The sequence below is a fragment of the Lactuca serriola genome, chromosome 8, assembly GCF_051521515.1.
Source record: "Lactuca serriola cultivar US96UC23 chromosome 8, Lser_US96UC23_V15, whole genome shotgun sequence".
Taxonomy (NCBI): Eukaryota; Viridiplantae; Streptophyta; class Magnoliopsida; order Asterales; family Asteraceae; genus Lactuca; species Lactuca serriola.
In genome coordinates, this window is record NC_136415.1 from 98,453,600 (window position 1) to 98,525,688 (window position 72,089).

The 72,089-nt window shown below is 33.1% G+C and overlaps 4 protein-coding genes across 9 annotated transcripts; 3 read left to right on the top strand and 1 right to left on the bottom strand.

Moving 5' to 3' along the window:
• Positions 1 to 31,303: 31,303 nt before the first annotated feature.
• Positions 31,304 to 31,744, top strand: LOC145067209 (RING-H2 finger protein ATL56-like). The gene has a single exon (XM_079014402.1). It carries the CDS (start codon positions 31,304 to 31,306, stop codon positions 31,742 to 31,744), a length of 441 nt encoding a protein of 146 aa, XP_078870528.1.
• A 12,626-nt stretch (positions 31,745 to 44,370) lies between these two features.
• On the bottom strand, positions 44,371 to 47,479 carry LOC145071430 (oligouridylate-binding protein 1-like). Of its 6 annotated transcripts, XM_079018319.1 has the most exons (8): positions 47,085 to 47,479; positions 46,775 to 46,857; positions 46,552 to 46,632; positions 46,236 to 46,483; positions 46,072 to 46,102; positions 45,856 to 45,972; positions 45,383 to 45,456; positions 44,371 to 44,633 (listed from the first exon to the last, which is right to left on the bottom strand). In XM_079018319.1, exons 5-8 carry the CDS (start codon positions 46,085 to 46,087, stop codon positions 44,616 to 44,618), a joined length of 225 nt encoding a protein of 74 aa, XP_078874445.1. In that variant the 5' UTR covers positions 46,088 to 46,102; positions 46,236 to 46,483; positions 46,552 to 46,632; positions 46,775 to 46,857; positions 47,085 to 47,479; the 3' UTR covers positions 44,371 to 44,615. The 6 variants fall into 6 exon arrangements, 5 of the variants coding, with proteins under 5 accessions (XP_078874445.1, XP_078874444.1, XP_078874442.1 ...); XR_013690454.1 differs by having other exon boundaries at positions 44,371 to 44,630; positions 46,072 to 46,483; positions 47,085 to 47,478; XM_079018318.1 differs by having other exon boundaries at positions 46,072 to 46,483; positions 47,210 to 47,476.
• Positions 47,480 to 48,484: 1,005 nt separating this feature from the next.
• LOC145067210 (2S seed storage protein-like) lies at positions 48,485 to 49,581 on the top strand. The gene is made up of 2 exons (XM_079014403.1): positions 48,485 to 48,647; positions 48,972 to 49,581. The coding sequence occupies exons 1-2, from the start codon at positions 48,489 to 48,491 to the stop codon at positions 49,365 to 49,367; spliced, it is 555 nt and encodes a 184-aa protein (XP_078870529.1). The 5' UTR covers positions 48,485 to 48,488; the 3' UTR covers positions 49,368 to 49,581.
• A 15,740-nt stretch (positions 49,582 to 65,321) lies between these two features.
• On the top strand, positions 65,322 to 66,598 carry LOC145071314 (uncharacterized). Its single transcript, XM_079018216.1, has 2 exons — positions 65,322 to 65,428; positions 65,533 to 66,598. The coding sequence occupies exon 2, from the start codon at positions 65,540 to 65,542 to the stop codon at positions 66,494 to 66,496; it is 957 nt and encodes a 318-aa protein (XP_078874342.1). The 5' UTR covers positions 65,322 to 65,428; positions 65,533 to 65,539; the 3' UTR covers positions 66,497 to 66,598.
• The last annotated feature ends 5,491 nt before the right edge of the window (positions 66,599 to 72,089 follow it).

Genomic DNA, 72,089 nt, shown 5'->3' on the forward strand with positions numbered 1-72,089 from the left:
ATTTATTAAATCATATATGATTCAAAAACCAATCACTTGTGATTATTCAAAACATATTTCATGTCTTTCTCAGTTAACACACATGTGATTAAACTATCAAACATGTATAATAACTTCATTAGTTCTTATTATAACATATAAATTAAATTCATTAATTGATATATTTGATGATAGGTGTACACCTAGAGCTTTGCTATCAGTTATACAAGGCTTCATTGAAGTACAAAAAGATTGTGTGAAATGGATGGGTTTTGGGGGGATATTAAAGATGAAGATGACAAAGGTTCCACGAACATTAAGCTACTTTGTTCTTAAGAATTTTGACTCGGAGACAAAGAAGATAATTCTTCAAAGAAGAGTGATTGATGTCACCAAAGAATCGGTGAAAGAAATTCTTAGATTTCCTTTGGGAAGAAAACAGTTTTCAAAACTTCCGTTCAGATCAAAAGAAGATAAATGTTATAAAGAATGGACAAACCAGTTTGAAGACAAGAAGATGATTCGACTTCAAGATATAAAGATGAAGATTGTTTCCACCAATAAGGCAGATATGAATTTGACGATAAATTTTGTATCTTTGTTGATCAACTCGTTGATAGAATCAAGCTCTTCAGGGAAAAGCAAACACCAACCCATTGAACTACATAACATGCAAGACGAAAATAAGCAACATCGACTGGTGTTCTTATCTGATAGATTGTTTGGTTAAAAACAATCAGTCTTTTGATCCATCCAATCCAACAAGCAATTTTGATGGACCATGTGCTTATTTAGTGGTACGTTTAATATATTTTATTCTATTTAAATATCTTTATAATCACATATGATTTTTATGTATTTATAACATATGTTCTAACATGAGTAGTTATAATCACATGTGATTTAAATGTCGGATTCTTAAATAATATATCATTCTAAAATCATATATGATTAATAGAATTTGTTACAAAATTAAAACATGTATAACTATAATCACACATAATTTAAAAGTATACTTTTAAATAACTTTAAACCTACATACATATAATCACATGTGATTTTAAAAGCAATCTCATTAAATCACATATGATTGTCAAATCATATGTGATTATTAATGTCTGTTACAAATATTAAAACCTATATAACTATAATCACATGTGATTTAAAAGTATATACTTTTAAATCACACATGATATATAATAAATTATTAAATCACATGTGATATTCTATAATTTGTTTTTTGTTTTTTTTGTTTTTTGTTTTTTGTTTTTGTTTTTGTTTTTGTTTTTTTTTTTTTTTGCAGTGCTTTATCTTGACAGAATCAAATTTGATGTAGTTAAGGTTAAAAGAACACGTCTAGTGATTTGCCACTGGACTTCATAGAAGATAAAGATGAGAGAAACTTTTGAAAAGGACGAGGTTGGCGGTTTTGGAACAGGGGATTTTAACGATGAGTTTGTTGAGGAAGAATTGAATGAAAAGGTAAATTTAATGGCAACAATTATATTAAAACTTATCATTATTTACTAATATTTTAGATGTTTAGTTATATATATATTTATATATTTTTTAATTCATTTATTATGCATGCTTATGAGGAAATGGTTATGATTAAGTATATGAAGTTAGATATGTTGATTAAGGATGGAATAAATAAATTCCCAGAAAAAGTAACCTTGAATCATTTGAAAATTAATTCTGATGCAATTTTTGAAGATGTGAATGAAGATAATCAAGAAAAAATAGGAATGATGATGTTCAAGATGACAATAGTGATGATGATGAAGATGACAATGATGAAGCAAAGAAGAAGAATGTAGGAGGGAAAAATATTAAAGGAGGTAAGTGTATTTTAAAAAATCTCTATAAAATCACATGTGATTAAATATGTACCTTAATATATATGTAGGTATGGGAGAAGAAACTGGGATTGTTAAAGGAGGAGAGGAACAATAAGGAAAAAATAAAGATAAGGGAGGTGAAGATATTGAAAGAGCAGGTAAGTAATATTTTACTGAATCATATATGATTGTTAAAAATAACTTTTTACAATCACATGTGATTAAATACACATTTTTATTATTTACAGGTGGTGAGGAAGATGAAACCGATAATAATGATCAAGGTTTGGACGACATGAATTTACATGATGAAGGCATTTCGTTCTTCTTCGTCTGCTACTAACCGATGGTAGAAAGCAACGACACAACGAAGCATACTTTTTATTTCCAGTTCATCTGGATGGGACTTTGTTGGACAATTCGGGATGCCACTTTTTTGCCTGATGAAGAACCCACCAAAAGTCTTCATAAAGGTATTGTTTTAGTTGCTTTAAATTTTTTCACATTCTGATTAGCTAGGATTATACTTTAACCCAATGTAATTGTTAGTATAGTTAAGTTGGGTGTTTCTATCGTTCTCTCTATTGTAATAATTCTATTTTTTCAAGATTACTTTGTGATTCACGTTGAATCTTGTATCAAAATACCTAATGTGAGTGTTAGTATATTTATTTCTCAATAATTATATCTCTATAACTCTTCTTTTGACTATTTTTCACTCCATCTACTCTCTTTCACTAAATGTTTTTGGTTGCTAATGTAACTCGTTTTCAATTTCTCATATGTTGTTATCTGATTGAAAAAGTTCATTATAAAAGTGTTATGATAAGGCATGATCGGTTGAAAACCCTCTCTCCAATACATATTTGGGAGAACATGAGGTAACATGATTTTGTCTAATGGCTACTTTTGTTAATCCATTAGGTGATACTGCTCGGATATAATCCCAATATTGTTTTTAGGATTCTAATAATGTTCAATAGATAAAGGATTTGAAGTGTATAGGATTCCATTCCCGATGTCAAGGGGATAAAGAAAGAGTGAATCAGAATTCTATTGTTTAGATTCAATTACAGTTGCCAGCTTTCAAGACTTTCTTGGATCTTGTTGGGGCTCATTTAACAAGGAAGGATTCAATTACATAGTGATGTGAAACAACCAACATGATAATGACTTTGTATTCTTACATAATGGACATGTTATTCATTCAAAATTGATTTTTTATTCTGTTGGAATGGATTAACAACAATATTCCCTTAGAATGTATTAGTATTAACATCAATATCCCCTTAGAATGTATTAGTATTCTTTCAGAATGGATGTAATTTATGTTCATAATTGTATTCTTTAAGAATGAATGTAGCTACAGATTCTAAAACATTAAAATTTGTTTCATATAAAATTTGTATAAATTAAAAAATATTAATTTTGATAGTCTATGTTTATAGTATTCTGTTAAAATAGAATGAGTTTTTCAAGATCATATAAATACATTCTTTTAGAATGTTCGAATTAATATAATTATTATTAAGAAAAATCAAAACTTTAAAGTTTAGAGAATTAATTGTTTCCTAAAATCTGTAATTTTTCTTTTTTAAAATTATGTTATTTGACTAAAATACCCTTATAATGAATTTTGATGGTATTTTTCAATTATCTTTAATTCAATAATATTTATTAATCATTTTTTTAGAATAACTAAAATGATTGGTCCACAATCATTCCTAGATCCACACAATAATTTGTTAGAATAGAATAACCTAAACATATATATATATATATATATATATATATATATATATATATATATATATATATCTTTACTATCTTATAAAAGAAATCTCACTATTTCTAAAAATAGATTGAATATAATAATATTACTTTTTTAAGACGTTCAAATCATTAAGCTAATAGTACAAGTAGTCATCAATAAAATAATATTAAATTTTAACATGTGTTTTGAATCCTAATATTTCTAAACAAATTCTATCTCCTTCCCTGAATTTCGGATAATTCAAAATTTGAAACCATCAGAAAATACATGTTGATTCAAATATCCCTCCTGCAGTTGGCTCCTTCATTAACATAATTTTATTTTAATCCTTACTTGTAATTGATTTCATCATTTTTAACTTTTTGTATTTTTATCTTATAAAAATATTGGGTGAAGGCTTTATTATATCAGGTTTGTTCCTAAAAAGGTTTTTACTATGTTTCTTTAATGTGTTGGTTTTGCAGGTTCAAAGAACTCAACCAAGAGGGCCAGTTAGAGCATTGTATTATCATTAGTTTGTATATTTTGGCATCTTACTTTTGCAATAAAGAACGGTTAAACACAAGATTTGACATGATTAAGGTAGTATGTATATTTTTCATCTTGTTTAGTCTAAAAATGAAACCTTTTTCATCATTGGTCCTTATAATATCAAGTTTCATCACATGGACTTCCTGATTACGGTGATTATTGTCCTTATTATAAAGTTCTATATAGATTTTGTTCAATATTTTATGGTTTCGAGAACCTAAATCAATATGAATCTTTGAATTACATACCATCGTTGAAAATGTTTTAATTTGTGACCAAACTTGGTTTAAAATCACAATAAACAAGTTGACACCTGAGTATTTTGACCTTCTCAAAGGCCTATTTATCGACTTTTGAATCACAACACCTGATATTCTAAAGGTTTATTTTTATAAACTATTATTTATATATTTTAGCATTTTACTTAGTAGGATATTAAATTAATAAAGGAATTAAGGAAAACGGAAAAAAAAAAAAAAAAAAAAGAGGACGATAAACAGTACAAGTGGTTTGGGTATGTATAAATGGAAGTAATAACCATTTAGGGGGTGTTTGGCAAAAAAGTTTATTGCTTATTAGTTTATCAGCTTATAAGTTAATAAGTAAGTGTAGGGTAACTTATGAAAAAATGACGTATTAGAGGTTTCCCACCGGAATAAGTTATTTTAATCCAAACACTTTTTTAACTTATAGTGATGCGGAACCTAATAAGTTGTTTTAAAAAAGCTTAGCCAAACACCCCCTTAATATGGTATGGTAATGCTCTTGAAAAATAGATGTCGTTTAATATTCATTTCTCGAAGTGAACGCAAAATGGTTTTAACTCTAAAGAGATCAAATTATTCGCCGCCCGCCGCTTTGCGCGGGTAGACGGCTAGTGTGTGTGTGTGTGTGTGTGTGTGTGTATATATATATATATATATATATATATATATATATATATATATATATATATGTTAAAAACTGAATTTTCAGCATTAAATTCACAACAGAAAAAAAAACTAATCTATTGGTATTTCAGTCTATGAAAAAAAACTAATCTATTACAAAATTACAAATAGAATACAGTTAAAAATGCAATTAGAATACGCACAATGAATTGTGATATAATAGAGCGTGTTCTATTTGAAAAGCACTAAAATACGATTGCAGAACCGTAATCTATTAGATGATATAGTATGGTGAACTATGCATAGAATACAGTTGTAAAACTGTAATCTATAAGATATGTTGCGCTAACCTAAGCAATAGAATATGATTGTAGAACCATATTATAGACTAATTTAAAAAAAATGGAGCCAATCTCGAAACAGATCACTCGTCTTCCGGCCGAAGCACGGATATGCCGGTCTCCAAGGTCCTAAATTTTTTTTTATCGTGAGAAATTATAAAACTAGCAATTACAATAAAAAAAATAAACATAACGATATTAGTTGTTACAAATGATAAAAACTAATATGTCAAACGATAATAAGTAACTATTACAACTTTTGAGCTGCAATGTTTGCTTAAATTGAACTATTCAGGCACCATCATGCTTATAATCATTCGAAAGTCAAGAGAAAGACTATAATTCTCAATACAAGATTGTTATACCCAACAAAAATAAAGATAAAGAAACCTCTTCCATTGGTTTTGCATTTTCTAATCACTATGGCTCCAACATTCCTTCAGAGTTGGCATTGACAAGTGAACTTAGAAGTCGGAACCAACCACCAACAATGAGAAGCTAATTAAGAACCAAAAGCAAAGACAAGTCAAGAATATCTTTTTCTATGATTTTTCTATGAAAACATAGAGCATATACTATATCAGACTCTGTTCAAATTTCAAAGCTAGAAGGTTAGAAAATTTTGGAACAAAATAATTAAGAGCTTAATGTAAAAACCATAAACAAATATTCAACTACTATAAAGCACTTAGATGCCAATAAAAGGTTACTACAAAAACCAAACAAACCATTATGTACGTCCGGTCTCCCTGTAGTGCATTTTGCAATCCATCAACATCTACATTAAACAACAAGATGAAACTTAAAACAAGCATTAGACTCAAAAACTAATTACCAAAAATAAACTCACACACTCACATAAACTTCCATATAGCAAAAACCAAGAAACAATGACCACAACCTACCACCTACCTGGTAAAGCCATTTTTAATCATCTTTGTCGTTACCTTTTGCTTCTCAAGTAAGTAAATAAAAAACAAACTAGTACTAACAAGTGTAGGTAAATGCTATTTCACAAAAGAGATGATTTAATGCAATAGACAAAATGAATAACGATAATACAAAAGTTACTTACATATGAGAATGTTTGTTGACAATACATCATAAATTTACACATCCATTTCAATACATAATAGTCACAGTCCCGATTTAGATACATCATAAACTCTGACATTGTCAAATAACCATATCCCAACAATCAATACAAAATGAAAAACTATAGCGAAAATGAGATATAAGACTACCTGAGATGGTCTAACCACATGTTGTACCTTTTTAAAATCTGAACTTTCGAAATAAAACTTTCCTACAAAGAAATATATATATATATATATATATATATATATATATATATATGTGTGTGTGTGTGTGTGTGTGTGTGTGTGTGTGTGTGCGCGCGCGCTTATACAAATGCAAAGTAAAAGAAAAAAAGGAGTTGATCATAGATATAAATAATCTTTTGGATAGTCGGGCTACTGAGTTAAAAAAAAATGGATTTAAACATTAGGGGATGCATTAATTCCAAAGCAAAAACACGAAAAATGGCATATAAGAAACAAATACATAAAGAAATCAACGGGAAGTACCAAATGATTCCATTGCAACATCTCTTTCACCACTATTTAACTCTAACCCCTTCAATTGTTAGCGACAATATAACTATCTGCCAAAGTTAAGACATGACAAGGTTTAATTTCATCTAAATGTTGATGAACCACATAGATATTTTTTTACCCATGTCATGAACTTTTGAGGCTAGATATTAACACCATAAATTAATTAAAGAAGAAATTTTTATATAGATGTAGCTGGTAAACGAGCAACAAGCTGTGCCACAACCTTTTTTGGATAAAAAAAACTAATTCTTTTAAAAACAACATCTATAGATCTTGGTTTCATAACATTACTATACATGACCCGTTTGACTCTATTAAGTAACTCCATAACTTATGGCGCAAGGAAACCGGAAGTATCAAATGCAAAAGGTATAAACGTGTGTTGATTTTTCATGCACGCTTTCTCATAGATATTAACTCTAAAGATGAAATATATTCTCAAAGAAACCCGACCAATCTCATTATCAGCATCTATTACCAAAATTGTCTCCCTAATTTCATATCCTTCTGTTACTTCGAAATTAAGAGTTTGGAAAGAACTACAAAATAATTAATTAATAAATTGTTTCCATTTATAACTAAATTGGTATTTTGGAAATAGACATACCTTTGAAATATACAACTTTGAAATGGAAGGTGGAGTGTGTTAACCAGAGATCGATGATGGTTATTCACAAAATAATAGGGTTTCAATTGGCGGGCAAACTTAGCACACTTATTTTCAGTTTTCACAATAAAATTGAGCACACCTCAGTAAAACTGTAAAAGTAACAATCTTTGTATTTGTAGTATAAATCAAAATTTTCTATACATGCCTAATCAAGCATCGTTCATAAGTTTAAAACGCCCACCTCTTATAATAAAATACGGATTAATATGAACTATATTTTATATGGTGTTTTCTATATATAACAAATGCAACAAATTATATCATACTCATTTTAAAACATTCTACAAAAACAATAAATATAATAAATCAGCAATACTAATAATCAACAATATATAATTTAAAAATAATTAGCCTCCAATCTAGACGAGCCTCGAACCGTTGAAATGTAAAATTTAAATACAAGATACGTCAAGTAAGCCTCAATTTATCCTATAAAAGGGAAACCATAATTCATTTTAATTCATAAACCAATTTGATAATTTTTTTTTTAACAATTTCCTTTTATTTTCTTAGCAATTACAATTCGAAAATGGGTTTCGTCATTCGAGCTCTACTTTTGATTGGCATGGTTGCATGTATCACCTCTGTTGCCCACGCCATTGCTGGTCAAGCCACTTATTACACTGTGTATACTCGTAAGTTCCTTCGTTTAATTTCTTTTAAAACAGAATGCTATCCATCCATATTCCATAATATGACTTCTTATAGAAGTTGTTTCAAATCAAAACTCTTGATGCTCCTAATATTTAGAAAGCATGTAAGATATGTTTTATTTACTGAATTAAGTCTCTATTATTATGTATGGCATAGCTTCTGCGTGTTTTGGTCCCGTAGACCAAGGTACCATGATTGCAGCGGCAAATTAAATAGGGCCACATTCGGTAATAAGGCTGCATGTGGATAACATGCACAGGTCCATCATCATGCAAAGTGTTAAAATTGTTGATCTTTGCCCAGGATGCCCAGCAAATGGATTTGACCTTTCGCTAGAGGCATTCTCGATCGGTTATTGCTGATCCTAGTGTGGGAAGAATCAACATTGATTATACTGAGTAATAATTCGTCATATTTCTTGATTCTGGAACTCTTAATATGAATAAACTTTTTTTGACTTTATTTATTTTTTGATTTTCAGGATATGAAAGTAAGATTACGAAGAAATGAAGAATAAGCTTTCATGGTTCGATAAGTGACAGTGTCACAGTGAAAGGATAAATGTTGTATTTCTCTCATGAACAAGGTGTTCAATTTGGAAAATAAAACTTCATATTCTGATTTGTTATATAAGTATTATAATTATAATTCGTGCATTAAAACATTCTTGTTCTCATGCTCGTTATGTATGGTAATTAGGAATGAATTGCTCCCAATCTGATATAGTGGAAATCTTGTGTATGCAAAAAAAAAAGACCGAGAAATTAAATTGATTTCTATTTTTTATACCTACAAATGTTTCTACCTATTAAAATTATAACAAGTGTAATCATTTTATATTTTTTTAATTAACTCATTTCATATTTTTTTAACTAACTCATTAAGACCATGTTAAGAATATATCAAATAAAATTAAATTAAAAAAAATTAAATTGATTCATACTTTTTATGCCTACAAATATTCTTATCCAATAAAATTATGACATGTGTCATCATTCTATATTTTTTAACTGACTCATTAAGGCTATATTAGGAATATATATCAAACAAAATTAAATTAAATGGTGATTTGTCATAATTTTAGCAGGTAGGAATAATTATAGACATAAAAGGTAGGAGTTAATTTAATTTCTCTTAAATTAAATGGTAAAATGATATGACTTGTCATAATTTTAATGGATATAAATATTTGTAGGCATAAAATGTAGAAAATAATTTAATTTCTCTTATAACACTATTAACTTTAAGGGAAAAAGACATTGTAGCCGTACAATGTTTTGGGTTTTGGTCGAATCAACCCCTTAACTTAATTTCTTGTTTTTTTCAGGGAATAAACTCCATTTTGTTGGGTCTATTTGGCTAAGATTTGAAGGGTAACCCAGTTATTCATTGCCATGTCATTTAATAAAATCTTATTCTTTTTCACGTCTCTTAAGACACACACAGTTGACTTGAAATCCACATTGCAAAATTCGTCATCAGATCCATCGAAAAACCTCACCAAACTCCCTAGATCTCCAACGTTTTACTCAACTTCTAAATCCCCATATACCAACATCCATCATCCATGTAAACCCACACAAATCAAATCCCATCAAACCCCTGCAACATCCCTCTTTCGATTTAATGAAAGGAGGCACCACGCCATCACAGAAACAAACACAATAGTTTATGATCAGCCTCATCTTCTCAGTTTCCTCCTTCGATTTGTAGAAGACAATGAATGACTATTACAACCCATCGTTGACCCACGTTATGCACTTGGATGTGCGTGCCAGAGTCCGATATGCTATTTAAAACCTATACTCTGATACTCATACGTCTACATCAACGTCGTTGGACTAGTCACGCTTCTTGAAAAATGCCAATCGGTTCGGTTTTCTGCATTGGATATAGTCAATCCCGTTCTCTCTCTGAATCAATCTCTCTAGTGTTATCGTTATCGAAAAATAATTAGGATAAATGAACCTGTGATTGGATTTGGGGATGAAGGCGGAGGTAGACGACGAAACCCTAATCGACGATAATGTCACCCTCGTAGAACCTTAGGCGCCGCTTGCTTGCGTAGAACCTCTACTAGCCATTATCGTCTTTCATGCCATTGCTATTGTTGTTTGAAAAATACGAATTTCCAGTAAGCCTCATATTAATAGTATCTTCCTTTACAATCTATGGATTTCAAAAAGAAATTTTCTGATGGAATTGCACGTGAAGGAAGATGAGAAAGAAGTCATGATGTTGTTCAAAGAAAAAAAGACGATTATAGTGATTTATGTGAGAGAGAGAGAGAGAGAGAGAGAGAGAGAGAGAGAGAGGAGGTGGATTTAATTTAATTTTTTTAATTAACAAAAAGTCACATGGAACATGAAATTGACTAGTAGAGATAGAGGATCTAAAATGACATGTCACTCACGAAAATAGCTTAAGGGAACTAAATGGACAAAAATACAAAACATCACTGGGACTGTATCATTTTCCCAAACTTTAATCACACAAAAGGATACATTCATGGTTTGTTAATAGAAATATAAAAACAGTTGTTCAAAATTTATTGCGTTTTTTAAAAGGGGTTTTATTGTAAAAAAAACATTGTAAAATCATAAAAATGCTGTAAAAAAAAAAAGTGGATTTGTAAGACAAAGCTATTTTTTCTAAAAACATGTAAAAACATAGTAGAAAAAGTTGCGAGAAAAGGAGTTTTATTGTAAAAAAAAGGTTGTCAAAATTTTGTAAAAAATATAAAAAAGTAGATTTTTACAAAAAAAAAAAAACATCTAGCTAAAACAGGAAAAAAAAGGAAAAACTTATAAAATAATTTAATTGGACTAAATTCGTAAAAAAAATAAAAATTATAAGTCAAAATTGTAAAAAGAAAGCTAGATGGACTTGGGTCAAGATCAAGACAAAAATAAAAAATTTAAGTCAAAATTTTAAAACCATGACCCACTTTTATGACCATCCTTATAAAAAACACCACTTCATAAATGGTCATTTGGTTTTCTAAAATCTAGATATAGTCTGTAACATTAAAAAACTTCATGAAGTTTGTGTAGTTTTTCCTCACCTAAATAAAATGACATTTATATAAATCTTATTTTATTTTTATATTTTTCTTTAAACAAAATCATTTAAAAACAATATATATATATATATATATATATATATATATATATATATATATATATATATATATATAATTTAATAATTAATATATAATGGATCTCACACCAACCCTCCACCGAAACATTTTTTTTATCTCCCCTCCCGCCTCTCTCTCATCATCACTTTCATCAAACTCTATCTTCTTTTTCCTCTACTTGCAAATCCGAGGACCTCCTTATCAAATATGCATCTTGGGGTAGAATAGGTCTGCCGACACCGGTGAACCAGCAACACGAGGTAACTGAGCACCCCCAATCACATCGTCTCCTCCACCACGTCTCGATGGAGCTGAATATGAAATCCACCACAACTTTCTGAATTTGCCACCTCCTTTAGGGCTTAGGATCTGCTTGATGGAGGAGACAAACACCATATTTATACATCGAGGAGCCATACCACTAATACTATGTGGCTTAGATCAATGTTTGTTTCTTTGTGTTTCTTTTTTCTTTTCTTAAATTGCTAAAATATATAAATTTCCTTTGATTGTGATCTTCTAACAATCAAAAGCAAGAATCTACATCTAAACCTAAACGTCAAATCCTATATCAGAGGCGATGATTTTGTGATTCCTCTTAAACTTCAAGAAATTACCAAATGATTTCGTGATTCCTCTTAAACTTTTACTCTAATTGCAGAAACATTAACGCAACAACAATAATGATTCAGAGTGTGACGGGGGACAATCAAACCTGTAGTTTTTTCTATCCTTTTGTTCTTTCCCGATTCAGAGTGTAGGGAGAACCATTTATCGATTCAAGTTAAAGAGGACAACGAATAGAGCGATACAAGAGAGCATAGGGTCGAGAGAGATGAAAACGCTGATTAGCTAGGAGTAGGGGTGAGGGAGATGTCAACTTTGCTAGTGATGCAGTCTTCAACTGAGACGATAAGAATATACTCATCTTTAGTCATGGTTTTGAAGTATTATTGCTTTTGATACCATTTAGATCTTTGTTCTTCTTTACATAACTACTCCCTCAGTCTCATATTAATAGTCCATATTTTTTTTTGTCCCAAAATAATATTCTACTTCTAAAAATAAATATATCTTTTACCATAATACCTTCATTATTACTTAAATTACCATGAAATTAAATGCAACTACAATGGAATTAAATGCAACAAAAAGATAAGACTGACATTTCATTTAACAAAGTTAATGGTAATTAATGTTTTTTTAATTTATATGTTTTTTTGTCCGTGGACAATTATTTTGGGACAGAGAGAGTATATCATTGTTTCAAGAATAACTTAACCAATTGAAATTGTTAGCAATCGAACCAACATGGGCATTATGGTTAAGTAGCTGTTGCTCTTGAATCACCATCTCATTCTTTAATGTCACCATGGGATTTTATTTTTTTGATAAAATTTTAGATTTTTTGAATATATATATATATATATATATATATATATATATATATATATATATATATATATATGGTACATAAGTCTTTTTATATATATGTGGAGAACCAACTACCACGATACAAATTGAAAATCACAAGAACCTTTTATAAAGTTTTTTAAAATTAGAGACCAAATTTCAGATTCTAAAACACTATAGGAAACATTTATAAAGTTAAAGGGAATGTAGATATTTCGAACTCCCAACAACCATAGTACCCTTAGTAAATATCCAAGTGATCACTTTATAGTAGAACTATGTTTAATCTCTAAATATTATTAAAAGAAAACCCTTAATTCACCAATGAAGCAATCAGGGCCCTTGATTGTATCTCAATCTAATGATTTCCACCCTTAGATCAAATTGATGACATCATCTTCTCAAAATAGAATTCAAACATTTAATTATAGAATCTTTAAATTTAGCAATTAATTTTCAAACACAATTACATTTAATTATGAAATCTTTAATTATAGAATCTATTCATACTTTCTAAAATATATTTCACAATTCGAGCATAATTACATTTAATTATAGAATTTTTAAAACCAACAATTATACTATCAATTGAAGTATATTATTCTATTTATATATGAAGTATCAGTTTCTCCTTAAATCTGGCCAGAAACACGAATAGCTGCCCATTTTACTTCTCTATTTTTTTTCTCTTAAACTATAATTCCCTAATCCTCTTCGTCCTCATGTCAGTGGTTGTGTTCAATTGATGTTTTGTGTGTTTATAACAGAATGTAGCACCATAAGGTGGTTCCTATTTGCTCATGTATTCTTAGAATTTGCATGTTGCCTCTTCCTTGCATCTTCAATTATGACATCTCTGTTTTAGCTTCACACAAATCTTTACAAAATGAAGTAAGTATCTCATTGACGACATCTTTTGAGAATATATGTCATCATTAACCCTAATTAATATTGTTAATAATTTAACTCCCTTAATTATAGTTTTTGGCTTCAAAATTCAAACATGTTTAGCTTTTTTCTTTTTAAAAAACTCATTAAATAAGCATATCAATAATTATGTTATTTTTAATATATATTAAAACAAAAATATTGTGACATCCTCTTAAACAATTTGGTTCATTGATTGTATTTCAATCATATGTTTTCCACCCTTAGATCAAATTGTTGACATCCTCTTCCTAAATGGAATGTATTTAATTCCAATAAAAGCTTTCCAATTTTCAAACAAATTAACTTATATCCATTGAAATGGAATGTATTTAATTCTAATATAAACTTTCCATATTTTAAATCTTGAATTTCCAATTATAAAGATTTTAAAATGGTCAACTTTAAAAACATATTACTAAAAATCATTTCAATCAAGGCATTAAATATCAACCATTAATATAAATCCGTTTATATTAGCAAATCATTAATAAAAAATCCATTTTTATTAGAAACCATTAAAAAAATCAAATTCAAGTTATCACATACGTGTACGATTCATCATTGAATCTGCGACTCACACTTATTTTCAATCATTGTTTTTTTTCAAAGCTTCTCTTACAACATCATTCTTATTGCTTATAACTTTGATCATCATTCTCTGCTTCAAATCTTCGTTGTTCTGCACTAGAAGGTCGGTACCTTCTTTTGCTTTTTTATATATATTTTTTTATATTTTTTTGTTCCTGTATCAAATATATGTATTCATATATTTCGATTTTCTTTGCCACAACTTACATGAACTCGATTAACAACTTTCATGAAACGTTTCAAATAAATAGGAAAAGCTATTACGTACCTTTAATCCAGAAAAAAATAATGTACTTTGATGAAAACCAGTTAAAACATAATATAGCAAAATACTTTAATAGAATGACAAATGCACCCTACTCATTTTCCTATTCATGGCAATCAATTTTTTGTGTATTCGTTTAGCATGATATATCTATATTTTTATCCGAATGGTAAATCATTAATTTAGATGATTTTTTTAAAATGTTAAGTATGATTATTTTAAGGTTTAGGGCAAAAAGGTAATTTTATTTGTGATAGAATAAAGAAGGAAGATTCGAATTTATCTTTTAAGGTATCAATAAACTCCTAAATTTACGTGATTTATTTTAATTTGATTACAAATTAGATGCAAGAAGCCTTTAAGTAAGGAAACATAAGGGCAAAAGAGTAATTCGACTTAGGAAACTAGAAAAACATTGGGCCGGAAAAGAAATTCAATAATAGATATTGATATGACACGTATACTAAAATGATTTATTAGCATGATACTTCCATTTTTTATCCGAATGCTAAATCATTAATTTAGCATGGACTATGTTAAATGGATCAAATTGGTTGTTGTTACTATTTTTGTTTGTTAGACTATCTCAACTTGGTTACTGTTTCTGACTTTATTGTCGAATATAATAACTTCATATTAAACCATTTTTAGGAATATACGTGTAAAGTACATTGTTATAACATTTTTAACAGTAACTGTAACGCCCGCGTTTCCAGGCTAGACATTTTTGTTGATGTAATAGTCTAGGTTAACCTTTGTAACCCATTATGAAATAATAGAAGTGTATTATTTGAGTATTATATGTTTTGTGCTTAATTGCTTAATTATGTGGTTTGATTAATTAAGAATAAAATAAGCGTCAAAATTTAAGTGTAAAATAAACTTGATATCTTTGGATAATGTTGTAGTAGTTGAAACGAGGTTTACGAATATATAAAGAACGTCCAAATCTGACTTCGTATGAGGAAGTTATGATTTTCTGAGGTTTCGACTTAGCGGTATGCAGCCCGAAATACTCGATTTGAGATCGAACGGTTTTTAGTCGAATCGATCTAAACGAGAATCGAAGATCTCGTTGTTGGTATCGAAACGATGAAAAGTTAGGCGAGAACGGACGTCAAATGAAGAAGTTATGAATTTATAACGAAGTTTTTCTGTCCCGGCCTACTAAAAATAAATAATAAAAATAAAGTCAAAATTAGCCGACGGAGTCTAAACGAGAGTTGTAGATCGTAGTCTCACCTACGCGTGGATATAAAGAACGTCGAAAACAGAGTTCGTATGAAGAAGATATCAATTTCCGAAGTTTATTAAATACTTTGTGTTTAAATTTAATCTTTAATTCGGATGTATATCCGAAGGAGTCACCGATCTGATCCGAAGTACGCCCAGCGTACCGCGAAGCATGACGCACCTCGCACTCGAGTTCTTCGGATGACGTATGCAGTGACGCATTCGGAGGCCTATGCCCCACGTAAGGCAGTACGCCCAGCGTACTGTGAGGCCTCAGCCTCCTATAAATAGGATGCGAGGGTTCCGGGTATTTTTGCTCATTTCTTCTCCTTTTTGTGCCGAAGCTCTGCGCGTAAACCCCCGAAGCCATCCCGACACCCCAGATCTCATATCCACATTAAGAAGGAAGTTTCACGCTCCCAGGATCCCGAGAAGTGCGATTCCCGAGCCGAAGCTCTGCCCGCGAGAAGTTCGATTTTTGTAGAGATCTTTCAGATCTGCTGAGGATTACTACTTCTACAAGCCGTAGTGCTGTCCGATCATCTTCTGATCAGGTGAGTGTATACTACCTTTCATAAACACGATAATAATACAAGTATGGTTTGAGTGTATTAAGTATATTGTTGTTTATATGCGTGAGTGTGTGGTTACTTTCTTCTAACGCATAATTATAAAGTATTTTATACGAAACACGTGTTATGTGTATATTTTGTGTTATATGTGTGAATGTATATTCACTCTCTTCTATCTCATGGATCTGATTTGTTTTCTATGAAATACGTGTTATGTGTGTGTGCCTCATCTGTTATGTGGAATATGTATTGATTAAAGCATGCTATACAGGTTTTTTTTTAAAACTATGTATAAAAATGTATATTTTTATCTACTAATATGTTGGGTAGAACATGGGTAGATAGTTGGTATGTAATAAACAGATGAGAGGCCTCGTTGTTTTGATTCAGTCATCTAGCGGAGTTTAGATGACGACCACAGACTTTTCTAGACAGTCATGTGGAACACTAGCAGGCTCGCCACTTGTAGGTGTTAATGAACTTGGGTGTTCATTCGTTGTACTCCATCCCCATCATGGTTGCCTTATTTGACTTATATTACTGAGGAACCCCCGAAGCATGTGTTGTCGCCCCGATGAAATATTCTTAGACTAGGTCCCTTATGTCAGTTGTCTTAGGAATGTAAAGTGAGAATAACGGGAATGGGTAATTGGGTTATTGTTGGTTGGTGGAATTAAATATGATTATTTATTGTGCGTTGAAAACCCTAGATGCTCACCAGGCTCCCAAGCCTGACCCACTCAGTTTTATTTGTATTACAGGAAGTGGCGCAAGGGCATAAGATGGATGAACCATCAAGTTGTTTTGTTTACAAGTCTGTATATGTATATATTTGTTGAATGACTTGTAATGTTATCGTTTATGCTTTATGGTCTGTATCGGAACATGACATCCTGAGTTTTGATTATATAATGAAAATACATTTCTTTTATGAAATGCTTTGGTAAACATTGTTTTATCACATTTTGTTTTTGGGAACAAATTTCGCAACTCTTTCAAATCAAAAGGATTTACTCTGAAATTATTTTAAAAACATAAATGAAAAATCGGTCTTTTCTGGCCGAGATTTTGGGGATGTCACAGTAACCTGTTGTGATTTTTTCGTGTTGTAAATGTCTTTTAATTTATTTTTTGATCACTATTAAGGTGATGGATTTTATAAACAATTCAATCCAAAAAAGGTTAAATTATAATTATTCTAATTTGTATATATTTCTATAGAGTAAATACAACCTTTCAAAGATTGTTTTCTATGACTAAGAAAATTATGTTTCTACTTTTGAAATCTCATAAAACATCGCATAAGGCTTTTTTGGCTTAACATATTACATCATTAAATCAAACAAAACAACAATGTATAACTTTTCATATTAAATTCTTAACCTAATAACTTGTACTCGATCCTCAACAACATCTATAAATTGCAATGGCTATGTTATTTTTTTACACATTATAGCAACATACTTACCATGAAAAAGAACTTTTAATTTAAACTACAACTTAGTTTTTTATCGGTAACAACAATATACAACACTTAATATCAACATTCTTGCCTACATATTAATACATGAACTATATCAAAAGTAGGCTAAGAAGTTAGAATCTAAATTAAGAATGATCTTATTTCCTTAAATATAAGATTTACGGTATTATAGACACATTTTTTTATTTGATTCTTAAATTTTCTATGTGGTCGTTTTTATATGTTAGAATCAAATTGAATAATTACAATTAACATTTTTTATTAAACTTTGTATGCAGGTATGAAACAACAATAAATATATTGTTGAAGGAACATTGTTCAAAATAAATGCATAATCTAAATACATGTTAATTTAGTTTATTTCATATACTTTCCTGTAACATTTGATTTTTTTGTCATGTTACATTCAAAAGATGGGTTATTAAAACATGCACCTTAGGTGTTTGACGAAATGTGTCAAAGAATCTGACACAAGTTCTCTACGCTCATCTTACAACTAGGTATAAATTTTGTTTTTTTTTCTAGGTTTTTAGCATCATGTGTTTTTGATGTTTGCAACTTCGTAGTGTGACGTGTTTTTTTTGTCTCGTCCTTAAGTTTTTCTATCGCTGATAGGGCTTCATTTTATTATTATTATTATTATTGTAAACTATCGATTCAATCTATTTCACTTTGTTATGACTTTTATGAGCATGATAAGATTCTAATAAATTGTCAATTTCTTGATCTTTTAGAAAAAGATGTTCTAAGTGGATTACCATATACTACTGTGGTATTTTATTTTGTTGATTAAGCGGTCTATGATTTGGCTATGGTGGTTTTTACAGATTATGTTAGGACTGATAATTGTTCCTGTCACAAAAATACATCCAACGAAAAGTGAAAGACGATTTTTTAAATTAATACCCTCATCTAACTTTAAAGGATCTTTTTTCATCTTTGATGACATGTAACAAAGTTTTGGCTAAAATTTTCAATTTTGTCAGCATATAACAGGTTCTGACTTAGATAATGATATTATATATTTGGGCAATCAGGTTTTCTTCGGTTCTTAAATTATTTTGCAAAAAGTGGTCTAGTTTGGTATTATTGATCTCACAAAACACAAGTCTCATGTATCTTTTAGCATATCCATTGAGTTTAATAGTAACTCAATGGTTTCTTGTCTATATTTGTTTTTAAAAAAATGTTAAATATTGATTTAATGAATGTAAGTAAGCATGTAATAAAGGTACAAGGTATTAAATATGGGATGATTATGGCTATGTCAAGCCAAAATAAAATTCTAAAGTAACAAATGTTAAATTTAATAGATAAGCACTTGCAATGCAAAATACATATTATATTTCCCAAATAAATAAACAAAAACTAACCTTATCCCCAAATAAATTATATTTTAACTAACATCAATAAATTATGATTATAGTGTCTTGATTTTTAATTATACATTATAGAGAGTCGGTGTAACATCCCAAAATTTAAGACTAAAAATTTCATTTAATAAAACATTACGTTAAGCAAATTCATCGTTTTCAAACATAAACAAAGTGTTAGTTTCCAAAATACATATTCGTTATCAGAGCAAACATTCCCAGGCTGTCTAAGCTATGGTGTGTACCATGCGATCATCCCGAGCTCCATCATCGGCTACCGGAGGTACCTGAAACCAAAACTGAAAACCGTAAGCACGAAGCTTAGTGAGTTCCCCACCCTACCACATACCATGCATAACCACATACTGCACATACTGGGCCGCGCCTGCTATCCTGGGCCTCGCCCCTACCTCGGGCCTCGCCCACTACAACGGCCCCGCCGCTCCAGGCCCCGCCTGGCTTCGAGCCCCGCTCGGATACAGATCTGTTTCACGAAGGCCTCGCCTGTCACAGGGCCTCGCCCACTAACATATAATAGCACATAAACATCTCACATAAGCTAAACACATACTAATGGATCTTGTCCTAAGGCCTCGCCTATCTCTGGGCCCCACCCCTGACCTGCTACTGATGAGTCACGAAACCCCGTCCATGCTCCTACTGGTAGTGAGATACGGGCCCAGCCCACACTCACTTCTTTCCTGACTTGGGCCTCGCCCCAGCTCTAATGCTACTGAGATGTGGAACACCATCCACACTCTGCTATTGGTGAGATACGGGATCTCGCCCACACTCACCTCCCTACCAGGCACATACAAGTATCACACAGACAACAAGTATAAACTATCACATAAACCATTCCTTGAGCACCCGCCCGCTAACATTGGACCTCGTCCTGAACAACATACTAGCATACGATGCCTAGGGCTAACCCCCGGGTCTTCTACTCATGTCTACATGGGCCGGCATTGTGGCCGTAGACCCATTCACACAAAGGGAAACTCACCTGATACTGCTGAACTGCTGCTGCTAATCCCTTTGACCGCTACCTGACCACTAACTCCGAACTGCTGCTCCACTAGCTCCCCGAGCTACCAATATCAACATATCACTTAGTCTAACTGACCTTCAAAGGTCAACCAAGTCAACTCTTGCCAAAGTCAAAGTCCTATCAAAGTCAACCTTCCAGGTCAAACCTACTCGCCGAGTCCACTTACTGACTTGCCGAGTCCCCATGCTCAAAGTCCTTTCAATCACGACTTGACTCGCCGAGTCAGCCCTTGACTCGTCGAGTCTACTGATTCCCGAATCCTGTCCTGTCCAACTCACCGAGTCCTTGCTCGACTCGCTGACTCGAGTCTTAACAATGGTTTGGGACTACCCGACCTGACTCGCCGAGTCTAAGAACAGACTTGCTGAGCATAAGGCAATCTTCATCCTACTCGCCGAGTTGTTCATCCAACTCGCCGAGTTCATGCCCATCTTCATTCGACTCGACGAGCTGTTCATCCCACTCGTTGATTTCCTCCTCATCTTCAAGCTACTCGCCGAGTCCACTCGAAGGACTCGCCGAGTCCATTCGGATCTACTTACATGCAGAGGACTTTCGAGTCATGCATGGACTCCAAACTGTAGATCTACCCTTCCCAAGCCTATTCCCCATGTAAAGTTGCAAACTTTACGTGTAGAGAAGGAGATCTAGGCACAATCCACCATAAACTAGGGTTTAAGACCAAGAGGCTCCAAAATCCACCCAATGGCTGATACTTTACGGGATTCTAAACCAAAACAAGCATGGATCTGAGGTAGCAACCTCAGATCTGGACCCCAAGCTCGAAATTGATCTTAGACATGGCTTAAAAGCCCCAAAACTCATAACCAAGGAAGATCTAAAGGAGAGAAACGAATTAATACCTTCAAATGCTCTGAAATGTTCCCCAAACTTCGGATCCAAGGCCACTCCTTGATGCTTCAAAGATTCCCACTTCTTCTTCTTTTTCTCAATCACTCAAAAAAATGGCTAAAAGCTTGAATGAGCACAATGGAGGCTTAGGGTGCGGTGTTCTGGGTGTGAGAGGCAGTAAAGGAGCCCTATGAAGAAGAATGAGGCGATTAAATAGGCTCCAAGCCCTGGATTTAGGGTTTTCCTCGCACAGACCAGACTCGCCGAGTCACCTTGGCCGACTCGCCGAGTCGGTCACTTACTCCTCGACTCGGATCCCGCTCGGACTCGCTGAGTCCCTCCTTGGACTCGCCGAGTCGACCCCTAAACTTAGGGTTTTCTTTCCTTTCTTGGCCTTTAAAACTTTGGGGGTTACAACTCTCCTCCACTTAAATTAAACTTCGTCCTCGAAGTTTGCCATAGTCCACCGCCTGCGATCCACCTCCAATACCCACCTATTATCCCAACACCAGCCGCCTACCTGCGCTGGTCTTCCACCTGGTCATTCTGACTAACATAAACATCACGGTTAAACCTAGGGTCAAACCTGACCCTGAACAACTTAGAACCAGAACTTACTCAAACGACAATCCTTCTGGTACTCACTGAGTACTGCACTGAACCCATAGGGGTTCTCCACTTCCTTCCTTGTGTGATTTCCTTGCCTTCCGAAGGCAATGCTCCATAACCAACTATTCCCTCTGCCACTGCGAAGACCCTGTCTTCACCGATTCTATTACTCCCGCTACTTCCAGTACGGGTCATTATCGCCAGTATCCACTGGGCATTTCTTTCTACTACAATTTGGTGTCGAGCACCACATGATCAGCTAACTGAATTCCACCATACGCTGCATACTCGCACTGCCACTGACTGGCAATTCTGCTATTCCTCGTCTGACTTCTTGATGAATTGAGACCACCCTGGTCCCTACCAACCTATCAATGACTGGATTATCGGCTCCCACCGGTAGCTAGTCCCAACACCACCACTAGTCGCTCCCAACGACTTCCAAAGAACTTCGATCCCCTAATCTTGACACTAAGGTCCCTACCAGGTCCCACCTGTGCTGCTAAAACTCACGGGCCTCGCCCATGGGTCCCACCCGCATCTATCCTTCTATTCCCACTAGTCTAATCACTCTCGCTCGGGCCTCGCCCACGGGTCTCACCCAACCATACTACTGAGCAACCCTGCTCCCAGGTCTCATCTACACCGCTAATCTCATACGGGCCTCGCCCACGGGTCTCACCCAACTATATCCTGGAGCGGCCTCTCCCAAGGTCTCACCTCTCTAGGGCTATACAGGCAAACTCCATATCATTCTCGTCCACTACCCATTCCTGATCCCTATCTGATCACTAGGAGATAAGGGCCTCGCCCCAACTCCGCTAACAAAACTACTAAGGAATGCTACGGCTTACCCGTAGTCTTACATCACCATCCAATGCTGACTGGTAGAACGAAGGCACCCATGTGCCATTAGCCCTCAAGATCCTCATTCCGACTCCCCCGAGTCCTACGGGCGATCCACAACCTGAATTCTCAACCATAACTAACGATTACCGACACACGCACTAGCTGATGGGGACTTTCTCAAACTCCCACCCTAAAATCCTCAATCCATCAAACGCTGAACTACTTCTTTTCCTTCTCGGAGGTTACGTACTCATTCTGGGTCTGCGTGCTCCTCTCTAGGCACACCCGGAGGATTCTCCCCCACTTCGATCTTGCTTACCCCTTGCTGCTCAATACTCAAAAGAGATACCGATCTTTGCTACCATCCCATAACCCATCTACTGAGGAACCCAAGCCCGCCATAGCTAGGGATTTAGCCAATCCATCACAATCGTTGTACCACTCCGAACTTAGCGAGACGTACCAAATCTCTCCCAAGCATGCTACAGTCACTGCATCCTTCGAAACCTTCTTCAATAGAGCACATCCCTTGACTACCATACAAATATCCAAGGTATGCAGATGACATATAACTCGATCACAATCAACCAATCAAAATAAAATACTTTTATCGATAATGATGCAGAACCATAACAATAAAATCATGCACAAATAAAAGAACTGAAAATGGGAAATTGCATACCTGCAACATCCGGCGTTGCTCGCGTCTCCAAGTTCGTTATCTAAAAAGCCCTGCTCCCTACCACAGGTGCCTCTACCCGGCCCTGACGGCCATCCGTGATCCTCAAAGTTGCAGGGGCGGGTGCCATCACCCGTCCTGCTGAAAACAAACAGGGGCATTGAGCCTTCTTGTGGCCCCGCTGGTTGCAATGAAAACATAACAGGTCTGATCCCTGTGAGGTGGTAACAGTACAATCCCTTCTGAAATGACCAGTCCGACCGCACTTGAAACAACCAGACTCACCACCGCTACCACTCCTACACGCGCCCCCGTGCGCCCTGCCACACTTCCCGCACCGACTGCGGTCCTGATAATCCTTCGATCTCGAATCCGATCCCTTGGGCCTTTTGCCCGAACCCGCAGTTACCTAAACCTCATCCGGCTTCCTCTTCCGGATTTGCTCCAAATCAATTTCCCTTTCTCTAGCCCGAAAAATCATATCTTCCAGCGTCTTACAGCTGGATCTGCTCACGAACTCCCTGATGTCATCCCTCAACAGTTAAGACCATAGACCTTACTCAAATGTCCGCATACGTCTTGAAGTAAGAATTCATTTTTCCATTATTTTATCATTACCATAAAATAAAAAAAAGAAATCATCATATGTTTAAATTGTTTAATTCGTCTCATAATAACATGTTGTGTGCCAATTATGTATTTTGACATTTTCAATGAGTCACGCGCAATATCTAAATCGATCAAACATAACTATTTTTATATTTATTTGTTAGAGTTTCTTTATATTTAATATTGTGGGGGTTTATGTGGTTCCTTTCGAATAAACATAAATAAATTGCTATTTTTTGAAATAAACAATTCTCTTTTGCAATACAACCATGAAATAACAATGTATTTTGATAGTACATTGTCAATGTTGGATTATACTTGCGTAGACCCGTTTTCACGCATGGTTAGCTATATATAGTTGTTTTCGATGTCACGAGTAAAAAAGGTTTGAAGGTACTTTGTGACGAGCAATAACGTTCAACTAATAAAATAAAAAATATTGTCTACGAAGAGGTCCTTCAACAACTATATATATATATATATATATATATATATATATATATATATATATATATATATACCAACTTCAATATATTTTCTACATATTTCAATAATACCAATAACCTTGATTTTTTTTATAATTATTTTGCAATATCTATATACAATTATATTTTCTTTATACGTTCCCCGCGTTTAACGCGGATCATAATCTAGTTATACGTAATAGTGTAGTTTTGGTAATTTAAAAGCCAATATGTAAATAATTTAATTCCTCGCAACTCCACTTGAACGAAAACAAATAGTATATAAAAGAAAAAGAATATTGATAAAAACTAATATATATATATATATATATATATATATATATATATATATATATATATATATATATATATATATATATATATATATATATATATATATAAACGCATTCTTAAAAAAATTATAAATTATGATGTAAAAAATATTTTTTTTTGCCTGTTATTACAAAATTAGTATGTTATCTAAAAACAGCCATGTATCTATTTATCTACATTGACCCTTAACACATTTATATAATTTTATATATTTTAAATGTTTAAAACTATTTTTCTCAAATATTCTATATAAATAAAAACTATAATTTGCAACTTATATATACCATTTCCAAAAACATACCTTTAATATAAATTAGTTGTGAAACCTATGTATTACCTGGATTAACTTTAAAAAAAATCAAATATAAAGGTCTAAATATTTGACAACTTTGATTTTATAAAAAAATAAGAAAAATAATAAATTATTATACTGGAAATGTTTTTTATCTTTTAAATTTAAACACATAATTTAAATAAATATACAAAAAAACTAATGGGCTTTAATTTTGAGAATTTTTAAATTAAATGGAAAGTTTATTAATGACATTAATATCAATTTATTACTATACTAGGTGTGAGACCCATGTATTACATGGGTTTTTTTAAAAAAATATTAAATATTAAATTTTAACAATTTGAAAATTTTGAATTTATAAGAAAAATAAGAAATTTTTTGAATTATTAAAATTAATGAGGCTTTAATGTATTGAATAAATTACATATATAAACCCTTTCTAATAAATACCTTACATATATATATATATATATATATATATATATATATATATATATATATATATATTACCTTATATATTAAATGTGGAATTTTAGTTTAATAAAATAAAAAATACAATAAAATGACAAGTGGAAAATAGAAAATTAAAAATTTTTAGAAAATGTCATGTGTCTAAATGAAAGAGAAGAGGACATGTGGCAAAAAACATTCATTTATTATAATAGATTTATTGCAATTGTTATATTAAAATATTTTGTAGAATTTAAAAAAATAGAAAAACTTATAAAATAACATGTAAAAAAAATTAATCAAAATAAACACAAAATAACATTTGGAAAATTAAATGAGATTGTGACAAGTAGCAAAAAAAATCACCATTTATTAGAATAGATTTATTGCAATTGTTACATTAAAATATTTTGTAGAATTTAAAAAAATAAAAAAACTTATAAAATGACATGTAAAAAAAATTAATCAAAATAAACACGAAATAACATTTGACAAATTAAATGAGATTGTGACAAGTAGCAAAAAAAAATCATCATTTATTAGAATAGATATGTACCTAACAACAATTGTTCATAAACTTACATTTACATTTAGTATCAACTATGTCATTTTCATAAAATTTGCAAGAATTTTATAATATATTGTAAGATGGTTATTTATTTATTTATTATTTGTTTTTTTATTTTTTTAGAGACTTGTTTTCTAATATTTAGAGTGAAGAAATTTGGTTCTTATCATTTTGTGAAAATTTATGGATTCAATCAAAAGAGTTTTCAACTTGTATAACCGGTTTAACACAAGATTTTTTTTCCCATAGATTTAGTGTCTAACAAACTTGAAAGGGCTTATTTTGTCCATTTAATTTTTTTTTTCATTTTATATTTATTTTAACAATTTAAAATAAAAGAGGGGCCCACTACCCCTACACACCCATGTACCCTCTCTTATATTTTTCTTCTTTGTATATATGTCATTCACTCATTATTTATTTGGTCTCTCAACCTCTTTGTTTCTCTCTCTCCCTTTCTCTGTTTGTATTATGAGATTATGGTTCTTAAATAAGGTCGATGCCTACACCATCAATATAAAATCTACGATGCCTCAGTTCCAACCTATTACCAGTGCCTACATCTTCCAAGGCCGCAACAATCCTCGTAACATATGCTTGTAAAACTTCCCATTGAGAAGTGGTTTAAATTGACTAATAATTTCTCTAACAACCATGCCGCCAATTCTCCATTCTCATTTATCATTGTTTTGTATTTGACAATGAACTAAATCAATTTTATGAATCTAGGTTTAATACGTCTATGAACATGTTTCATGAATCTGAATACAAGTTTGATGCACGACGACAAATTTGGGTTTTACGAATTCATGTTTTATGAATTCGTGTTTCTGGAATATGTGTTTTACGGATGCGGGTTTTCAAGAATGAATTTTTACTTTTAAATTTGGTTTCATGTGTTTGATAAATCCGGGTTAACAAGAAAGTGATAAACAATGGAAGATGAAATGGAGCCATGGCAGAGAAGATGAACCAGACAGTGATTCCTAATGGGCTTTTCATGTTCAGGGAAGATATATATATATATATATATATATATATATATATATATATATATATATATATATATATATATATATATATAGAGAGAGAGAGAGAGAGAGAGAGAGAGAGAGAGAGAAATAATGTGGGGGTAGGGTGTGGTCCTTTTAATAACAACAAACTAATGTGATGTATGTTTTTATGAGGTAAAATGGTCGTAGAACCTAAAACCTATTGCCTTAACATATATTTTTAAATCCATACATAATCGAAACCAAAATATATTGCTTGTTAGTTTTTTTAGAACGACGACGTTAACATTAAAAAGCTAGAAAAAGCTAGAAAAGTACATAAAAGGAGTTTAAAAAGGACATTTCACCCGATCTAACCAATTAACACAAAACTTATGATTTCTAACTTTAATCCAAAAAAGCACTTGATAGGTTTACGATTGCAAAAAAGGTGCCTATTACGAAAGGACCATATTAACCAAAACATGCTCAAACAAGATGCATCCAAACATCTCTTAACATTATCAACAAGACGGACTTGGCAATCCAAGCAACCTAATCTGATATAAAATTAAAGACTGGAATATTCAAATCCCTCCAAGTCGTAGGTTCCATAAATCCACGTCCATGCTACACGTAAATAAAATATGATTGACTGTCTCCACATCAAGGTCACAAACATGACATCTGACAGAGCCTATATCAATGCCCATCCTATCCGGATTCACTCTAGTAAGGTTATATGTATTATATATGAAAATAAACCAAGCATGTGTACAATAAAACCATTCATTTAACTAGAACTATTTAAGTCAATCCATACACACAGGTAGAGAAAGAATCACATCAATTATAGTGAATGTTTTTTGTTAAATGAATACTACAACAAACAGATGAACCATTTGATGAGGGCTACACTCATTATTGATGAAGAATAGGTAGGGAAATGATGCATGTATTTATAAGAAGGGTTTGGCTAAAAAGACACTCTATTTTACCATTTAGACAACCCTAATTAATGTTTGAAATATTTTTATTGGTTGAAATTGCATTGTTTTCCGAAAAAGCTGATTACAAGTAGTTGATTATAGGTTGACTTTTTATAAAAATGATTATAAGGTGTCTAAGGGTGTCTTATTAGCAGCACCTTATAAGAACTAATGTAGTGTCATTGCAATCATTACATAAGATCCAAACTGCAATGAAAAAAATTAACATCAGAGTAATGATAAATGAACTCATGAGTACTAGCATTCATTGGTTCCATTTTAAAGCCTCACCCTATAAATGAAATCATTAGTACTAGCATTCATTTGTTCCGTTTGAAGGCATCACTCCAGACGCCACAAGAATCATACAAGCCACACAAACCAATATAATTACTAGCATTTGTTGGTTTTATTTCAAACAAACCAATATAATTACTAGCATTCATTGGTTCTATTTCAAAGAGATGATTATATGCTATTTCACAAACCTTAATATTTGCATAAATTAGAATCAGTTGCAACATACCATTTTCAAGCATATAGAGCCATATTAGATTTAAAATTACATCCCATTTACAAGCATTTACACAAACTATAACCAGTTTCATAAACAAATTTCCACAACCCCATCGGGGAAAATCATTTGATTCAATAAGACTCAAAAATTTCATTAGATTTCAAGAACAAATGCACAAATATTGAATAATTTAAAAAAAAGATTGAGGAAGTTTACATATGGTAGTTCGTTGAAGGATAGGAGATTTAGTTGATGACGACATAGAGGAGATGGTGGTCGTTTGCTGGAGTGGTTCGATGAAGATGTGAAGAGGTGGTGAATGGTGATGAAGCAAATCAACAATGGAGGGGGGAAAGGAGAGAGCATCATTTTTTCTTTTAGGGCTTAGGATAACGTGATGATGTCATGGTTAGCGACAACTCAACTGTTGCCTTGGTCACCGACGACGTCTATTACATTGGACGTTGGAGATGCAAGAGAGGGTTAGGGAATTTTTAGAGGAAGATAGGAGATGAATCGGTGGAGAAGAGAAGTGAAAGATATGCATATATTTTTTTGGCCGAAGAGGCATGCAGATGTTAAAAGACTTGTGCCCATTATACTAAAAAAAAGCGACATGCATACATATTTAGGTAATCGTTCTTCTAAAAGACAGTTTTTTAGTAACAATATATGCATGATGTCTGCACGACACAGACAAAAGTGGCCAAGTATATCATTTGGAAAGAAACAAACAACACCTAAAAAAATAAAAAAAATGAATTGTTTAAAGAATAAAAAGATCAATTTTTTTAAGGATCAAATCTATATATATATATATATATATATATATATATATATATATATATATATATATATATATATATATATATATATATATATATTGACTTGTACTAGTAATAAAAATTGAAATTATTTTAGATTGAATTCACAATTATTTATAAACCCTATGAACAAATTTACACTTTACACTAATATTTATTTGAGTAAATTACACGATTCGTCCCTCGTCCAAGTGTAAAATTACGCATTTAGTCCTTATTTTCAAAATTAACTCGGACCGTCCCTGTAATATTTTTTTCTCACTCGAACCGTCCTTGATGGACATAAAATGACTATGTTACCCTTTTCATTTCTTTTTTGATTTATCTTTTAGTTTGTTTATTATTGACAATTTAAAAGAAAAACAAAAATAGGGTCCACCACCGGCACACCCTTAACCTCTGCCTCCACCCACAACCTTCGTCTTGATCAGTTCATCTTCATTCTTATATTATCGGGGCTATGGAGAGAGAGAGAGAGAGAGAGAGAGAGAGAGAAAGAGAGAGAGAGAGGATTGTCGTCGCCACCACCACCATCGTTGGAGATACCGAGATAGAGAAGCCCAACACTTCACTCTACGTGTACAACACCATCGCCGGGGGTTACTGGATCATCTTTGATTTGTAAGTTCGCTAAACACCATCCCTGACATCACCATTGTCTTCTCCGTTCGATTATCACCACCTGTGGGCCGTGATCTCGTGCAATTTAGGGTTTGCAGATCTACATTCGTGAAATAATTCACCTTGCTTCTCAGTTCGTAGATCTGCACACTATGGATTTGCACATTGTGGATTAAATTGCACTTCTGGGTGGTGGTTCCAGAGAATTAAATCACACCCACTGCTGCCTTCCATCTTTCTTGAAATAAATTACACCCTCAGATCTAAGGTCACCTAGGGTTAAAGAAGAAGAAGAAGACAAAGGGGGTGAGGCGAGGTCTGGTCGGAGAAGGATTTGGTCTTCGAGATACCAGCCACAACCATCAACTCTCCTTTCTGAAAAGATATATGGGATTTGTTAACAGGAATTTAGGGGAGAAGATTTATTTTTCAAATCTCTTTCAGATGTAGGATTAGATTTAGGTTTGATTTTCAGGTTTAATTTCCAATTTCTGTTTTTATTTTGGTGGTGAATGGTGGTGTTTGACAAAGGTGATTGGTGGCCAGAGATGGCTGATGGCCAGAGGTGGTTGGTTGCCGGAGATGACCAGTGGTCGGAGGTGGTCGATGGTTGGGGGTTGGAACTTGGAACTAATTTTAGAAGAAATTATTTTCTAAGAGTTATACTAAATAAAATTTGATAAATTCAAAACAATTGAAAAATAAATGAAAAAGAAAAAGAAAAGGGCAAGATAGTCATTTTATGTCTGCGAAGGACGTAACATGCAACTTGTAACGGTATGAAGTACGGTCCGAGTTAATTTTAAAAAATACGGAGTAAATGCGTAATTTTATAATTGAACGAGGGTTATTTTGATTATCCCCTCTTTTATTAATTATTGCATTCATTAGTAATAATAATTTTATTGCAAGGCACCGAGAGGCAAAAAATTTCGTTTTACGGAGCATTATTCCCCTTCACAAATTACACCCATAAAAACCAACACGAATATGCCCCCGGAATTCAAGCCCTCCTCAATAATTCCCCACCTCCGCCCCCTACTCCGCCGCTCTCTCTCCTCAAACCATCACCACTTTCTCTCTCTAAATATACAAACAACCCACCCTTATCCTTTTCTTTTCCTCTAAAAAACTCCACCCCTATATCGATCTCCGCCTCCTGTAATCCACAATTGACATGCCAAACCCCAATCGCCACCACAATCTTGAAACCCACCACCGCCATGACCATGCCAACAGCAACACCCCATCGCCATCGCCACCCAAACCCAGCCCTAAACTCCTTTCCATATTCCTTAAAGTCATTGTCATGTTCCTTATTCTATCTCTATTCCTCCTCTTCCTTGGTCTTGCCGCCATCCTCCTCCTCCTCGCCGGTTCATTTCTCCACCGCCGCCGTCAACGCCTCCGCCTCCGCTCACCTCCACCTCGCACTTCCTCCTCCTTCTCTCTCCACGACATACAGAACCACATCCCACCCTTCCAATACCCTGCCGCGGACAAATCCACAGCCGCGGCCTCCGACGATTGTTCGATTTGCTTGGAATATTTCAACGAAGGAGAGATCTGCCGTGTACTTCCGGTGTGTGACCATGTCTTCCATGCGAGATGCGTCGATAAATGGTTAACGAAAGTACCCAATTGCCCAATTTGCAGGACCCGGGTCCGATTAGACGACGTTGGGCCCTCCGATTCCATGATCAGTGACGAAGAAACTAAATTTTTATGGGCAATCGGCGTAGCTAGGTAGAAATGTTGGCAGTAGTTCGAATTGGTAAGGTCAAATCAAATCGTTGTGCACTTGTTTTTTGGGGTTTCCTCCATTTTAACTCTGTGCTGTTAGATCTCAAGGATTCAAGTTTCTTGGTGCATCTCAATGAAATTAAATCTAGTTGCTTTAATAATTGTGTTGTATTTTTCATGTAATTAGGTGTGATATAATCTGTTACAGATTCAATAGATAGATAGTTTTTGATATATTCAATGAATGTAGTTTAATTTGAGATTTACATTCTTCAAATCAATTGCAAAATGGGTTTCACCTGAGGAACATCGGAGTTCATAAATTTGACTTGTTAATTCATCTGTTCTCATTTATGAGCAAATTGGCAATGACCAAATTTGCGATAATGATGAGATTCAAAGTATAATAATAGCTTTTGGTTTTCTCATAGGGAACTGATATCGAAAACATATAGATTGACTAATATTATAAAGGAAAGCAATCTACTTATAGCTAGAAAAGATAACAAACGAAGTTAAATACCGGAGGAAGTAATCTTCCACTTTATTTGAAAGGCTATTCGTTGATTTCTCTAACCGATGCAACATATGTAATGATCATAATCATCTTTGAAAACATCTTTGTATTCATATCATGGACTAATAGCCAAGCAACCAATTGCGGTTCTTCCGAGTAGTGACGAATCTATTCCGAGTAGTGACGAATCTAGAATAAAATAGCATGTGGTTCTTAGTTAAGTGAAAGCGAAAAAACCAAAGAGTCAACGCTATATGTGACAAATCGGGTCGGGTCAAATTGATAGAAGAGCTAAAAACTAGGAAAACCGATCTACTTAACCCTACAACTTGATTTTCACAAAAAAAAACAACTTTGATCGACCGAGCCTCTTTTCTTTGTAAAGAATTCATTTGCAACAACCATTTTGTCCAACCAAAAGTACGAGAGTAGTTATGTTTTTTTTTTTTTTTTTTTTTTTTTTTTTTTTTTTTTCTAATAACCATTCATAATTTATTTTTGTAACATCAAATAACTTCAATTCTCTTTTTATTTCCGGTGTGTGATAAGTTTTGAAAGTATTAACCATTTGCTTTGAAATTTAAGTATAAGTCCTCTGTTATTATTATTTTTTCTCTTATCTTGTCAAATAGTATTAAGTAGGTCCTATTTTTTTTTCAAGGCAGTTCTTATTTTTTTTTCAATAAAAATACTATATAAAATTAAAAAATTAGGTGGTTCCTAGGACCCATCTTGGTAATAAGTGGCTACGCCCCTGCTTCCGAGATGCTGGTGTCTTCACTCTTGAAAAACAAAAATCATCCACCATCACCACCACCCATGCACCATGACTCTGTTAATTAAAGATTCCAATCAATGAGGGTATCAAACTCGTTGAAAGAATCTGTTGCAAGCCATGGACACCGTCAACTTATTGCTACCGATGGTGTCAGCTGAAGAAGAATGGAATGACGTGAAGCGCCGATTTAATAGCAACCCTTAAGGTAGGGGTGAGCATTTGAACCGGTGGACCGGACCGGACCATTTTTTTGGACCCCCGGGGCGGTTCTCGATTCTAGGAATCCATCAAAACCGGTATGGTTTTTCTTGGGTTTAGAACCGGTTGGACCCGATTTAAAAAAAAAAATTATAATTTGTGAAAATTTTTAAAAAACCATAACTCATTCGTTTTAAGTCGGATTGATACGCGTTTTTTTTCCCAACGTTTAATATACAGTTTGTTGATTAATTTAGACTATACTTTTGTTGATTTTGGTATTATATTCAATGAGTTACAATCTTTCAAAGTTGAACCATTAAAGCTGAAAACAGCTTTTCAGCAACATTTTTAAAAAATTGTAATCTGTGAAATTTTTTAAAAAACCATAACTCATTTGTTATAAGTCGTATTGATATGCAGTTTTTTTCCAACGTTTAATTTACAGTTTGTAGATGAATTTAAAATATAATTTTGTTGACTTTGGTATTATATTCAATGACTTACAGTCTTTCAAAGTTAAGCTATCAAAGCTGAAAAATTTCAGCTTTTCAGCAAGATTTTTAAAATTTTGTGATCTGTGAAATTTTTTAAACAATCATAACTCATTCATTTGAAGTCGGATTGACCTGCAGTTTTTTCTAATATTTAGTTTACAATTTGTAGATGAATTTAGACTATAATTTTGTTGATTTTAGGTATTATACTTAGTGAGTTACAATCCTTTAAAGTTAAGCTATCAAAGTTGAAATATTTTAGCTTTTTAACTATTATTTTAGAATATAATTCTGAATTTATGTATCTTTGAAAAATAAATCATATGAAAGGGATCTTGATGAACTTAATTTATATGTTAGTTGCTTTTATCTAGAAAATTAATTTTGCAAGTTATAATAATATAACATCAAGGTAGATTAGTTATGCATTAAACAGAACGTAATCATTTTTACAAGTTGTATCGTATCAAACCCAATATAATATTCGTTTTAACGAGTTCTATCAAACCTAAAAACTTATTTTAACGACTTGTATTCTATGCAATTAAAGTTGTACCGGTCTAAACGGGTCCAAGAACCGGAAAACCCGGACCTGGACCCGAACACGGACACGGATACGACTCATCCTATCTGGTCTACGGTCAACAATATTCCCCATGACCAGTCCAGTCCGGTTCGGCCAAAATGCTCACCCCTAGGTTATACATTCACATAATAATTGAATTTATATATGAACCTAACTCTTTTTTCTCTCTCTCTCTCTCTCTCTCTCTATATATATATATATATATATATATATATATATATATATATATATATATATATATATTTCATGCGAGACGACCTAATTTTGTGAGACCGTGAGACACAATTCTAGCCACTCATTTAGTAGATAAAACAAAAACATTTTTAAAATGCAATATAATTGAAAATTTTCGAAATTTTTTTTCCAATATTATTTTCGGAATATATATTTTCCAAAAAAAAAATACAAAAAAAATATAAAAAAATACATTGTTTTACATATTTTAGTAGAATATTTAGAATATTCTACATATCTAGCAAATCTAGTAAAATATTCTAAACATTCTAAAAATCAAATTAGAAATGTACAGTGTAATATTCTATTAGAATATTTCACGTATTTTTCAAAAAAAAAAAAAGAACGGTAATTTTTTAAAATTTTTTTTAGTTAAATAAAGTTTCGAAAATAATCATTAAAAATGAATTTTTGGATTTTTCATTTTATTTTTCATTTTAAAATTATTTTTAGATTTGGTCTCACGGTCTCACAAAATTAGCATGGTCTCAAATAAACCTGAGCATATATATATATATATATATATATATATATTCAATAGAGAACCATTAGTAATCAAAGAACCAATGAACCAATTCAAAACGTCGAAATTTAAAGCGATCACCGACAAAAGGAAGTGTTGTAGACTTTTACAATGGCGCACATGCACCAGATTATAACAATACTCACTATTTTTTAGTTTAATCTTTTTAGGCCATGTTTTTTATAAAAAAAATAAACCGAATATACCATTATGATTTTTCGTCTTCTTTCTATAGAGATCCATATTGATATATAAAAATGTTTTTTTTTTCAAAAAAATCCTACTTCATTTTCTTTGTTTGTTGAAAAGTTAAGGTCTATTTTTTTATAGAAAAAATTAATAAATATATCAAAATTCATACTTTTCGTTTTTTATATTTCAACATGTAAAAAATAACTAATGAGCTTTAATTTGATTATTTTGAAATAAAAAGATAAGTCCATTCATGAAATTGATATTTATTTATTACTACATTTATTGTAATTATTACATTAAAATATTATGTGAAATTTATTAAAATAGAAAAAACCATAAAATGATATGTGGAAAAGAAATTAATTCAAAATAAACATAAGATGACATTTGACAAATTGAATGAGAGTGTGACATGTGGCAAAAAAAACTTTCATTTATTAGAGCATTAGGTGTGAAACCATTGTATTACATGAATTCATATAAAAAAAGAGAAATTAAATATTCTCCTACTTTTGTTCCTACAAATCATCCTACCAAATTAAATGATGACATGTGTCATTTTAGTATACTAAAATATCACCAAAGGACTTCTAGCCCGGCTGTACCGGGTGTTGTCCTCCCGCCTAGAGGTTGAGGGTTCAAGTCTCATTGCAGACATAGGTGGTATTCAGAGTAGTTTAGGGGTAGTGTAGATTTGTTGTTCTAAAAAAAACTAAAATATCATTAAATGAGCATTAAATGTGACACATGTCATCATTTAATTGGGTAGGAAGATTTATAGGAATAAAAAGTAGGAGAATATTTAACTTCTCGTAAAAAAAATCAAATTTTAACAATTTGAAAAGTTTAAAATTATAATAAAAATAAGAAAAAATTTTAATTATTAAAATTAATGAGACTTTAATACATTGAATATATTACATATATAAACCATTTCTAATAAATACCTTACATATATATTAAATTACACATTAAATGTGGAACTTGAATTTAATAAAATGAAAAAGTACAATAAAGTGACAAATAAAAAATAGAATATTCAAAAATTGTAAAATGAAAAAATTGTCATGTGTCAATATAAAGGAAAAGAAGACATGTAGAAAAAAAATGATTTATTAGGAGTATATATATATATATATATATATATATATATATATATATATATATATATATATATATATATATATGTATGTATGTGTGTTTGTGTGTTTGTGTGTGTTATAGGGAAAACAAAAAAACCTTAAAAATCATAAAAATGCATAAAAAATACTTTGATATCACAAATTTTTTTTTTGAGTTTATATTCTTAAAAGTCGCAACATTTTTTATATATTCGTTGAAAAAAATTAAAAAAATCAATTTTTTATTTTTTGTTTTTTTTTTTCAAAAAAAAGTATTCAGCGAAATTATATAAAATGTTGCGATTTTTAAGAATATAAAGTCAAAAACAAAAAAGATTTGTGATCTCTAAGTATTTTTTTTTATATATTTTTATGAATTTTAGGGTTTTTTTTTTTTGTTTTCCATAGAACTTAAACCCATATATATATATATATATATATATATATATATATATATATATATATATATATATATATATATATATATATATATATATATATATATACGTAGAGAGAGAGAGAGAGAGAGAGAGAGAGAGAGAGGAAAAGTGCTGAAAGTGCAAAGAAAAAAACCCATCAATTCTAATAGGGCGATAATGAGACATATGCAAGGGAACATATGAAACGCCAACCTTGATATGCAATGGAGCATATGGAATGCCAACCATCGATGTCAACAGTAATTATAATTATAGATTTTAGTATTCTAGTTTTCTTTTAACACTAACTACATCAATTATAATGTTTTGTTTAAATAGAAATAAATGATGGGTAAAGAGCCCTTCTGGTTAGACGTGTTCATGTAAACATATATTGATGTTGAATCGAAGGAGCTGTATTACTAGGAAGAGCATTCCAATTTTCAGTTTTACTCAAACATGTAACTTATATTTATCATATCTATACAAATTGCACATAACATATTCATGATATTGATGTGGGGAACCATATACAATTGTAGTGATAAGGAGGGACCCACAAGGATCGTATGTATGGGATAGGAGCCACTGATTCTCGGTTTTTATTTACGGGGTCTCATTCTTTAGTGGCTGCCAACTTACATTTTGCACAACAGTAGGATGTATAATTCTTTTATGGATTAAATTGGTAACAATTTCTTACAATAGAGTAAATTACATTACTATAATGGGAAAAGGAAAACTGAAAGTATGTTGTTATTTTGAGTACATTACTATAAATGACAAAAAGTATAATATGTTATTATTAAATATTGAATTGATAACATGTTCTTATAATATATGGTAGAGTATATTTTTATAATGGATAAAAAACTCAAAGTATGTTGTTATTATGAATACACTGCTATAATGGTCAAAAAAATATAGTATGTTGTTATTAGATTAAATTAAAGCATGTTTTTATAATAAAGTGGAGTACATTGCTACAATGGTTTACATGTTAAGTAGATTTACTAATTATATATGTTTGTCTTGCCTTTTTGTAGTACAAACACTACTAGAAAAACAGTCTTTTACGATGCGCAATGCGTGTCGTAAAACGCTCAGACGACGCGCAAATGCACGTTAAGGAAGGCCCTGTCATAACGAGAGATGACACGCTTTTGTGCGTCCTCTATAGACGACATGCATTAACGATGCACATTTATGACACGCAATGCGTATCATTAAAAGCCCTGTCAAGAAAGGCCATGCCATAAATGAAGATGAAACACATTTTTGCGTATCGTAAATTTAAATGTTTAAAAAATATATTTATATATTTATTAATTTTTAAATTAAATTTGCATTTATTGTCTCATAATATAAATAAAATACCATATACAAAAAATACAATCCATTTCATAAAATTTAATGTCATACAATTCTATTTTTTACAATATATAAATTTGCATTCATCTAATCTACTCTGTGTTTCATACTAACAATTGAAATGAAGAATGCAACACTGACATTTGCAGCATCTTATCTCTTTCAGCTTGAGCTTTCTTTTCCTCTTCTAACTCCAGAGTTATTCACTTACATCAACCCTGAAAACACAACACAAAATCACTTGTCACTTTCATTCTACTTTTAAAATTAATTCTTATTAGGGAAAAAAGACAGAAATACCCCTCTTCATACCAGCAAAAGCAAGCAAACAGTTTAAGAACGAAAGCCTAACGAATCTTCTGACTTTCTTGCTTCGGTCAGTCCTTTTTCAGAATCTGCTATTATTTCTGCTTCAAAATCAAAAATCAAAATCAAAATAGTATGCATAAGAATAACATCATATAAAGCTAAAGATAATATCCATTATGTTCACATCATAGGGGAATCAGTCAGCAACTAAGGGTGTTTGGATGTGAATCTTTATGGGTTTTGTTGACATATGATTAATTTTATGAAATAAGGGCAGAGAAGTAATTTTACTCCACATTTTGAGTTTTGAGAAGTATGAGAGTACTTGTTGTTTCTCACATTTAACGACCCTTGATGAGAAAATACATGCTGCAAGGCATGAACATCATGTGGTTCATTAGTCAAACGAATTCTACCAAGCATTTGAACCCATTTTCCTTTATTAAAAGGTATTTCAAATTCACGATTCTCAAGGGGTTTGATCACCTTTAATAGATTCCTGGCTCTGTCCTACTGTTGGTGCATGTAAATGCTCCACAAATAATGAGTGTTTATTAGGTTGTATTTTCCCTTTATTGTATTTTAGGTGTAAATACTCTCCCTCCTATATAAAGGGAGAGTTGGTCATTTATTCAAAAAAGCTAGCTCACTTTTTCTTAGATTAGAGATTACTTTTTTCACAATTTAATCTAGAGAGAGAAAGTGGTGGGTTCTCCCACCCAGGGAGAGTTTCTCTCCCACCATCTTCTTCCTGAATATCAATATTATTCTCTCTTTCTTCTTAGTCTTTTTATGAACTCATAATATGTTCTTCGTGTTCATACTTCCAAAAACACGATTAATCTCGAGATATCTTACTTCCGCACTCACCGTTCGTATAAAAATGGGTTCCCACACCTACTTCATACCTAAAAAAAAGTAGTAGTATAGTTTGGCTTATCAGGACAAAAGGACCACTTTCCAACTACTCTCTTGTTCCCATTGAAACTTCAACAATTTCCTTTACAAATATTATCAGAGAGGAATGCGCACAATGCTTACCTGAGCTTGCACACATGACCACAAGTGTTGATTTTTTACCCTTGAAACAAGAAAAGTTCCATGATTTAGAAACAAAGCAACAAAACAACAAGAAAATAGACATTTAGCCAGAAACAGAAATGAAATAATTACTAGTAATCATTTGGAGGGATAGTGACTCACACCAAACTTTACTTAAATTCTGAGATCTTATCATCCTGTTGATAACTAACAGACCAACATCATCCGGGTTTCAAGTTCTGTTATTTAGACATTCAGACACTTACTGATCTAGGACATAATGATTAGGGAACGAAAATTAGGATTTCATATGATAAGATCTCTATCATTTCACCCAAGATAACAGGCTTTTTACACCCAACAAAGGTATGTTAATATCTTTAGTAAATTCTCAAATCATTCTGCTTCTCCTATATGATGACATCCTTTCCTATAAAGATTAGGCCTGAGATCACCCCAACAATCACAAATATGCCAACAAATAAACTTCACACTGAATAAAAAAAATATATGATCAGTTTCCAATGACAACTTTTATTGTTACTACCTCCATTCCCAAATCCAAGAGTCACCTCCCTTTCAAACAGCCAATAAACGTGTTCGCATCAGACATAACTAATAAACCATGTTAATTCTTCAAGAAAATTTAAATAAACACACAAAGGGGGTTACCCATCTTACTAAATGTAGCTATTTGGAATTCAGAAAACCATGCAACCTCTCTTTCTCAAGCATTTTCATTTCTAGAAAGAGACCTTGAAGATTCCTCCTTGTCATACAGATAAAGGAAATGTAAGAAAAAAAATTAAGTCTCACAAAGTATATGGACAATTTTATACAAAATGGTATTGAAATAGATAGAAACTTGGGAGTATTTATATCATGTTATATTTTCTTAATTCAATTGATTTAATAAACATCTCTCCCAAACTCTTGAAGCAAATTATGCATTCGTAACCTGTTGATCGGTCATATCCTAAGAAGGCCTCTATTAATAACATTCCTTAAAAAATACAGAGTCGCTATATGAAGACCTTCACTTGTATTGAATGCTACCTCACAGTATAAACCCCCAAAGATGAAGAAAGTTTAAACCCCTATAAATGGTGATCTGACGAATGATTGCAATCCAAAAAATACCTATAAAAGGTGATCTGTTTTTCAGATGGATCACTACTTAGGGTTACCCAACTAATAAACCATGTTAATGCAGTTGTTTTTGATGTGTGTGAAGGATTGGCTATCCAATGCTATTGAAAAAGCCATAAATAGAACCAATATGAAAAATGAAGTATCCTAAAAGAATTTCACATAAAGTACCTGCTATGACATTGAATACGATTGACTCAGTAGGAAAAATTATGCATTTTCCCCTGTTCATAATCATATAACATTTAACTATTCTTGCCTTCACTGCTTGAATGCTATCTTTATCTGCTTTGCTTAGAGAAAGATTGTTATCAGTTTTTCTTAGAGAAAGATTGGTATCAGATTGATATATTTATCTACTTTGCTTAGAGAAAGAATAAGCAATTATCTGGAAGAGATAATTGATGAATGTTCTAATGTTCTAATGTATGAATATCTCCAGGAAGAACAACCACTGTCATTTTTGACCTCCCTAAACCTCCATACTTTTTTTTTACTTGAGTTCTTGATAACAATGGCCGTAAGCTCAGATTGACCAAAATCAGGACCATACAATACTGATTCCCTCACCATAAATAAGTCTCTTTCTAATCCACTAAACTCAACATGATAAGAACTAGAAAGTAACATAAATATATAGAACAAAAATAGATACTTAATTGCTGATGATGAGCTTCTAGATATGTAAATGTAACTGTATTTTGTTACTAGAACCTACCAACAAAATCTATATGCATGTGGAATAGCAGGTCCAAAAAATTGACACAGAATGAACATGCTATTCTTACCACTTTTGTCCATAAGGCAAAGATATTGAGCATTAACGAGGTGAACTTGAAGAGAACCATTTTATCTTGAAGAGAAAGTGAAATTATTTGGTTTAATTTTGCATTATTGATCTGTAACCCCACACAACGTTAAGGGCATACTGTTGCATGAAAACATGTTTAAAACATGCCCTTTTCTATCTTTTAACTACCTGCTAATAAATTCCATTCTTCCTCAAATGGTCCAAATTTGGATTTCTGATCCTCTTTAAGAAGTTTACACGTTCTGTCTCCACCAACAATATGCAGGAACAAGACTGAAAAGGAAAAACCATGTAAATGGGAAAGAGAAGGGGAAGGGGAAAAGAAAACATAAATTGCAGCTACAATACCTTGCATATGCACTTCAAAATGTCCACAACATGAGACATATATCCAACATTATAAACTGGCAGCACAAGTGGCAGGTAACTAAAGTGACTAGGGAAACTATGAGAATCCTCATGGCATGTCTCACATGTGCCGAGCTTGTTTGTAAGACCCTGAGATACCAACAAAGATGCCTTTTTGAACTTTACTTCACTCACAAAAAAGTAAAAATAGATTAATAATACAAATAAAGTAAGCCAATTGACCTAGAAAAGATGTAGCATAAGGTGAGAAGCAAAGACATACCCACATAGGAGTCACTTTCGGAGTCATCGCCCTGTCGATTCAGATTAGAGAAAGTCTGTATGCGTCCAGTAGACCGACTACCTGATGACTTCTTATCCGTAGTGGTGTTCCTAGATCGTATATTGTAAGGATTTTGTAAACCAATAGCAGGAGGTGGGGAGGCTGATCGGGAGCAAGACAGAGAAGACGACGGAGAAAATGAAGGGGAATGTGTATCAGAAGGCCGGTTAGGGTTTCGACTAGGTAAGGCAGACACATGAGCCTCTTCTACAGCGGCAGCGATTTCGAAGAAGGTGGAGACGGCGGAATAGAGATCGAAGTTGTGCGATTCAAGGAAGAAGGAGGCTTCTTCTTTGGTAGCAGAAGTAATTTCTGAGAATGCTGCGACCATTTCCTGGTGAGCGTCTTCGCCGATGTTGGTTGCCGGTGTGTATTCCATTCTTGGTTTTCTTGTGTGAAATGAAGATGAAGGCCCTAGGGCTTTTTCTTGCTAAGTCGAAGAGGTGGGGGGTTTAATTTTTGGGATCCAATATGTGGGGGTAATTTTCATCGATTTCATTTCTCGCCTAAAACATGTGTTTCACTTAAAAATTATAAAGCGACACATTTACATGACACACATTTTATGAAAGACGCCCTCCACATTTTTTTTCTTTTCTGACACTAATTTTAGGGAACGCATAAATGCGTGTCCTCTATCCTTAAAATTTTGGAAAACTGACATTAGTTTTTAGGGCACACACAAATGCGCGTCCTCTATCACTGTGTGTCATTGTTTGTGCGTCCTTAAATGCTTTTTTTCTAATAGTGAAAGGTCCCATAATGAAGTAAGTAGATTTACGAACTATATATGTTTGTCTTGCCATTTTCTAGTACAACGGTTGCATAAGGCAGTTGCTAGCATAAGAGAAATCCACACAGACTTACAATTTGATATGCAACAAAGGAAGTCATGCTTGAACCACACATGACAACCTTTTTCAACCAAAACAATCCATCCAACAATTCACCCAGTAATCCACCAAATAGTTCATAATGTTTATGTTTATAAAATACTTGGTAATTATATTTCACATTTCTTTTGTAATGTATTACACTTTCTATTATAATGCTCACTTAGTTGTGTTTTATTATAGGTTTAATATATATATATATATATATATATATATATATATATATATATATATATATATACTAGTTGTTACCCGTGCAAAGCGGCTGTGATGAATAGTTTCCAAACGGTGATTAATTAACTTTGGTGAATAGTTTGTTTCTTTAGAGAGGGGCGATGAATAGTTGTGTTTTGTCATTTGGTTTTGTTTCAAGGATTAGTTTACAGTAATTTGAAGTGTAGAGATAAGTGATTGTCAGTTAATGTCTTTGAAGTTGAAAACCAAACCATAATCGAATATAAATGCAATTTTGTAAAATCAATTTCAATAATCCAAGTCCATGAGAGCTCACTCATTCTTTTCAAAACGGAGAATACATAGTGATAAAAGATGATGAATATTTTTTTGAAAGATGTCTTACTCTAAAGATCATATAATTAACTGAAAAATATTATTTACCATTAATATATATTTGTAATATAGCTATATTTTTAACACAAAACAATAATATAGTTATATTTTTAACGCAACATAACAACTTATTTTAATTTTAACATAAAGTCATTAAGCTATATTCGACATTATCATTTTATGAATATATTTTTTTATCTATTATCATAACAAAGGATTGTTATTCTATTGAGATTTATTATTTAAGCTTTTAAAGATATTGCAATTAACGTTGATGTCATTATCTAAAATTTAAAAGATTTTTTTATTATATAAAATAAATAAATTGTTTAGTGTATTAAACCGATTTATTGTTTCTATTATTTGTGTGTACATAACAAAGTTAATGAATAATCAAATCGATTTACTTTTTAGAGGTTAATGGAATAAACCAACTTATTTATTTCCATTATATATATATATATATATATATATATATATATATATATATATATATATATATATATATATATATATATATATATGTGTATAACGATTTGAGTTTGATAACCTATTGGTTAAATATATGAGTATTAATCAACCAAAATGTCAAGACGTACAATGTTATCAACATATAATGCATTTTGCTGCAACTTAAAGCAATTAAAAGAATATCATATACCACATTACTCTTATGCTTGATCCTTTTGATCTACGACAATTGAAAAATCGAAAAACTTTGAAAAATCAAGGAACATTAATGTTTATTGCATTAATTAACTTAATTTATTTAATGTGCTTAATACTATTTCTCAAAATGTTAAAGTTTGGAATGGGGTTGAATGCACATTGTTATTTGCATCAAAATATAAACACATATAACTTCCATCATATCCTATTCCATAGCCTCTTGGATCAACAAACACATTTTCCAACATCTACCACCTAGATGAATCACAGATTTCGTTTCCACCATATATTTTCTTCTCCATGCCTTCAGACCTGGTTGACCTGCTAGTTTGGAAAAAGATCATGTCATAAAATATAAGTTTATATATCGAATTATCTAATATAAGGTTGAAAAGAGATTATTTTATTAAAACTTTCAAGGTTATAGTATCAAACCATAGGTGGTGGATTCATTGTTATTTCTTTTTTTCAAATGTGAAATCAATTATGAACCAGAGGAAACTCATTTTCAACAAAATTAAGAATTAAATGCAAAAATAACAATATATTTTCATCAATTTGTTTATAATAGCATCCTACTTTCATATAAATCAAATGAAAGACTGAAAACAAAAAACACATATGCATATCTTGATTTTTCTTCTTCATTTTAGAAATTAAAAAACAAAAAACCAATCAAAAATTACACAATTCAACTCATAACCTGATAAATCAAACGAAAAATAGATGCGAAAAAAACATATAGATTACATTTGTGGCCTTCTTTTTTTTAACGAAAGCTTAATTATTTCAAATCGATCTACATCAATACGAACTGTTGAGTGCTACTTACTTCTTGAGTTTGATATGAAGATGCAACAGTTTAGGTTCTTACCATTGAAAAAAATAAATTTCCAGTTTTTCCATTTTTAATTTCCATTTACTATTTTCCATATACACATACTTTCATGTGTGGCTATGTATATGCAAGAAACATTGATTCTAAATTGTCATCATAGATCATATACAGGTCAAAACGTATGTTAGTAGGGGCATTATCAAAAGCTATTCTTAAAATGTAAAAAGGAACTAACCTTTGCACAAGAAACAACCATCACCATCTTTGATCCATCGTTTACAATACCATCTACTCTGCTTTTGATCCAACCTATCGCAACAACAACATTGCATCAGTAATCTTCAAATTCGTCACTAAATTAATACTCTATCCTTGGCATATAATGGTTCCTAACATATTTTGAAGGAACGCAATAGGGATATTTCATTAAGAATATAAGTTAATAAAGTGATAACTTTTAATTGTAGATTCAATAAACTAAATTCCATTAACCAAAAACAACGTTATCTAGGTTTTTCAGTTTAGGTTAAGGTTAACCTAAAAACAGTTCACTGTTTTTTTCATATTGTCCACCAGTAGCAATTGAACCAACCTATGAAGCCTGGGCCCGGGGGGGGGGGGGGGGGTCTTTAATTCTCTTTTCTTAACCAGAGTCTACATATAAATTTTCTCTAGCAAAATCCTAAATTTTTGTGTAGGAATTTCTACCTGATGTTCCACTTGTCGATTTGAAAACACTTTTTGTATCTAACATATGTGTGTAATTTGAACCAACAACCTTTGTTGGTTGGTTGTATCCGATATGCCTACTCGCAAACCACTTTCCTATAAGAAAGATAAAAAAACTACATAAATGGTTGTAAATGAATAGATTTCTTTTAATAAAGATATAAGGAACTAAGGTAAGAAACTTAAAATGCCCACCATTCAAATCATTCATTACACTTTGGGCATCCTGTCAAAGAGAAATGGGGATAAACGATAGTCAAAACCATATAGAGGAATAGTAAGGGGCAACATAGTAATTCGATTAAATAGAGTTGATTACACGAGTAACAAAAAGAAAGAACCAAGATTCCAAATTTGACCTGTTTGAGCCTGAATGGGTCAAATGGTTTTACTTTGCAGAAATCATGTCAAAGTCTACAATTTTTTGCACACAATGAAAAAACCCAAAATCCACCCATTTAAAAACCTGGAATATAATTAGAACTCTAATAAATTTTCATTATTTCGCTAATCTTATCTGTTATAACATGCAACTCTTTTGTTGATGCTTTCTCACTGCTACAATGGGGTCAACGAACCTGGGAAATCAAAATACAACAAGTTGCACCTGCAATATCAAAAACAAAAATCCACTTGAAATGAAAAGAAAAACAATAATAGATGGTACATGCTTACCTGTTGAACACTTCTTCATTATTTGAAGATGAAAACTCGAAATGCTCTGTAAATATGATGGAATGTGATGATGAAACAGATCTGCAACAAAATCAAAAAATCATTTACGACGCATAAGTGCGAAAGAAGGGAGATGGGGACATCTTTTAACTAGTTCTGAAAAAAACGTAAGCAAATGCGCTTTTTAAGAAATGTGAAACTGGAAGCTCAAATTTGGTAGCACCTTCGAATGCGGAGATAACGAGTGGTGGTGGTGGCGTTTTAAGGTTTGTAAGAGTAGGCAATGTTGTCCACTGCTCTTCATACCTATAAGTCACATAACATGATAAAACATTCAAAATCGAGTTGAAAAATGATAAACAAAAAATTGATTAAACTGACATATCTAATATATTATTCAAAAAAACATTTCTTCAACTAAACATAGATAGGACTCGGGAAATTAATAACCAAAGATTTACACAACTCATTTGTAGAAGCAGATGGGGAACTAGAAAAAAATATATCAGAAATCAATATATGAAAAATCGAACCTGCAAATTGGAAGTACCAATGTCTCTTTGAAGTAAAAGAAAATCAAAATTCGATGGAAACTGCTTACAGGTTCAACGGTTCGTCTTAATATCGGATGAAAATTCGAAATGGTTTTATGAGATACCGATTTCAGTTGTAGATGATGGCCATGGAACTGGAGAGCATTTGGAGGAAGCAATTTTGACAATTAGTGGAGGATCATTTGGGTTACGGATCAGAGCATAGAAAAACCACAAAATCAGTTTAGGGTTGTTTCATTAAATGTGTATGTATGTGTGTGTCTTTCCCCTGTAGCAGATTGAAAGAGAGAAACATGGTTTGTTCCATCCGACAAGTCGATTTGAATGAGTTGCTTTAGCTAGAATATGTGGAATTTGAATGAGTCGTAAGCTAAAATTTGGGGAATATATTAGGAAAGATAAGGTTTCACGGGTTTAAAAGATGGATAAGGTTATTTGATTTGTTATACATTAGATGCTTGTACTTATTGCATTATTATTTGGACAATTTAAATTATAATAATATTATATTAATAATTTGTTGTAAATTTAGTTTAAACACTTGGACGTCTTAAGTCTATTTTTAAAAATAGTAAGGTTTGTATAATAATATAGTAATATATATATATATATATATATATATATATATATATATATATATATATATATATATATATATATATGACAAAAATAGATATTTTCCTTAATTTTTAATATTTTTAACAAAAATTTTCATTTTAATGATGTGTTGGATTGTTATAGTTTCCTTATTATTAGTTTCCCTATTCCCTATATCGTTTCTTTGTTATACAAGAATTATAGTCTTTATGTTTTATTATGTATCCTATATAAGGATTGATGTAATTGGCTTTGAGTTTAAGAAATATAGAAGTTATTTTTCTTTTAAATTTATTATGATGGAAAAAAGTGGTTAAAAAATGACACTCTATGGACATATATGTGACGGAATCTACTGTCAATAAATATGTTCTGTGTTCATCGGTAATCCGCTGGTGATGTGGTAAACTAAAGTCAAAGAACGTAAAAAGTGATTAATCGGCAATAGTGTTGAAACCTAGTCAAGGTTAATTCCGTCGGTAATCCGTTCTCATTGTTGTCATGGTAACATCCGTCGCTAATCTGTCACAAGTTAACAGTCTTAAACGGAGTCAACCGAAAGAGAATGCCGTTGGAAGAACGTTTCATTAGTGTGGGCGTTAGAACTAAGAGAACGCACTTCCACTTGTTTACATTTTAGATGTAAAAACTCGTACGTGTTGCCCAACATGCACCACCTGTTACAACAACATCAGCACGTGTGCGCTCACATGCACACATGCACCATATATAAATACCCAACAATTAAACACCACAACCACCAATTCACACAACCATTTCACATTAATGGCAAAGCTCATAGCACTCGCCTTCACGGCCCTTGTAGCCTTTGCTTCCGCCCACAACAGCAATACCATCCCCGAGGAGGGAAGCTCAGTCTCGGTCTCGAAGCAGCAGTGCAGCCAACAGCTCCGGGGACAAAGATTCAACCAGTGTCTAAGTCACGTCATCAGCACTCAGCAGGAGGGAAATTGGTGTGTCGATTAGTGGTTTTTTGGATTTTGAGCAATTATATATTAATTAAGTCAAAAGTTGAAAAAAAAAAACTATATTATATTCCTTATTTAGCATCTATATTTATGAAATACATAAACATGCAAAGAAAAATATTAGTAACTAAATCTCTTTTATTTATAAAAATTGACAACACAGTAAGTGAAAATAATTAAGGCCCTTGTGATCTATATAAAGAAAGAGGAGGACCCAAATATATGTATCCCACATCGCCTTACGTACAGATGGAAAAGAGAACAGTTTAATGACTTATAAAAACAAGTGCTTCTCCATTTTAGATTTAATCTCCCTCTAGCTATCCGAAGGCAAAAATTGGAATTTTTAATATCTTACCAAATTTTATTGATAACTGTTATTTGGTTTGAGGGGGCATGCAGGTGCTGTAACCTTCCCATCTGTTTTATATGCGATAAGGATGGTGATCAGGGACAAGGCCTGGAACAATGCTGCAACGAACTTCAAAAGGTTGAGGAAGAATGCCAGTGCGAGGCGATGAAGGAGGTGTACAGCGAAGCCCTGAAGCAACAGCAACACTGGAGCCAACAACCAAAACAACAAGGTGAAGGTGGCCGACAACCGCAGACCCAAGACTTGCAGCAGATTGTTCAAAATCTGCGGAACCAATGCAAACTACAAGTGAAGCAATGCTGAATCCCAACTCCCATGTACTAAGGTAGAGAGGTTTATTATCTTATCCAGGAATAAATGTCTCTCATTCGCGTCTTTAGTCAAGCTTTATGGGTTTGAGATGGGAGTATTTCCCGAAATCATAATAAATAGGTAGATGGAGAGATATGATGTGCATCTATGAAAAATCTCATATGTAATCGATATTTTCATTGATCGGGTATGTATAGCTTTTGCCTTTCGGATAGATTGGGTTTTCCCAAATAAAAAAAAGAAACATAACTAATAACCGAACTGTATTAAAATTCGAGTATTCGGGCATCAGATGGGTACGGGTGTGTCGGGTGATACCGAAAAAAAACTAATAATTATAAGTAAAAAATATTCAACATGTTACCTAAATAAATTATAGGAACCAATTATATATATATATATATATATATATATATATATATATATATATATATATATATATATATATATATATATATATATATATATATATATATATATATATATATGGAAAAAATGAATATACCCTTAAGGGTATATAAGCTTAGGTACCAAAATCCATCAAAATACTTCGTTTTGTTTGATATATTCATTTTAATGTTCTTAAACTTCACTCCTAACTTGATTTACTTTCAAGATTTTCAAAATTCCACTACTATCTTCCCTCTTACATCACATCTTTTTCCTGAACACTTAATAGACTATATATATTATAGTTGAAAATGAAAATTATGTAAGAGAAATATAAATGTGAAATTTATAAAAATGTTGGAATTAATCAAGTTGTAAGTTGAATTATAAGAATATTAGACAATTACAATATATATATATATATATATATATATATATATATATATATATATATATATATATATATATATATAATACAAAACGATGTAGTATGAGCGTTTGGGTACCTAAGCTTATATACCCTTAAGGGTATATTCATCTCTCTCTCTCTCTCTCTCTCTCTCTCTCTCTCTCTCTCTCTCTCTATATATATATATATATATATATATATATATATATATATATATATATATATATATATATATATATATATATATATATATAAAGACCCTGTTTATCTCCTACCTCTTAAAACAATTTCACTAGGCTTATTGGAAGCCACGTCATCTACAAAAAACAATGCCATGGGTATTAACATCGACTCATAACGACGCACGTTCCATTATGTCGTATCGGCATTCATCCACTCTTCTACATTCGTCCGCCTATTCTCGTCTCCCATTTACAACAACTCCGGCTTCCTCTTCAAGAAAACCTTCGACCACATCGTTTACAGAAAAAAAAAAACCTATTTGGAGGCCACATAACACAACATAGTCGTCTTTCTCTCTTGGAGATCAATTGAAACTCATTGTTTCCTTAAACATAGGTTAGAAAATAAAGTCAATGATAGATACTATCTGTGGCCGTGGTAAGTTCTAGCCCTAAATTGATTTTTTATTTCAGTTTTATTTTGGGATTTAGTTCTTAACCGTTTCAATGTATAAGCCTTAATCGACTAATTTCAACAATCGTAGAGGTCAATTTACTTTAAGAAAAAGTGGTAATTTGTTGATTCAAACCACGCCAGACAATTCACTGCTTTCTTCCTTAAACTATGGTTTGAACTGCATATGTTTTCCTTTTTTTGATCGCATATTACGTTGCATATATAAAAGCCTATTTACATTTATGACCACAACATATGATTTTGTATATATGACTACTTCTATTGTTAACCTTTAGATTCAAATTATAACATTTTTGCTAATCCAAGAAATTTACTTGGTTTCTATGGTGAATGTTATGATTCAAATGAACAAAAATCAAGAAACTGATCAGTTTCTTAATTTTGTATATCAAGAACGGAATGTCACCACTTCCATAGTTCTACTCTCTAAACAAAAATGAACCACACAAGAATTTTTCTCATCTATGTTGTAAATTGTAATATTGATACATTGACATGTTTTAGACTTAAATTCAAATTGTGAATTTTGATTAGTTTCTAACTTTCTATATCATTCCACAAACTAGAATTCCCTCTGCCTTAAATGACACCACCTATTTAAACATACATGATTTGTGGCTTAACATTTTTACTTTCTTTAGGTCCAAAAAAATTGTATTAGTTGTGAGGTATGCATGAAGAATTTCTTTTGTCAAAAATGCAATTTCTGCTAAGATAATGTAAGCTTCAATATCATGTCCAATTGTTCTTAAACCATGAGTTGTGTAGTGTATTTCGTTTTCTGTTTGTAGCTTTGATCTACATGGGATCTGGTTTGTGGCTATGATCTTCATGGACCAAAGTTTCCAATTTTTATGGCATCCAAAAATATGGGGCAGAGAATTAACAATTGCTCTTTTGTTTATAGAAAAGACATGGACACCCCTTCTTATCTCCCGACACATGTAAGAGCATCTATTAAATTAATGATTATTGTCGTTGATATATTTTTTATTTTTTATTTTTTTAGGTATAACTATTGATGTCAACAAGCTTGGATTTTGAGGTGTTTATATGCAGTTTGCCAATTCAAACCAAGAGTTGCTATCAAAACAAAGCTAACAATCAAAAACCTCATCTTGGTACGATGATTCATCGTACCAAGATGAGGTTTTTGATTGTTAGCTTTGTTTTGGATTATAAAATCAATAACTTTGGTTGCATATATTGTCGTCTAAGGCTGAGGCTAAGGTATATCTATATTATTCTTACGACTGCCTGACCCCACCAGACATAGGAACCCATACCCGACCATAACGAGTCAACAATCCATGACTATCCAACACAAATATGGCGATCTTACCCTTGATCCTCTCTATCTTCCAGTTCTCTTCCCGGACACCCTTGGCCTGAGCCTCCCTAATCAATCCCAAAAATGGAGAATCCACTGATATCCTCATACATGATACCTCATCTGAAGACCCAACCGACTTGTGGCTCAAAGCATGGGTTACTATATTCGATTTACCCGGATGGTAAAAGATCTCGTAGTCATAATCCTTGACTACGTCTAGCCACCGGCGTTGCCTTATGTTCAGGTTTGGCAGATCCATAATATGTCTCAAACTCTTATGATCCGTGTAGATAGTACAACTGACCCCATAAAGATAATGCCTCCAAATCTTGAGGGAAAAAACCACTGCCCTCAATTCTAGATCATGTGTGGGATACCTCATCTCATGCGGCTTCAACTTCTGCGAAGCATATTCTATCAATCATCCTCTCTGCATGAGGACCGCCCCCAAACCAGTGATGAAAGCATCACAGAATACCACGAAATCCTTAATTCCCTTTGGGAGGGTAAAAACCGGGGTCTCACATAATCTTTGCCGAAGTGTCTTAAATGTTGATTGTTGGTCAGGGCCCCACTGGAAATCCACTCCCTTCATCGTCAGACGAGTAAGGGGTACGACAATCTTGGAGAAATCCTGAATGAATCTCTAATAGTACGCTGCCAACCCCAAGAAACTCCTGATATCCAAGGGAGATTTTAGAACCTCCCACTGCATCACCATCTCGACCTTCTGATTCCTTGCATTGCCATCTACTTTGGCAAGGATCATTTGGAATGCTCTTGCTTTTGTCTTTAGCAGCGCATTTTCCCTTGCAGCTTCGTTCTTCTTTGGACAGTTCTTCGAAATATGCCCATCATTTCCACATTCGTAGCACCTCTTCTTGTCGAATGTACAATATCTGGAATAGTGACCGGTCCTACACACTTATAGCACGTCACTTATCCATCGCATCTTCCGAAGTGCTTATTCTTTCACTTCTCACACCATCTTGCTTCACCTCCTCCTCCTCCAGAATTCGGGAATTTTCTCTCCTTGTTGGACCTTGAAGATCCTTCATGTTTCTTTTTCTCACAAACTTCAGCTCTCTCCAGACCCTTCTCTCTTATCTGGGTCTCCACATTCTTAGCAGCCCATATGTATGACATCCCCAAAATCACGGCCAGAAAAGACCGATTTTGTTTATGCTTTATAAAAATCAGAGTACTTCATTTTATAAAAAGGTTGCGGAATTTGTTCCCAGAAAAACATGGTAAATACGTTCTTAAAACATTTTCGAAGAAACGTATTTATTTCATTTTAAAATGTTTGGGATGTCATCGTTAATACCGAAACATAAGCATAAACAGAACTTACAATGATTTACACTAGTGATCTACATCTCTTTTAAATCTTTCAGTGTAATGTCACTTCACTTCGTCACCTGTGATATACATAAACTGAGTGGGTCAGGTTGGGAAACCTGGTGAGTACATAGGGTTTTCAATCCACAATAATATAATTATTATGTTCAATCAAACAATCAACCCAATTACCCATCCCCATTATCTTCTTTACTCTTTAAGGATTTAACCTAAGAGTCATCTATCCTGCATTCGTTTATTCCGAAGTCCCTTACTTCCAGGGTTATAGGACTGGCACTAAATCCATAGCTGCCAGTGTTCGTTCATAAAGCACTAATTCCATAGCTGCTATAGTCTATTCATCGGGTACTAAATCCATAGCTACCAGTCTTTATCTAATAGGTACTAAGTCCATAACTACCAATGTTCAATAGGTACTAAATCCATAGCTACCAACGTCTAAAAGGTACTAAGTCCATAGCTACCGGTGTTCGTCTCATAGGCACTAAGTCTATAGCTGCCAATATATACTCACGTCATCTTCTATCTCTCATCATTCATCTACCCATCTCGTACCCAACATATTCGTATATATAAAATACGTATACAGTTTAAATCCTTTAAAACATGTATAAAACGTTCATCCAACATAGACAGCAAGTATTCAGATAATATGCACACATAGCACGTAGTTTATATAAAATACTTCATATCTATGTGTAAGATGAAAGGGACTATGCACTCACCTGAGTAGGTGGTGACTCAGTACTCGGACAGCGCTTCGATACTCTCAAAACGATATTCCTTCGATAAAACCTAGTACCAATACCACTAGGGTTTAGTTTAACGATAACCGCGACAAATTCATTAGTCCGAGTATTATTAAGTGTTAATAATACTCGATATAATTCATTTTAATAGCCCAAATAATTATTTTAAGGACCTAATAACATTCCTATAATTATATGAAAGCTATATTAAAAATTGCGTAAGCGTAGCACACTTACAGCGAATTTTATCGAAAACCGGGACCTAATCGGAGCAGCGTTTCGAAACCGAAAAACTCCTTTTTCTCGGGACTCCGGGAGCCTCGGGGCTTCCCTAGGGTGCTAGGGAGGTTCCCTAGGGTTTGGAGATGTTTAGAACACTTAGAGAGAGAAAGAAGTTAGAGAGAGAGTGAAGAAAGGTGTGAAAAATGAAGGAAAATCGGGCCCCTTTTATAGCCCTGCGAGGCCTCGGTACGCTGGGCGTACCTCGGACCTACGCGGGGCGTAGTCATCGGATAAGAGTGCCAGCGAGGGTCCAGCTGTCTAACACTCGGAGTGGATCAGGGCGAGGGTACGCGGGGCGTACAGACTTCGGACGCGGGGCGTAGGGCGAGGCTTCGTGGCATGATCCGAAGCGAGATCTGAATCATCATCCGACGGCCCACAACGCGCCACGTCACCAGTCTCGCATCAGATTTCGCAAATTGCATGCTCATCTTTAAAAATTCATAACTTTCGCGTACGACGTCCGTTTTCGACGTTCTTTATATCCACGCGAAGGTGGGAACGTACTCTACAACTTTCGTTTAGACTCCGTCGGCTAATTTTGGCTCGATTTTAAATTTTATATTATTAACGGGCCGGGACACGATTGGTCCGTTAAATCCTCATAACTTCTTCATCCGACATCCGTTTTCGCCCATCTTTTTCTCGTTACGCTACTCTCAACGAGATCTTCGATTCTCGTTTAGGTCATGTCGGCTAAAAACCGCTCGATCAAATATTCGAATTTCGGGCTGTACACTATTAGTCCGAAACTTCGAAAAATCATAACTTCTTCATACGAAGTCAGATTTGGGCGTTCTTTTTATCGATGTTCTTAGTTTAACATATTCTACGACTTCCGTTTAGATCGCTAAGGCTAAATCTCGCTCTATCGTAAATTTACTATTTACGCTTCCCGGTGCCGTGCCGGTTTTGCCGTAAAACTTCGACGGGCCATAACTTCTTCGTTATAACTCGGATTTCGGCGTTCTTTATATGTACGGAAACCTTGTGACATACTCTACAACTTGGTTAAGATTATTTATTCTAAATAATATTTTGTCGAAAAGTCATTTTCGACTCCTATTGCCTCTAATTTGATTAGCCCGGATTTGCGGGCGTTACAATTATCTCCCCCTTAGGATGATTACGTCCCGGAATCATCAACGAAACAGGGTCGTATAATGACTCCATATGTCATCTCTTCATCCTAGGTAATAATTATAACTTCTACATTCCTTCAATTCTATCTCTTAAACTCATTGATTGTAAGAGTACTCGATCGTGCACCTGCTCTCTACCTCAGGTTAGACTCCAAATTATGACCTTCAAGTCACAATCTCGATCCTTGCTGGATACAGACTTGAGATAAGTTCTTTTATTACTACTATAGATCGATATGTCATATTCTAACGACCTATCATCGTACGTTGCAACACTTAGACTTAGGTCTCTTAGAGTTAAATTCTAAAACAGACTATGCCTTCCTTCATGTTCTAATGTGATATAATCACACTTTAACATTAGGCATTTCTAGCTACCAACTTCTTTAACAACGAGTGCGATACTTCTATTGATCGCTTTAATTTCAACCGTTTGGTTTAATGTCGGACGCTACATAAAACTTGTTTCTCTGAACCACACAACATACTCATCGTAGTCGGACTCGATTTGATATGACCACAAGGGTCGGAATATCAACAATCTTCTTAGTCATTACCGAAACGATGGTAACAACACACTTGAATAAAACGAAATCAATTACTAGCTTCTTGGTAACCTTGTGACTTTCCCTGATCCAAGTGTGAGTCCTGTGCTTCCGGTAGTATAGGCCTCTACTACCATTCACACCTACTCATACTCGTCCCAAGTATTGTCTCGCAGTTTCCCAAGTCACCATGCAACAAATCACACAATCATTCGACACATCAGATAACAAAACGAAGGTTTTATATTAATTCTTGAAACGATTACATAGGTGTTCAAGTTCACCCTAGACTATGCCTCTACTAGGCTACATCATAAAATACTATGGCTACTACATAACTTGATCTTCTGATATGAAGTCCTCATCCTTGATTCCTCGCACGGTTTTCTGCTTCGTCGAGGATCATGTGAAATGCCCTTGGCCTTGGTGGCGTTTCTGGTCTTACTGCTTTATTTTTCTTTGGGCAGTTTCTGGACATATGCCCCTTGCCTCCACATCCGTAGCATACTTTATCATCATGCGTGCAGTCTTTGGAATAGTGACCAGTCCTCCCACACTTGTAACAAGTCACTTCTTCATTGCACTTTCCACCATGCTTCTTCTTGCATCTATCACACCATCTTGCTTCACCTCCATCTCCTCCTCCAAGCTTTGAGAATTTTCTTTCCTTGTTCGACCTCGAAGATCCTTCAAACTTCCGCTTCTCTCCTGCCTTATCTTTTTCTAGACCTTTTTCTCTTATCTGGGCCTCTACGTTCTTAGCTGCCCTAACAGCTGCTTTCAAGGTAGTTGCCATCTTGACCATTGGGCCAAAGTCAGTGGGCAGTCCGTTAGCAAACCTATCAATCTTGGAGAGTTCAGTAGGCACCAAGTAGGGGAATAGCTTCATCCTCTCGGTGAATGCAGTGGCATACTCATCAATACTCATCTTCCCTTTCTTTAGGTTCTGAAACTCGTTGTTTAGGTCTATCAGATTTACCTCTGAGCAGTACTGCATTTTCAACTGTTCCAAAAACTCTTCCCACGACATCCTTAAGGCTTCTCCTCGTGGCATCGTATCTGCCAATAGCTTCCACCAGCTCAAGACTCCAGTTTTCAGTTGTCTTACAGCGAAGACAGTCTTCTGATTCTCGTTACAGCTGCAACTTTCAAACACCATCTCCATCTCAGAGATCCAATCCATAATCTCAACCGGCTTTGGGCTTCCTGAGAGACTTGGTGGTTTCACACCCAAGAAATTCTTGTACATCCGCCCATCCTTGTTGTTTCTCCCTTCTGGGCCATCCCTTTGCTCACCTTGAGTCCCTACTTGACTCACTTGGCGGCTGTAGTTCCCTTCCTCAGATTGCTCGGGAATCAGTTCGGGTTGCTCAATGGGCATAGTAGGTTCGTCCCTATTCAACATCCGTCTCATTTCTTCCCTTTGTTCAGCCAACATAGCCCGAATCATGGCTTGAACTCCAGCCATGGTGACTGGCTCAGGCGCAACTTCTTCTACAACAGGTATTTGCTGAACCACTGGGGGTTGGTTCCTGTTCCCATTTGCGTTTACGTTTCCGCTACGGGTCCTTACCATCTCGATCTATACACCGAATAAGGTGAATTTAGACCTTTACTTGATGTCTAAATCATCCTTATCACTCCGAAACGTTTACATGCTAGTTCTAATACCGTAGTCGTACGTTTAGAATCCTAAACACATAAGGTTTCCAGATCCGGTCGGCAACAGACCATAGATCCGAACAATTAACAACATATCATGCACAAAGCATTTAGCACATAAAAGCAATTTAGGCATCATTCCTAAAATAAGCTAGTGCTCACACCTCACAATCATCGCTTAGCATTCTAAGTTTAAGTCTAGAAATAAATCCATATTCCTAGTTCGCTTAAACTAATGCTCTGATACCAACTATGACATCCCCAAAATCACGGCCAGAAAAGAACGATTTTGTTTATGCTTTATAAAAATCAGAGTACTTCATTTTATAAAAAGGTTGCGGAATTTGTTCCCAGAAAAACATGGTAAATACGTTCTTAAAACATTTTCGAAGAAACGTATTTATTTCATTTTAAAATGTTTGGGATGTCATCGTTAATACCGAAACATAAGCATAAACAGAACTTACAATGATTTACACTAGTGATCTACATCTCTTTTAAATCTTTCAGTGTAATGTCACTTCACTTCGTCACCTGTGATATACATAAACTGAGTGGGTCAGGTTGGGAAACCTGGTGAGTACATAGGGTTTTCAATCCACAATAATATAATTATTATGTTCAATCAAACAATCAACCCAATTACCCATCCCCATTATCTTCTTTACTCTTTAAGGATTTAACCTAAGAGTCATCTATCCTGCATTCGTTTATTCCGAAGTCCCTTACTTCCAGGGTTATAGGACTGGCACTAAATCCATAGCTGCCAGTGTTCGTTCATAAAGCACTAATTCCATAGCTGCTATAGTCTATTCATCGGGTACTAAATCCATAGCTACCAGTCTTTATCTAATAGGTACTAAGTCCATAGCTACCAATGTTCAATAGGTACTAAATCCATAGCTACCAACGTCTAAAAGGTACTAAGTCCATAGCTACCGGTGTTCGTCTCATAGGCACTAAGTCTATAGCTGCCAATATATACTCACGTCATCTTCTATCTCTCATCATTCATCTACCCATCTCGTACCCAACATATTCGTATATATAAAATACGTATACAGTTTAAATCCTTTAAAACATGTATAAAACGTTCATCCAACATAGACAGCAAGTATTCAGATAATATGCACACATAGCACGTAGTTTATATAAAATACTTCATATCTATGTGTAAGATGAAAGAGACTATGCACTCACCTGAGTAGGTGGTGACTCAGTACTCGGACAGCGCTTCGATACTCTCAAAACGATATTCCTTCGATAAAACCTAGTACCAATACCACTAGGGTTTAGTTTAACGATAACCGCGACAAATTCATTAGTCCGAGTATTATTAAGTGTTAATAATACTCGATATAATTCATTTTAATAGCCCAAATAATTATTTTAAGGACCTAATAACATTCCTATAATTATATGAAAACTATATTAAAAATTGCGTAAGCGTAGCACACTTACAGCGAATTTTATCGAAAACCGGGACCTAATCGGAGCAGCGTTTCGAAACCGAAAAACTCCTTTTTCTCGGGACTCCGGGAGCCTCGGGGCTTCCCTAGGGTGCTAGGGAGGTTCCCTAGGGTTTGGAGATGTTTAGAACACTTAGAGAGAGAAAGAAGTTAGAGAGAGAGTGAAGAAAGGTGTGAAAAATGAAGGAAAATCGGGCCCCTTTTATAGCCCTGCGAGGCCTCGGTACGCTGGGCGTACCTCGGACCTACGCGGGGCGTAGTCATCGGATAAGAGTGCCAGCGAGGGTCCAGCTGTCTAACACTCGGAGTGGATCAGGGCGAGGGTACGCGGGGCGTACAGACTTCGGACGCAGGGCGTAGGGCGAGGCTTCGTGGCATGATCCGAAGCGAGATCTGAATCATCATCCGACGGCCCACAACGCGCCACGTCACCAGTCTCGCATCAGATTTCGCAAATTGCATGCTCATCTTTAAAAATTCATAACTTTCGCGTACGACCTCCGTTTTTGATGTTCTTTATATCCACGCGAAGGTGGGAACGTACTCTACAACTTTTGTTTAGACTCCGTCGGCTAATTTTGGTTCGATTTTAAATTTTATATTATTAACGGGCCGGGACACGATTGGTCCGTTAAATCCTCATAACTTCTTCATCCGACATCCGTTTTCGCCCATCTTTTTCTCGTTACGCTACTCTCAACGAGATCTTCGACTCTCGTTTAGGTTGTGTCGGCTAAAAACCGCTCAATCAAATATTCGAATTTCGGGCTGTACACTGCTAGTCCGAAACTTCGAAAAATCATAACTTCTTCATACGAAGTCAGATTTGGGCGTTCTTTTTATCGATGTTCTTAGTTTAACATATTCTACGACTTCCGTTTAGATCGCTAAGGCTAAATCTCGCTCTATCATAAATTTACTATTTACGCTTCCCGATGCCGTGCCGGTTTTGCCGTAAAACTTCGACGGGCCATAACTTCTTCGTTATAACTCGGATTTCGGCGTTCTTTATATGTACGGAAACCTTGTGACATACTCTAAAACTTGGTTAAGATTATTTATTCTAAATAATATTTTGTCGAAAAGTCATTTTCGACTCCTATTGCCTCTAATTTGATTAGCCCGGATTTGCGGGCGTTACAATATGGCGGCTTTCAGAGTGGTTGCTTGCTTGACCATTGGACCAAAGTCCGCTGGTAATCCGTGGGCAAACTTGTTGACCTTGGAGAGCTCAGTTGGAACTAGATAAGGAATGAGCTTCATCTTCTTCGTAAAACTTGCAGCATACTTGGTGACACTCATCCTCCCCTTCTTCAGATTCTGGAATTCATTGTTGATCTCCAGAAGATCCTGCTCAAATTAGTACTTCATCTTTAATTGCACTAGTAAATCTTCCCAAGACATCTTGCTTGCTTTTCCCTTGGGCATCGTGTTAGCTAGTAGCTTCCACCAACTCAGTACTCCAAACTTTAACAGAGGGACCGCAAGGGTGGTCTTTTGTTTGATGCTACACTCGCAACTCTCAAACATTGTCTCCATCTCGGAGATCCAATCCATAACTTCCACCGGTGATGGGCTTCTAGAAAGACTCAGGGGTTTGGATGTCATGAAATCCATGTACTTGCATCCACGTTCGTCATTTCCTCCATCCTGATTGTTTTGTCTAACTATTGGTGGGTTGTCTTGACTAACCGTCCCGTTGTAGTTCCCTCCTTCTGACCGCTCATCATTCAGCTCGGGCTGTTCAATAGGCATCGTAAGTTCCTCTCGATTTTGTTGAAGTAAACGCCTTGTTTCCTCCATTTGACGATCCAACATCATTTGGATCATCGCTTGTACCCCGACCATGGTGATTGGCTCGGGTGCAGTTACAGAACATGTATTTGTTCAATCATTGGGGGTTGTTGATTCTTATTTCCATTCGCGTTCCCAACTCCACTTCGGGTTCTTGTCATTTTGATCTATACACCAAATCATACGGTCGGTGTGTAATGACGAGAATTAAGATAGGAAAGATTTTATCTATGATTGATGTATAATCCCCTTATCTCTCCGAAAAGTTATACGCTAGTTCTAATACCGTAATTAAACGTTTAGAAACCTGAACACATAGAGTTTCCAGATCCGGTCGACAATAGACCATAGATCCGAAAAAACAACAACATATCAGGCACAAAGCATTTAGCACATAAAAGCACTTTTAGGCACAATTCCTTAAATAAGCTAGTGCTCACATCTCACAGTCATTACTTAGCATTCTAATTTTAAGTCTAGAAATCCTACAAATTCCTTGTTCGCTTAAACTAATGCTCTGATATCAACTGTGACATCCCCATTTTCATGGGTAGAAAAGACCGATTTTGTTTATGCTTTATAAAAATCAGAGTATCTCTTTTAATAAAAACGTTGCGGAATTTGTTCTCAGAAAAACATGATAATTTCGTTATCAAAGCATTTCCGAATAAATGTATTTTTATTCATTTTAAAACATTTGGGATGTCATCGTCAATATAGAAACATAAGCATAAACAGAACTTACATTCATTTACACTAGTGATCTATATCTCCTTAATCTCTCAGTGTAATGTAACTTCTCCTCGTTACCTATGATACAAGTAAACTGAGTGGGTCAGGTTGGGAAACCTGGTGAGTACATAGGGTTTTCAACCCACAATAATATAATTATTATGTTTAATCATCAAACAATTAACCCAATTACTCATCCCCATTATCTTCTTTATTCCTAAGTACCTTCCCTAAGGATTTATCCTAAGCATCATCTCCTTCATCATATTTACCTCTCATCTCCTTACATCGCATTTCCTTATATGTTTGTTCCTAAGGACTCTCCCTAAGGATCATCGCCTACATCCCATAGACAATATTGATTCAGGGATTACTCCCTCAATACTTGCCCAACAAGGGTTAGGGCATCATCGCATGAATACATAGTTACAACATAGCCTGAACTCGTAATTCATAGTAAGGGGCTAGAGTATCATCGCATGAATACGTAGTTACAACATCGCCAGAACTCGTAATTCATCACCTACAGGTTATGAGCCTACTGGTGTTTCCACGGGGTTGTCTATAATAGTCCGTGGTCGCCATCTATACTCTGGTAGATGACTACATCTCCAAATTGCCGGACAAGGTTATAATATCTTTCATCCTACATCACCGATTCATCATCACCTATCTATCCTCACCTAATTATCATCACCTTCCTATCATCACCTAACTCTCACCATTCTATTTCATCACACATCAACTATTTCATCTACCCATGTTTTATCCCAACATATTTGTAGATATAAAATAAATATATAGTTAAATCATTTAAAACATTTATAAAATCATTCATCCAGCATAGACAACAAGTATCTAGATAATATGCACACATGGCACGTAATTTATATAAAATACTTCATATCTATGTGTAAGATGAAAGAGACCATGCACTCACTTGAAAAGGTGGTGATTCCGAACTCAGACAGCGCTTCGCTTCTTAAAAAATAATTTCCTTCGACGAAACCTAGTATTATTACCATTAGAGTTTAGTCTATTATTCGCCGAGACTAATTAATAGTCTAGCTATTATGACTATTATATAAACGTTAAACAATACTTATATAACCCATAATAATAGCCCAAGTACTTATTATAAGTTCTTAATAACATTACTATAATTAAATAAAAGCTATATTAAAAATAACGTAGGCATAGCTCACTTACAGCGAGTTTTATAGAAAACCGGGCTTCGCTTGGAGAAGCGTTCTCGAGCCAACAAGCTCTTCTTCTCAGAGCCGTCGAGCACTCCGAGGCTTCCGCCTCGTGCTAGGGAGGTTCCTTAGGCTTTTCCGGGGGGGGGGGGGGGGGGAGGGGGTTTCGGGGCTAGAGAGAGGTTCTAGAGATAAAGAGTAAAGAGAAGAAATAATAGGAAAGGTGTGAAGAAAATGAGGGTAAGAGAGGTTCTATTTATAGGGTGAAAGCAATGGCCAAGATTGTGCCACATCACCCATTTTCGCATAACACACTTCCGACTTTTAAAATCCGTACCTTTCACATACGACCTCTGTTTTTGACGTTATTTATATCCGCGCGTAGGTAAAAATAAGATCTACAACTTTTATAGTGACGCCGTCGGCTAATTATCGACCGATCTTAAATTTAACAGTACGAGGAGATTATACTATTAAATGTCTGCGTAAAATTTATAACTTCCACATACAGACTTTGTTTTCGTCTATCTTTTTAACGTTGAGTTCCTATTAATGAGATCTTCAATTCTCATTTAGGTCGCATAGGCCAAAAACCGCTCGATCTAAAATTCGTGTTTCGGGCTGTGCACTGCTAAGTCAAATCTTAGAAAATTCATAACTTCCTCATACGAAGTCAGATTTGGGCGTTCTTTTTTTGTATGTTCTTGGTTTAACATATACTACAAATGTTGTTTAGATTTCTAAGGATAAAAAGTCCTCCATCGTAAATTCACTATTTACGTCTCCCGGTGTCGTGTCGGTTTTGCCATAAAACTTCGACGGACCATAACTTCTTCGTTATAATTCGGATTTCAACGTTCTTTATATATACGAAACCCTTGAGACGTATTCTAAATAATCTTTTGTCGAAAAGTCGTTTTCAACCCCTATTATCTCTAAATTGAGTTGCTCGAATCTACGAGCGTTACACTAGTGCTCTCCGGGGTGCAATTCTATAGTTGTTTGGGTCTTTCAAGACTGCGATGATTAAGCTATTTGATGAGCGCTACTACACATATATGCATAACAATAATAATAATAATATAATTATAGTAAACCTGATATTAATAAAAACATATACTTATATACTAAAAATTTAATTATAAAAAATCTAATAAGAAAATAATCACAATAATAATAATAGTAATAATTATATTTACAATAATAATATTATAAAATAATTATAATTATATTTAAGTTAATAATAATAATAAATTCTAGTTATAATAATAATAATAATAATAATAATAATAATAATATTAAAAAAATGGGGGAGGCAATACAAAAGGAGGGAAAAACAAAAAAAACAGTAGGAAACAATTTTTAAATTGCTCGTATTACATTTCCAACGAAATTCTAAAGAATTGTAATTTTAAAATTAATTAATATTTCGTTGGTATTTTGTAGGAAACTTTCAACACTTTTCCGACAGAATCTTTAAGATATCTACTTCCGTAGGAATTTGTAGGAATTATGTTGGATTCTACTTTCGTTGTAAGTTTGTAGAAAATTCGATGGATATGATACAAGAAGGGAGTTCTGTAAAAACAATAGGAAAAATTGCTCAGATACCGGTACGCGAGGCCTATTTGGGTCGTGTTATAAACGCGTTGGCTAAACCTATTGATAGTAGAGGTGAAATTTCATCTTTTTCGTTGCGTCAAAATCAGATTTTGATATATTGGTTGTATTTACTCGACAGAATCAAGTCAAACAAAACACCTAAAAGGTGTATAAGTGTATAAATCGATGATTATTCGGACGCATCTATTGGTTATGAAATCGCATTGATACATATCCTAACCCATCGGAGAGCTAGATTTGCCTCAACTGTTTGTCACTTTCCTTCGGCTTTTACCTCCAAAACACTTTCATCGGAAATAATGTGTAGCTAAAACCAAATATTCTAGTAGTCTTTGTCAAATGTCAGTTTAGTTTCTTTTTCCAGCTATTGCGTGGCTCATATGAACCCTTCCTAAAGAATTGAATTTTAGGTGAAGGATAATATTCTGAATTGTTAATAAAGCCAAGTCGTAGATGCAATTTTCATTTCTTGAAACATTTCCCGATTGACAAATTCAGATATTAACCGAAACCTTGGCCCATATAATTGAATAATGCAGTTGAAATTTAAACGATGACTAAATATCAAAACCTTTATATGTTCCACTTTTTTTGCATAATAGACAATATCGTGCCTTCCAGGAAGGCCACTGGCTCATATTAAGAGAATAACTTTTCAGCAGTTATAATTCCTTCCTGAATCAAACCATCACAAACTGTGAAATGTTAGTTCCCCGTTATTTCTTTTACTAAATCTTGAAACGCGTCTTTTTCTCTCTATAAAGTTGATAGACTTGCGCCTGATCTTTTGTCACTAAAAACTCTTTAGACCGCAGATGGAATCCAAAAAGATTTTTCTTCAGTTCCTTGAATTCTTGAAGAAATGGATGGTGATTATGTCGAAAAATGGCAAACTTATGGCCATTGTAACCTCGATCTACATCATCATCGCGTCTCTTTTCTTCGTCTTGAACATCTCTACAGTCAAACCAATGATATTTGATATTGTCACAAAATCTATGATGCTACCTTCTCAAGATCCACAAGGCCTTGTTTTTGCACAACTTCAAAATACGATGCAGAAAGAGTTCAAAATATTCTTAGGCACCGAACTAGCTTTCATTGTAGGCCTATTCATCACGTCTCTTATTGCCCAAAATGCAATTATTTTGCTAATTGGATCTGCTCACAAGGACGAGAAAATATCTCATATAAATCTGATCTTAAGGATGCCACAACCATTAAAAAGGACGTTCATCACTTCTTTTCATGTAACACTTCTCAGAATTGGCTTTCTCTACATTAGTTTCTTTTTTGTAATGGTTCTTATCATAGTGACTTCTGGGAACAAGATTGTATCAAAACTGATACTATGGGCGCTCTTGATTCTTGTTGTGAGCATGTATCTATATTTTTCAGTTGTTTGGATTCTATCCATGGTGGTTTCGGTGCTAGAAGAGTGTTCTGGAATTGAGGCGTTAGGAAGAGCTGGGAGGCTTGTTAAAGGCATGAAGTTACAAGGGTTTCTTCTGAACCTTCTGTTGAATCTTCTATCATATGTTTTCTTTCATTTCTTATCGAAGATGATGATGGTTAAACAACCCGCGTTGACTCAGGCGATCTTACTTTTTTTTCTAATGGGTTTTATCTGTTCGATCACCATGTTCACGTTTCAGGCATACACAGTTTTATACTTCGAGTGCAAGAAGAATCATGGTGAAGAGATTGAGCTACATGGGAGCGTTGAATATAGTAAAATACCAAGAGTACCCCTTGGTGAAGAATTACTATAGAATTTACTGATGTGTTGTATGTTTCCAGACCACATAATCGTTTGTTTTGATCATGTATTGAAGTATTCTAACATCCTTATATATTTTGTTACTTGTATAAAATGGCAATGTTTATGATAAATGAATACAAGGTAAGCTGATATAAAATGTCCAAGATGAAAACTGACTAGCATAACTTTATCACACTAGAAAGTACAATTTCTATCAAGATTCTATTCCCAATTGAATATGCAATGCCTTTTCAGGCGCTTATGCATCCTAGTAACTAAAAGTTGGTAAGATAATTAATGACCTACATATGATCACGCCTATGGATAGAGTAATTGATATCGTGTAAAATATAAATCTAGCCAAAATCCTTAATTACTTATCAAAAAATAGTTAAAAAAAACCATTTAGCCAAAAATAGCCCACAAAAGAGTAGTCAACTGTAGATTGACTACTGTTTCGTCAAATCGTCTACTGTTTCGTGTTTTGTATAAAAAATTAAAAAAAATAAAAAAATCATTTTTAGGATACAAAATCGTAGGTTTTTTTAAAACCTACGGTTTCCTCTCAAAACCTACGGTATCCCTTTTTTTGTAGTTAAAACCCCCAAAACAATAAATTTAAAAAAAAAATCGTATTTTTTCACACAAAACCGTAGCTACGGTTTGGGAAACCGTAGGTTTTAAAAAACATATGGTTTTGTATCCGAAAAATGAAAAAAAAAATTATACAAAACACGAAACAGTAGACGATTTGACAAAACAGTAGACAAATATCGAAACCTACGGTTTCGTAAGCTATATTTGGACATTTACTAATTTTTAGCTATAAATTGCTAATGACTTTTTTAATTTGGCTAAATTAGTAATTACTCCATTGATAATTCCTAGATAAAATCAATTTTGGAGAAAAATCAAACACTATTTTTTTTCCGTAAAAGTGTGCGACCTTAGCACCGAAAAAAAATACAGCCTGATTTTTATCCAAGTTATCCACAATAATAATCGGATATATTTAATCTTAGTCAAATATTTGTATAAAATATACTGTATTTAGTTCGGCTAGCCTAAGTTGTTGCGTATACCTTTTTTTTTTCTTTTTTTATCTCCATTTGACGAGGGTTCGGTTTACACTCTAGTTTTTTATATATATTAATAACTCTTGTTTTTATTCACTCTAGTTTTTTGTATATATTAGTAACTCTTGTTTTTTTTTTTTTTTTGGAACTCACACCTTTTTTATTTGGGATAAATTTTGGATGAAGTGTTGCCATGGTCTCAACTCCACATCCACCTACCTAGTCTTATTTGTTTTGCTTTAATTATATTATGTTGGGTATAATTTTATCATGAATTAAAAAAAAAAATCGAGTTTTTCTTAGTAATGAATTATTTGGTTTAGCTGATGTTTGCTATATTTATTTTTCTCTTTCATTTTAGCTTTACCAAACATTACATATATTATCATTTCAGTCTTATTTAGTAACATTGGCGTCTATAAAATAAGTTTCTCAAAAACAAAGATTGTTAACATCATAATTATAGTTCATAGTGTCACAATAAGGACTTAATGACTTAACAATAATATCTATTGAAATGATATGTTGAAGAGTATTGATTATGAAGAGTTGGTAACAATTTTGTTAACAAAAATACTATGAGAGATGTAACTACTTAAGATTGTATATTGTATTATTATTATTATTATTATTATTATTATTATTATTATTATTTTGATTGTTTTTACAAAAACCATCAATTTATTATAGTATTAATAAATTTTGCTTATATAAAAAATTTATTTAAGGCCTATTTTTATTTTTCGCATAGTATCCTCAAAACAAAAAAGACGCCCTTGTTCAAAATGTATGTCATGAATCGATCAATCATTCAAACATAAATTTTTAATGTTGAACTGTTCAAGATCCTGAATGGAAATATATATAGGCTAAAATTTCATAGAAACGTACCAGGAATTAAGTCAATTTTCGAAGTCCCTATCAATTCTCTTTCAAATCTTATTCTATTTTTCTTCACTGTCAAATTTATTATAAAATGTGTTTTTTGACGCATCAATAATCAACCTTTCTGTAAGCAATTGTTCAACTAAAATCTGTATTTGAATAATAGACCTACAAAAAGACAAAATAGATATAGAAAAATTCTAATGTACGGCGGAAACTTTTTGCATAGTTACATTAACATATATGGTCAAAATACAAAAACCACAATTATTTATCGCGTTAATGATCTAGGAAAGCCATAATATTTTTAATTTTGTTCGCAACAGGAAAGCCATGGTCAAAATACAAAAATATTCAGCTCTTTTTTTTACATATACCATTAACATTATTGTTATAACCGTTTAAATGTCATCCCTTTTACCGTTTAAAATGATGACATTTAAACGATTATAACAATATGTTGGTTTAATATATACAAAAAGACCTTAGAGACTTAATATGGACAAAACCTTGTTACCCTCCAGTGTCATTAACCCTTAGAAGTTTTTAGAATAATTACATAAATGGACCTTACAATTTACAAAAATCATAATTTTAGTATTTAGTTTTTTGACATGGATAGTCTTGTGGTTCCACCTTCTAGTTGCATTGTTGTTTGTAATGACTTAAATACCATTATTAATATTTTTATCAGTTTATCTAACTTTTTTTACAATTTATATTAGTACTTAATTAGATGATTTCATCATTTCATCTTCTCATTTTAATCGTCCATTCACCATAACCAACGGTTTCAATTGAAATGTTACATAACAATTTTTTGCCTTTTTACCCAAAAAAAAAAAACAAAAAAAAAACTAATAATAATCAAAGTATTAATGATTAAGGTCATGTTTGGGGCACCACAACTAGCTGATAAGCTAACATATTTTTCGATATTTTTTAAGTTGTCATGTTAGTGAAGCCAAAAGTAACTTATAAGCTAGTGTTTTAAAAAGTTATTTAGACTAGTTTTTTAAGAGTGTTTCTTTTTTTTTTTTTTTTTAATTTCAAATATATCCCTTAATAAATTATAGATAACATATTTTTTTAAATGTCGTTTATGTCATTATATAAATTTCAAACATATTTTTTAAATGCTCTTTTATGTCATTATATAAATTTTAGATAGGTGTAGTTAGAGTCAAAGTAAAGGGGTATTTCTGATAAGTAAAAGGGTATCCCCGACAACTGTTGTATCTCTAATCTCTTTAAAATGGTTAATGACCTAGGAGGATAAAAAGGTTTCAAATTTGTCCACATTAAGTTCTTAAGTTCTTTTTTTGTACATATTATACCAACATGGTTGTTATAAACGTTTAAATGTCTTGCCTTTAACGTTTAAAGGTACGTCATTTAAACGGTTGTAACAACCATGTTGGTATAATATGTACAAAAAATATCTTAAGGCCCTAATATGGACAAAAAATTGAAACCTTATTATCGCCTTAGGTCATTAACTCTTATTTATCTACACTAGTACATAAATAACTTACGGTCACACATTTCAAAAAACGGTCTGTCACAGTTTTTATTAAAAAGATTAGAGACTGTTTTTGGATACATTTAAATTAGTTTGTGTGTCCAATGTATAGATACTTAAAACTTTAACCACATTTAATTATACCAAATGTAATAATTGTTAGCCACACTCGAAGACTGTGGCCATTTTTCACTATCAACCACATTTATAGATTAAAATTATAATACTTTTATATAAGAGACAATACATAGATATATGGTGACATAAGACAATTGTATATGTTCATGTATCATAGTGCTATTTAAAATCCAATGTAGCTAACAGTAGATACATATGGCCACATTAAATATTTGTGTGTCAATAGGGTGACGTTTAACAGTGACTAAGTAAAAGCAAGAAACAAGTTAATTTTAGTGGTTTATGGTTATGTGCCTTTTATTATGTGTGTCAAAATATGATGAATTGGTTTTGAAAAAAACAAATATTATGAGTGTAAGTTGCATTTAGTTATTTTTACAATTATTATGTGTGTCTATAAGTAAATCTCGTTAGAAGAAATATAATGTCGGATCAGTATAATTATGGTATAGTCATTGAATGTGTGACTATAATTATGTAATGATCATTCTTTTTGTACTAGTTTGTGTATAAATTTAAAGAATAATCTTCACCAAAATACCATTTGTTGAATAGTCAATCAGTTGACTTATATAGAGCCATTGACTCAAACCCAAACCGCATAACTTATTATTAGAGTTTAGGATAGCTTTTGCAAAAGAAAATAATAAATAAAAAATGTAATGATTTTCATTTGAAGACTGTTGGAATTACCTACATCAAACTGATTTTTGGTTATAAATCAGTTTGACTTCTGGGACCTATTTTGGTCATATAACATTTAGAGTGATGTCAACATGTACAAAACAAATGGTTAAAGTTGCATTTACAGGGCTCCTCTAACTCGACCAAAATACCCTCTAGAATGGGACATAAATTGTTACTACAATTTGTACCAATTTCTGCATCTAGAACCCCATAAAAAATAAAAGACCATATTGCCCTTTTGCAGTAAAATTTCCCAATTTTCTTATCATATTCCATTTTAGAGCTGAAAATCCAAACCAAAACAGTTTCTCATAGAAAATACCAACAATAACATTCAACTTTAAAATGCCAGTTTTCGACTTCTGATCACATAATTAAAAAAAAAAAACAATGAAAATTGAATGACTAAGTAGATAAATGGTATTAAATATGAATTTGCAGCAACGTGTTGGAAACATTACAATTAAAATGATAGAAACATATACTAAAATCTTATAATTATATCTAAGCACCAATTTTTTAAACTACAAAAAATAATGAGGGTAATATTGTCAATTTGGGGCCAAAACACCATACGCAGTAGTTACTAGCATGCATACTTAAACAAACTTTCAAGCAACATTTTCTTATCTTTTATGGAAGTAACTATCCTTTTTTGAAAACTCGAGAGCCAAACACAAAGTATTGCATGCATCTGTCAAGACCTAAATCGAAATGTTTTATCTTTACCTTAAACATACTAAATGAGTAAAACATAATACTTTAAAATGACCATAATGGTGAAGGAGGTTATATGTTTGTGGGTTGAAATTACCTTCAAATAAGATACTACTTAGAATCCTTTCACGGCAAAACACCAGGATCAAGGTTTGGCCTTTACCTTCTACAAACAAAAGTAAAGATTATAATATGTTAAAAGATGGAATAATATTATTGCTACAAATTTAAAGCATGGTATAATCAAGGTTGATAGGAAATATATGTAAATATTAGGATATTAAGAAACACATAGCGTATGTATAACAGTACTCTAGCAGGCAGTCTGAAAGTCATCATTTTCCTTCTGCAAGTCAAGTGGTCAACACGTGGTAGTATATTATCATTATAAGGAGAAACTACATTACTAAATTTTTCATCGACATCCTCATATGCATCTCTATAATTTTTAGGAGGTGTGTAGATGACAATAGACATTTTTTGATCGAGTGGGTCTACCACATAAAATATTTGCCGTGCATGTTAGGCCAATATGAAGGGATCATCTTGACCCCATGTTTATTGTTAATCCAATCAAA

Excerpts from the sequence above, each read along its gene's own strand:
- LOC145067209 (XM_079014402.1), top strand. The coding sequence starts at position 31,304 with ATGTTCCTTATTCTATCTCTATTCCTCCTCTTCCTTGGTCTTGCCGCC.
- LOC145071430 (XM_079018319.1), bottom strand. Across the intron at positions 45,457-45,855 it reads ATCGACAAGTGGAACATCAG|GTTGGATCAAAAGCAGAGTA; the intron begins GTAGAAATTCCT and ends TTGTTGCGATAG.
- LOC145067210 (XM_079014403.1), top strand. The coding sequence starts at position 48,489 with ATGGCAAAGCTCATAGCACTCGCCTTCACGGCCCTTGTAGCCTTTGCT. Across the intron at positions 48,648-48,971 it reads TCAACCAGTGTCTAAGTCAC|AAACAAGTGCTTCTCCATTT; the intron begins GTCATCAGCACT and ends AATGACTTATAA.
- LOC145071314 (XM_079018216.1), top strand. The coding sequence starts at position 65,540 with ATGGAATCCAAAAAGATTTTTCTTCAGTTCCTTGAATTCTTGAAGAAA.